The sequence below is a fragment of the Budorcas taxicolor genome, chromosome 8, assembly GCF_023091745.1.
Source record: "Budorcas taxicolor isolate Tak-1 chromosome 8, Takin1.1, whole genome shotgun sequence".
NCBI classification, from domain to species: Eukaryota; Metazoa; Chordata; class Mammalia; order Artiodactyla; family Bovidae; genus Budorcas; species Budorcas taxicolor.
In genome coordinates this window covers 69,673,294-69,745,382 of record NC_068917.1, presented here as the reverse complement: position 1 = coordinate 69,745,382, position 72,089 = coordinate 69,673,294, and the positions used below count along the sequence as shown (strand labels likewise).

The 72,089-nt window shown below is 39.6% G+C and overlaps 1 protein-coding gene across 1 annotated transcript; it reads right to left on the bottom strand.

Moving 5' to 3' along the window:
* Positions 1–34,640: 34,640 nt before the first annotated feature.
* On the bottom strand, positions 34,641–59,562 carry LPL (lipoprotein lipase). The gene is made up of 10 exons (XM_052644645.1): positions 59,358–59,562; positions 53,811–53,980; positions 47,492–47,671; positions 45,762–45,873; positions 44,539–44,772; positions 42,953–43,195; positions 41,602–41,722; positions 40,502–40,684; positions 38,876–38,980; positions 34,641–36,593 (listed from the first exon to the last, which is right to left on the bottom strand). Coding segments are annotated over exons 1-10 (1,437 nt in total). The 5' UTR covers positions 59,446–59,562; the 3' UTR covers positions 34,641–36,592.
* Between the last annotated feature and the right edge of the window lie 12,527 nt (positions 59,563–72,089).

Below are 72,089 nucleotides of genomic sequence, written 5' to 3'. Positions count from 1 at the left end.
CTAAAAGGTCTTGTAGGTCTTCATAAAACAGTTCAACTTCAGCTTCTTCAGCGTTACTGGGTGGGGCATAGACTTGGAGTACTGTGATATTGGATGGTTTGCCTTGGAGACGAACAGAGATCATTCTGTCATTTTTGAGATTGCATCCAAGTACTGCATTTCGGACTCTTTTGTCTACCATGATGGCTACTCCATTTCTTCTGAGGGATTCCTGCCCGCAGTAGTAGATATAATGGTCATCTGAGTTAAATTCACCCATTCCAGTCCATTTTAGTTCACTGATTCCTAGAATGTTGACATTCACTCTTGCCATCTCCTGTTTGACCACTTCCAATTTGCCTTGATTCATGGACCGAACATTCCAGGTTCCTATGCAATATTGCTCTTTAGCAGCATTGGACCTTGCTTCTATCACCAGTCACATCCACAACTGGGTATTGTTTTTGCTTTGGCTCCATCCCTTCATTTTTTCTGTAGTTATTTCTCCTTGGATCTCCAGTAGCATATTGGGCACCTACCAACCTGGGGTGTTCCTCTTTCAGTATCCTATTATTTTGCCTCAAGTGCATTGCGTAAATGTAAGGGTTCTTGCTCCTATGAGAATCTAATGCCACTGCTGATGTGACAGGAAGCAGAGGTCAGGTAGTAATGTAAGTGATGGGAAGTGGTTGCCAATACAGATGAAGCATTGCTCCTTCAACTGCTGTTCACCTCCGGCTGTGCAGCCGATGTCTTAATAGGCCATGGAGCAGTACCAGTCTATTGCCCAGGGTTGGATACTCCTAGTTTAAGCCACTAGATTTGTAATAATTTATTGCAATAGCAAAAGGAAATTAATATAATAACTATAGTAAATTGTGGATAATCATGACATATGAACTTTCCCATAATATCTCCTGGGTTTTTGATGGGACACATGGTCTGGATAAATTTATGTTTTAAAATGTACCTGTGACTTTATTTTTATTTAGGTATGTTGAGGCCCACAGATCAGAACACAATTGCCGTTTTTTGCTCACAGTTTCCAGGAGGAGAAGGCATTCTATACCATGCAGGATCACATGGGGAAACACCTGAGTTTACGTGAAGCGGAAGAAGTGTGATGAAAATATCCGCAAAAGACTTTATTGTGTTTTTATGCAAGAAGAAATGCGGGAGGCAAGGTAAGAAGCTGAACAGGTTTAGGACTGGCAATTTTGAATAATTTTCTTGGGATCTAGGCTATAGGGGTGTTGGTTATTTGGTACCAGGCTCTCGTGTGATTTAAGGAAGGAGGCTTGTCTAAACTACAGAAACCAGTTAAAAGAAGATAGATGGGGGTGGCAATGACTCTGACTTGGTTGGTTTATGTATTAAAGTCACGTTCACAAGCAAGCTGTTTCCTAACTCTAGAAATTATCTAGCTCTTGGAAGGGTAGTATCTCAAGTGTGCAAAGCCTGATGGTGTTCAAATCACCATAAATATAGAAACATTTTAAAAAATATTAATACAGGATAGCATCCTGGATCCAAATGTGAGGCATGAGACTCAGGCTGGAATTCAGTCAACGTATCCCATTTTTCTGACAACAGTATAGTTAGTGTTTGTTTTGGGGCCTGAGCCAATCTTAACGAGCTGAATTTCAGAACTAGATATTGGCTGGAAAGTAATCAGCAACATTTTTGGAGGGTCCTCTCCACTGATCTTGGAGCTGTGAATGTAAGACCAGCCAGCTCTCTTCTTATAACGATTGGAAGTTGCCCTGAGAGTGGTAAAAACACAGACCAGGAAACTTAAAAAATAGAAGCACCTGTATCAAGCTGTATCTGAAACCAGAACTCCTCTTGGATTTTTCAGGTGTAAGAGTCAGAGAGTTACTTTTTCTGAAATACTACTGTTTTAATTTTCTTCATCTATTGCTGAATAACAAAATATCCCCAAAGTCAGCGACCTAAACCTATAACAGTTTTACTATAGCCCATAATTCTGGGGGCCAGGAATTCAGGCGGGGCTTGACAGGACAGTTCTGTGTCTTGTGGCGTCAACTGAGGTCGTTTTGGCAGTTAGGCTTCTCTGGAGTGTGCAAGCAGTAAGTAAAAGCCAATATCCCTCAGAAAGCACTCTCCATGTTTTTCAGTCTTTTTGGCATAAAATTTTCTTCCCAGGAGAGATACTTCTGGCATTGCTTAACCTGTGGAGATAATATGGGTTTGATCTGAATCATTTCCTCTAATATGTTCTTCTTGTCACTTCTTGCCAGTGTTGAGGGAAAAAGCACTCGGAGGGATTTTAGAATGTCTGTTTCCTAAAGATTATTTATTTCAGTGATATTTATGGAGAACTGGGCGTGTTCCAGAATAACCTGAGGGACCATCAAGGGAGACTTCCCCTCTGGCTCTTTCCCCTCTGGGGGAGGAAGAATAATTTTCTTTTTACTTACAGGTTCTTGGCTGAATCTTCCCTGTAATGAAAGACAGATTAACAAGAGAAAAACAAACAGAAGCTTAATGACATGTATACTCCTTTAGGGTTCCCCCAGTAACTCAGTCAGTAAAGAATCTGCCTGCTATGCAGGAAACGTAGGTTCAATCCCTGGGTCAGGAAGATCCCCTGGAGAAGGAAATGGCAACCCACTCCAGTATTCTTGCCTGAGAAATCCAATGGACAGAGGAGCCTGGAGGGTTACAGTCCATAGGGCTTCAAGAGTCTGACATGATTTAGCAACTAAACCTCCATCCCCATCACTCCTTGTATACAGAAAACTGAATAACTCTCCAAAATGACTCAAGTCACTACCTTAAACATCATCTCAAGCTAAAGACCGTCAATTGAATAAAAAGGCCTAAAAGTTTCAAGTTAAGTCTTATTCAAGGATCTTACTGAGGATTAGTTTGAAGGGCATCTTCTCAGGTAGCTCTGAGGAACTACTCTGAAGAAGGGAAGGGCCAGGATATATAGGAATTTTCAATGGAAAAATTTTAGTGGAGTTTTAAAAGATTACTGCTAATAACAAGCAAGAATACTGGAGTGGGTTGCCATTTCTCCCTCCAGGGGATCTTCCCTACCCAGGGATCGAACCTGCCTCTCCTGTGTCTCCTGCCTTAGCAGGCAGATTCTATACCACTGAGCCACCTGGGAACCCCAAAGAATAAGCATCTCACATTAATTATTTTAGTGCTTTTTCTATGTATGGGAAGATGCAAGAGTCTGGGCTCATTGAAATTATTCCTTAGATATGTGTTTTAACTATCTCATGGCCAGTATCTGAAGCAGAGAAAACTTTCTGTTTTTCTCCATCATGAATTTCCCTAAGGGCACACCATTGATGGTAGCAGTAGTGGCTGATGGCTTGACCTTTGTAGAACTGGAATGGCAGGCAATATTTTTTTTTTTTATTTCCTGGTATAACAGGTAACATTCCTTATCCACAGAGCCCTCTGTTGGTCAAAAAATTGGCGATGTATTTTGGAGCTTCCCAGGTAGTTCAGTGAGTAAAGAATCTGCCTGTGGTACAAGGGATGCCAATTCAATCCCTGAGTCAGTAAGATATCTTGGAGAAAGGCATGGCAACCCACTCCAGCATTCTTGCCTGGAAAATCCCATGGACAGAGGAGCCTGGCGGGTTACAGTCCATAGAGTTGCTAAGATTGGATATAATTTAAGTGATTGGGCATGCACATGGAGGTATTTCATGATCAATTTGTCCTACAGTGCTAGGAATCCTCATTCCTAGGTCAGACAAGGATTTTGTCGATGGGTCACTCAATGTGTTATTCTTGGATTAGGCCATGTTGATAACCTAAAATTCTCTGGATTGTCTGTTTTTCTAGTCTATTATAATCCAGGAAATATTTTCCTTTGCTGTGTTCTTCCATATCTAGAGTTGTACTATTATAATTATCCTATATAGGGTTATATATATATGATCAGTTGCCTCAAGTCATTTAGGTATCATTAATTTTGTCAGAAACTTGGTTTCACATTGAGAAGTCATGAACTCTCAGAACAAAACCAGTTCACCAAAACTAGAAGGTAGATCACTTAAGGCAATAATTTAATTTTTCATGTGGGTCATAGTTAGCATAAGGGGAGAAGTTTTTCTGAAAAACAAAGATTAAAAGACAATATTTTAGACCAAAAGTCATACAATTATAAGTGATATTGATCATTTTATTTATCCCTTGTAATTAATCCTTATTTACCTGGATGAAGCCATCAGATATTTTATTAGTTTTGTAATTTCTTTCTCAGTTCAGTGGCATGATCTAAAAGTCATCAGAACTTATATTTGTCAAAAAGTCCTTTCTATGGATCTTTTTTTTTTTTTTTTGACTCTTTTTGGGATATAGCTGATTAACAAACAACGTTGTGATAGTTTTAGGTGAACAGCGAGGGTACTTTGCCATACAGGTACGTGTGTCCATTCTCCCCCAGACTGCCCTCCCATCCAGGCTGCCACATACCATAAGATTGAGCAGAGTTCCATGTGCTATACAGCGGGTCCTTGTTGGTTATTCTATGGATCTTCTTGAAGATCTTAATTTTGTAAATGCATCAGAGTATGTGTCTGATTCTTTGTGACGCCATGGACTGTAGTCTGCCAGGCTCCTTTGCCCATGGGATCTTCCAGGCAAGAATACTGGAGTGGGTTGCCGCTTCCTTCTCCAGGATATCTTCCTGACCCAGGGATGGGACCTGGGTCTCCCGCATAGCAGATTCTTTTACTGTCTAAGCCACCAGGGAAGATACCAAAACAGTAACTGTCTATAAAAGACAAAAGATTTAAAAAAGCATAGTTAAATATCTGATTGCAATGCAGTTGACAAATGATTATATCTGTGTCATACAACATTTAAAGCTAATAGCTAGAATTACGACTACCAACATTATACCAGGACATATTAGACTCTTAGGAATTCCATATAAGTTTTTGGAATATCTACATTGATCACATTTACCCATACAATATAATCAAAGAAGATTTATCATTGCTTATTTAACAATGTTTCCCATGTAATTTAGCATATCAAATAGATCTAATTCTCTCTTTCGGATGTTTCAGTGGCCCACTGAAGCATTTCAAAGTTAGTTAAAGGTCAAAAGAAGTTTATTTAAAATTTGATTTTGAGAAGTTTGTCAAAGACATAAAAAGTTTGTAAAATACTTGGTCAAAGAGGATTATATGTAACTGTGAAACTATACTTTTTCATTCAACGAAAGTGACAGTAAAATATTTTAAATGCAAATACAGAAAGTTACAACAGATTACTTAAAAGGTAGAGAAATGTCACCTATTGTTATCAAAAGCAGCTCAGTAAGCAAAAAAAACCCAAAAACACAAAACACTTTGTTTTCAACACAGAGAAAAAATAAAATTCTAGTTTTTATCAACTTACTTTTAATATTAAAATTTATTTATTTACTCAGCTGAATTTTATCTTAATCTTAGTCCTGACCATGCACAGAACTCTTTTCTCAGCCTTCCATTCCCACAAATCTTTTATAAATCTTACTTTACCTTTGGATTTTGTCCTATGCTTTCTTTTCCCTGTTTCTCTCCAGTACACAATTACTTCCTTCTCCTTAGCAGATGGATTTCCATTCCTTATGCTTTTTTCATACAAAATGTTTTCCTTATTAATTTTAGTAGTTTTAATTATATATGTTAATTAAGTTCTTAACTTTTAAAACCTTAATTGCTGGTGAAAACTAAGAAGACAGAAGTTATGGACAGTCTTTTACATTTGCATTCTATAGATTGTAATATTGTAAATACTATTTATGATTTCTAAAACGTGCTTTTTTGCGAGACAGCAAAAGAGACACAGATGTGTAGAGCAGAGTTTTGGACTCTGAGGGAGAGGGAGAGGGTGGGATGATTTGGGAGAATGGCACTGAAACATGTATACTATCATGTAAGAAACGAATCGCCAGTCTATGTTCGATGCAGGATACAGGATGCTTGTGGCTGGTGCACGGGGATGATCCAGAGAGATGATATGGGGTGGGAGGTGGGAGGGGGGGTCATGTTTGGGAACTCATGTACACCCGTGGAAGATTCATGTCAATGTATGGCAAAACCAATACAGTATTGTAAAGTAAAATAGAGTAAAAATAAAAATTAAAAAATAAATAAATAAAATAAATAAAAATAAAAACACTGATAAACAGAAAAAAATTTTGATTCATAATAGAGAATAGATAGATGAATTAAAGTGTGTCTAACATTGGACTGTTAAAAAAAATGCTTTTTTATAGAAAATTTTAAAATAAAAATTTTCAAACGTTTTTGTTAATAGATTCAATATCTTTAGTTTCTCTGTAAAAGGAGGCTTATATTTGGTAAAGTTTCACTATCTTATTTGGGAATGACCTAGATATTTAAATAATTTCTTTCATTCAACTTAATTTAGCAAACTCTAAAATTTCAAATTACCAAAAATTTGGACAAACTCTTTTCAAGTAGACATACCATAAAACATAATTTCTAAAGAGTTAACTTTAAAGTTCTTACCCCATTTATATCTGTTGAATTCGTTTGTTCCCGAAAACTTTATGAGATATTAGGCCAGTTCATCCATCATTCCAAGCTACTTTCTTGCTGATAAATTTTACAACAGAGATAACATGACTTTATCTGAATTTTAGTAAACCTAGGTGCAATAAACATGACATGTCTGATTTAATTATACCAACAAACAAACTTTAATACTGAATATTAATTTAATACTAAATCTTTTCTAGATAGGATGAACCTGAAAGTAATTTGGGCTAGTCTCTATTACATTTAGAAATAATTACTTTGTAAATGCTTTAATGTTAAATTAATCATAATTTTGAAAATACTATTTGAAGATAAAGATATACCATATGTATAATATACCCACAGATACATAAACAGACGTAACTAGAAATCTCATAGTTTCATTTCAAAACTTAGTCATGAATCAGGTATTACAATATAAACTTACTAGCTTATAAATAACAATTGGAATCAGTTAAAGTTATTTGCTCAGATATGACTAAGGCTTTTTGATATTTTTAGAAAAGGCTTTCAAGATTTGTATTTTCCTTGATAAATCTTTAAGCAGGCTGTGAATTAGATTTTGAGTGAGGGAGTCTTTCCAGCAGTTTCCTCTTTCCTTCCCCTCTCCTCCTTTTTTTCTTTTGGTTACAGTTTTTACCTGATTGAACTAGTTAGACTGAGTCTCAGCTTATTGTGTGCAGTATTTCAATTTCTGATTTGTAGAGATTTTCAAGACAAATACAGTTGCTTTTTAATTTCCTGAAGAATTGGTCTATTACCTAAATGATATAAAAAAATTGATTTGCCCAGCCACGTTTTCTTTAATTTGCTTTTTATTTATTTATTTTTGGTTGTTAAAAAATTGTGCATAGACTTTATTATGTCTCTTTTTTAAAATATAAGTATATATTAGCAAGAAGATTTCCAATTAAACTGGAACTCAAGATTTCTATGTTCTAGAACTTTAAGGTTAAATTTACAATGCCCTCAAAAGTTTGCCAGAGTAACTTAACCCTCAATTTTTGCTTTTATTTCATGTATGCTAAGTCATTTCAATCGTGTCTGTCTCTTTGCAAGCCTATGGAGCAGACTGGGCTCCTCTGTCCATGAGATTCTCCTGGCAAGAATACTGGAGTGGGTTGCCATGCCCTCCTCCAGGGGACCCATGCCTTCTGATCCTAGGATCAAAAGCTCTTCTCTTACATCTCTTGCATTGGCAGGTAGGTTCTTTACCATTAGTGGCACCTGGGAAATCTTGCTTTTATTAGTCTCCAAATATTAGCTCCTGATTTTTATTTCACACTCTCTAGGCTCAGGTAACCCTATTGGTTTCCCCTAGTATGTTTAATTAATATTATGTTAGAAGCAGATTTATATACCCTCTCTTATAATACCAGGCAGGGCAAGCATCCCTAGAGAGATATAATGGCTATCCCAAAATATAATTAGGCTAAAGAGATGTAACCATCTTATATAAAGCCCCTTTAAATATATCAGTTTTTATAAGCTTTCATTTCTCTTGTGTCAATTCTTATACCTAATTTTAGCCTCCATTAAGACTCCATCAACAAGTCTGATCTGACAAGCAGTCTCACAAACTTTCCTTTTTGTCCTTTGGCCATTTTATGTATTTTTGTATAAAAGGCTTTGGAGCTCCCAATGAGGAATTGAGACAAGGGACTCAGGCGGATCCCTTTATCAATCTTTTAACTTAATTGACCTAACTGTTAACCCAAGCAATTGTTGTTCAGTATAATTGTCTTCCATCCTTATTATTTTTTTTTAAACTAGGGCAAACAGAGTAGACTTCTTTGGGGTTCTTTAAGACTGGGGGAACCAAAAGGAGGTCCCTTTGGCTCGTACAACCTTAGATATAGTACTATATCAGGCCTTTGTTTTAATTCCATGAATATGGATATGCTTAATCTCTATTTTTCAATAACTATCTGAAGGTTACCATTCTGCTGGAACAAGTCTCTTTAAAATTTTCACCTATTGGGAAGAAGTCTCTGGATTTTTCTCTCAGCTTCTTCTTATTCCTCTGTGAAGCTGATAAACATTAATCTAATGTTTTTAATAGCATAGTGTTCCAGTGTTCTTGCCTGGAGAATCCCAGGGACGGGGGAGTCTGGTGGGCTGCTGTCTATGGGGTCGCACAGAATCGGACACGATTGAAGCGAGTTAGCAGCAGTAAGAGTCATTGAGGGGAAACCAAGACCACAAATAAGGCTTCCCAAATGATTGTTTTTATTTGTTTTAAAAAAGGGGAGTTCTTAAGCTTCAGTTCAGTTCACTCACTCAGTTGCGTCCGACTCCGTGATCCCGTGAACCGCAGCATGCCAGGCCTCCCTGTCCATCACCAACTCCTGGAGTTCACCCAAACTCATGTCCATCGAGTCGGTGATGCCATCCAGCCATCTCATCCTCTCCTCCTGTCGTCCCCTTCTTCTCCTGCCCCCAATCCTTCCCAGCATCAGGGTCTTTTCCAATGAGTCAACTCTTAAGCTTAGTCATTACCTATGTGTATGCACATTCTAATTTGATCTTTTTATAGATACTAATAAAACAGCTGTTTATAGCAAGAGCTTTCTAAAAATTTACCAAATTTAGAAACTTCTCCAACTTAAAAGATTTATCATCTTGCCATTGACCAGTAGTATCTTAATAGCAATTCAAACCAATAAAAAGCAAGAAGCATTCCCATAAGAAAGTGCAAAAGATGCAACCTTCGTTAGATCTAGAAAGTTTACTCTCCAAAATACTTTAAGAAAGTAAAGATTTTCATTGTATACAGGTAGACACAACTGAGGCCAAGATAACAAAGATTCCTCATGGACTGCAACCCCATCGGCCAGGTTTTCCTGAGAGCTGGCATAACCAGACAAAAGGATTACTTGGAATCCGAATCCATTTGACTGATCGCCAAATGCACACTATGTGTGTACCTTCAGGATGGCGGAGATAAAACTCTCAGAACACAGAACAAAATGCCTAAGAAGATTAGGAAGAAAATTTACATCTCAAAGGCAGAGCGAGAGAAATACAAGTTCATCCTAGAAGGAAGGAGGAGTTCTTTTGTTCTTTTAAGGTTTGAATTCTGAAAATATATTTTTTCCAAAATAGGTTTTTTTAGATGTGCACACAAAAAAATTAATTTTGGAATGTCCAAAAAAAAAAAAGCAACTTTATCACTTTTAGGGCAAGATTTCCTTTAATTCCCAAGTAAGCAATTAAGCGAGTACTTGTCAGTATAAATACTGTACATTCATAATGAAATCTTCCCAGTGTCTCTCAACCTACTTAACCTACTTAAATGTCTTTAAACTGAACAAAATCTTCTCAGAATTTTTCAACTGGACTATACTTCAGTTCCGCTCAGTTCAGTTGCTCAGTCATGTCCGACTCTTTGTGACGTCATGAACCACAGCACGCCAGGCCTCCCTGTCCATCACCAACTCCCAGAGTCCACCCCAAACCATGTCCATTGAGTCGGTGATGCCATCCAAGCATCTCATCCTCTGTCGTCCCCTTCTCCTCCTGCCTTCAATCTTTCCCAGCATCAGGGTCTTTTCAAATGAGTCAGCTCTTTGCATCAGGTGGCCAAAGGATTGGAGTTTCAGCTTCAACAGCAGTACTTCCAATGAACACCCAGGACTGATCTCCTTTAGGATAGACTGGTTGGATCTCCTCATAGTCGAAACGGTTCTCAAGGGTCTTCTCTAACACCACAGTTCAAAACCATCAATTCTTCAGTGCTCAGCTTTCTTTATAGTCCAACTTTCACATCCATACATGACCACTGGAAAACCATGGCCTTGACTAGACGGACATTTGTTGACAAAATAATGTCTCTGCTTTTTAATATGCTGTCTAGGTTGGTCATAGCTCTTCCAAGAAGGAAGCGTCTTTTAATTTCATGGCTGCAATCACCATCTGCAGTGATTTTGGAGCTCCTAAAAATAAAGTCAGCTACTGTTTCCACTGTTTCCCCACTACAGTAGGATTTTTCAACTAGAGGGGCTTCCTTCAGTATCTTCCAACTGGGGAACCACATATTTGTTTTGCATCGATCCCCTGGAGGAGGGCATGGCAAGCCACTCCAGTATTCTTGCCTAGAGAGAGAATCCCTTGGACAGAGCAGCCTAGCAGGCTACAGTCCATAGAGTCCCAAAAAGTCAGACAAGACTGAAATGACTCAACACACATGCACCAAAAAAAATTCAGGTTCATCAACTAATAGTTGGGATATCTGAGAACCAGGAGATACTTATCCAGATCCGTCTGTTCTCACTAACGAGGTAAATGGACACAAGAGGCCTTTGCTGGTACCAAGGCTCTGGATCCTTGGAGAGTTCAGGTGAAGGAGAGAAGTCTGCTCTGAATCCCTTCATGGTCATCAAAACTGTCAACTGAAGAAAAATGCACAATAAAAAAAGTTAATTTTTATTCAGGGATCTTATTGAAGACTATAACCTGGGGAGACATCCTCTCACATACTGCCGAGGAACTACAACAGACAGGTAAAGGAAGAAAAAGATGTATAAGAGGTTTTTCTGGAAAAAAAAAAAACAAAAACATTTAGTGGAGCATTGAAAGATTACAGTAAGTCCCTAATATATGAACAAGTTCAATTCCCAGGGCATGTTTATAAGTCCAGTTTGTGTGTAAGTCCAACAAAGTTAGCCAACTAACACAGTTGGCTAATAGTACTCTAATGTAATAGGTTTGTTTCACACAAATAGTACGTGAAAAAACAAACAAACAAAAAAGACACAAAGAATAAAGAAAATATTTTTAATCTTATAGTATGCATGCATGCTCAGTCGTGTCTGACTCTTTGTGACCCCATGGACTGCAACCCATCAGGTTCTTCTGTCCAGGGAATTCTCCAGGCAAGAATACCGGAACAGGTAGCCATTCACTTCTCCAGGGAATCTTTCTGACCCACGGATGGAACCCAGGCAGATTAGGTTTCTTTATTCCAGGTAGTAACCCTGCAGGAAAGAAACTGCAGACAGATTCTGCACTGTCTGAGCTACCAGGGAAGCCCATAAATAAAGCCATACAGAAAGAAAATGTTTTTAATCATTCAACACCTTGAAAAGTACAGTGGTACAGTACACCAGCTGGCATACAGGGATTGGCATCGAGTGAACAAGCAAGAAGAGTTACTGACTGGAGGAGAGAGAGAAGATGGGAGATGGTAGAGCTGAAAGATCAACAGCAACAGGAGATGGAGGGCAAGCTCCAACTTTAGTAATGTCAGAACTTGTTGGAACTCAGGTTTGCATCCCTGAAAAGTTCATAACTTGAAGGTTTGTTCATATGTAGGGGACTTACTGTACTGCTAATCACAAAGAACAGGCATCTCAAGTTAATGATTTTAGTGTTATGAGAAGATACAAGAATTTGGCTTCACTGAAAGTATTCCTTAGATAATACAACTAAACTGTCTGAGGATCAGTATCCAAAGCACAAAATTCTTCCTGCTTTTCTCCATCCTGAATTTCTCTCAGAATCCACCATCAGGGCAGCTAGAGACTGATGACTTGATCTTTGTAGAACTGCAATTGTGGGCAAAATTCTTTATTTACTGGATAGCAGGAAACATTCCCTGTCCACAGACAAAAGAAAAAGTTTAGGTGGGGTGGGGTTTGGGGAGTAGCTAGCTATGGGAGGTTATCACACAAAGCACAGTAAAGAAGGGTATGGCTCTGATGCAGATTTTAGTTGGTGCTTAATCCTCTCCATTGATAAGAGTTTCTAAAATGTTTGCATCTTTCTCTTCAGGGAATTGAGAAGGAAACACCCTTACAAGTAAAAGTTGCCCTTGTAAATGTAAATTTCCCTTACAAAATGGTTATTTATACTCAGTTTTCAGAGCTTTCCCTGTGTCTGCTGTTCCTTAAAAATAAGCAGCTCAAAATAATCCATACACCAAATAAGCATATTTTGGGATGGCATAAAATATACACACATATTCTTTATAATAGTTCATATACTTCTTATAATAATTCTACATGTGTGATTTCATTTGAAGAAAGGGTTCTGCTAAAACTAAAAATTTCAAAAATGCTGTGATATTGTGATTTATTCTAGAAAATAAATATTTGGTCTTTGATTCCATTCCTGGCACAGAGCTCCTAAAATACTTGGAATTTTGTAGGGAAGATGTTTTTTGTTATGTTAATGTGAGGATGAGGGCTGGTTGCCAGTGGAGCCAACAAGGTGGTTTGAGTGTTGAAAACTTTCAATTCCTCCAACCACTTGCCCCCGCCCCCCATTTCCTGAAACCTTCTGAGAGGAGACAGGGACTAGAAATTGAATTCAATTGCCAATGGCCTATAATTTAATCAATCATATGTAAGAAATGAAGCCTCTATACAAACCCCAAAGGATGAAGTTCAAGATCTTATGAGATGGTGAACAGGCAGAGATTTGGAGAGAGTGGTGTGCTCAGAGAAGTCATGGGAGCTTCAGGCCTTTTCCCCACACCTTGCCCCATGCATTTATTCCATCAACCTGTTCCTGAGTTATATCATTTTATAATATGCCAGTTATCTAGTAAGTAAAATGTCTCTCTGAATTATGTTAGCAACTCTAGCCAATTAGTTTAACCCAAGGAGGAGGTCATAGAAATTTTCAACCTACAGCCAGTCAGTCAGAAATACAGGTAGCAACCTAGGCTTGTGATTTACATTTGAAGTTATAGGACTGAACCCTTCACCTGTGGGATCTGAGGCTATTGCCAGGTAAATAATGTCAATATTGAACTGAATTGTAAGATACTTGGCAGGTGCTAGAGAATTGCTTGGATGTGGGGAAACTACACCCTCCCCTACCACTACAATGGAAATGAGGCAGGAGATAGATGGGTCTCTTCACTAGACTTCACCCATAGTCCTTTTCACTAGAATCCATCTTGGCTAAGAGATGCGTGCACACACATAGTGGAGGAACGAGATAAACCAAGCATGGACTCAGAACCAGGCAAAGCAAGATGATTGGCCAGAGGAAACCCAGAAGATATTGCTCCATATAAGCGTTTCATACCATGAGGGTACAACTGTCTCTCTGAACTGCCCATGTGAGTCTATCCACATACACTTTTTTCCTCCTAATAAACACTTTACTTGTTTCACTAGTTTCTGGCTTTTTGTGGAAATTCATTTCTACAAGGCCGACAGACCAGGATCACTTTCCCTGGTGGTCTAGCGGCTAGGATTCAGCACTCTTACAGCTGTGACCTGACTTCAGTTTCTGGCCAGGGAACCAAAATCCTGCTTCTAGCCATTACAGGCCAAAGCTGCTAGAGTTCAGATCCAGCTAGGTTAAATGACTTGCTCAAGGTCACACAGTTCAAGAAGTAAATAGATGAGACCTTAGGTCTCCTGAGAATGGTTATCTAATGTGTGTCCTCTCCTGTTTGATTCTAATAACCTAAGAAGCAAGTCCTAAATCTACTTAGATGTGAAAATGGGATTCAGAGAAGTTAAATGATTAGGCCAAATGCATAAGGAGTAGAGTTGGATTTTAGAATACAGGTTGCCTAAAATATTTTTCCTGCCAGTCTGGTGCACCATATGTTACACTAGATATTCACACATTTTTTGGTTTGTTATATTCTTTCAGAATCTGATGAGTGCTATGGACTACCTCATAGAAAAGTATATTGTGTGCTTATGGATGTTAAATATAATATAATGGACATTCTGAAATTCATCCGTGGGCAAAGGTCTAGGAAGAGGTTGCAGATCTTAGTTTAGAAAGAGTAGTGTTAGTTGCTAAGTCATGTCTGATTCTTTGTAACCCCATGGACTATAGCCCCTAAGGTTCTTCTGTTCATGGAATTCTCCAGGCAAGAAGACTGGAGTGGGTTGCCATTTCCTTCTCCAGGGGATCTTCCTGAACCAGGGATCAAACTCAGGTCTTCACATTGCAGGCATATTCTTTACTGTCTGAGCTACCCTAGTAAATATTTAGCAATCTCTCTACATGTACTTCTGCCATAAATATTTGTTGATATTTTCCTTTATTTTAACAAGCAAGATGAAAGTGAAATAATGATGTATGTCAAAATTTCACTTGTCTTTCTAATGACACAAGGACATTTTTTGCCAAATCAGATAACAGTTTTTAAATATTGGAAAAATATTCCTCAATTCTTTGTGTTATTCACAAAGTAATGGCAACAGTCACAACTTACTTTTAGGTTTAATCTGCATTAGTAACACTTCTCCTTCACTGTTTCATGTGAAACTTAATTGTAAAGTGATTAGCAGAAAACGAGGAAAGAATTAAAAACATATGGAGAATTTAGTCTCCACCAAGGACATCATAGGTGAAAAGAAGGGGCTTGATATATTGCCCTTCTTTTCAATTAACTAATTTTGTGCAGGAAAGAAAGTGGGGCTGGAGAGGATGGTCACGTCCCAATTTTCAACCAAGTCCCTGGGATGGCCACCAAGTGTGATTTCTTGACTTTGCACAGGGAAGAATTCAAGAGCAAGCCATAGTAAAGTAAGAGAAGATAGGTTCAGATACACAGGCCACAAGGGGCCCCCTGATGGCTCAATGGTAAGGAATCTGCTTGCCAATGCAGGAGACATGGGTTTGATCCCTGGGTTGGGAAGATCTCCTGGAGAAGGAAATGCAACCCACTCCAATATTCTTGCCTGGGAAATCCCATGGACAGAAGAGCCTGGTTGTCTATAATCCATGGGGTCTCAAAGAGTCGGACATGACTTAGTGACTCAATAATAACAACACCCCACTGGCAGAGCGTGGGGCATCTCAGAAGGCAAGAGTACCATCAGGGAGGAGGGTGGTCAGTTTTTATAGGGGTGGATTATTTCATAGGCTAATGAATAGGTTCCAAAGAATAGCAAGAAGAGTTAAGAAAGCCTTCCTCAGTGAACAATGCAAATAAATAGAGGGAAACAACAGAATGGGAAAGACTAGAGATCTCTTCAAGAAAATTAGAGATATCAAGGGAACATTTCATGCAAAGATGGGCTCGATAAAGGACAGAAATGGTATGGACCTAACAGAAGCAGAAGATATTAAGAGATGGCAAGAATACACAGAAGAACTGTACAAAAAAGAGCTTCACGACACAGATAATCACGATGGTGTGATCACTCACCTAGAGTCAGACATCCTGGAATGTGAAGTCAAGTGGGCCTTAGGAAGCAGCACTATGAACAAAGCTAGTGGAGCTGATGGAATTCCAGTTGAGCTATTTCAAATCCTGAAAAATGATGCTGTGAAAGTGTTGCACTCAATATGCCAGCAAATTTGGAAAACTCAGCAGTGGCCACAAGACTGGAAAAGGTCAGTTTTCATTCCAATCCCAAAGAAAGGCAATGCAAAAGAATGCTCAAACTACCACACAGTTGCACGCATCTCACACGCTAGTAAAGTACTGCTCAAAATTCTCCAAGCCAGGCTTCAACAATACGTGAACCGTGAACTCCCTGATGTTCAAGCAGGTTTTAGAAAAGGCAGAGGAACCAGAGATCAAATTGCCAACATCCGCTGGATCATCGAAAAAGCAAGAGTGTTCCAGAAAAACATCTATTTCTGCTTTATGACTATGCCAAAGCCTTTGACTCTGTGGATCACAATAAACTGTGGAAAATTCTGAAAGAGGTGGGAATAGCAGACCACCTGACCTGCCTCTTGAGAAATCTGTATGCAGGTCAGGAAGCAGCAGTTAGAACTGGACACAGAACAACAGATTGGTTCCAAATAGGAAAAGGAGTCCGTCAAGGCTATATATTGTCACCCTGCTTATTTAACTTCTATGCAGAGCACATCATGAGAAATGCTGGGCTGGAAGAAGCACAAGCTGGAATCAAGATTGCCGGGAGAAATATCAATAGCCTCATATATACAGATGACACCACTCTTATGGAAGAAAGTGAAGAGGAACTAAAGAGCCCCTTGATGAAAGTGAAAGAGGAGAGCGAAAAAGTTGGCTTAAAGCTCAACATTCAGAAAACGAAGATCATGGCATCTGGTCCCATCACTTCGTGGCAAATAGATGGGGAAAAAGTGGAAACAGTGACAGACTTTATTTATTTATTTATTTATTTTGGGCTCCCAAATCACTGCAGATGGTGACTGCAGCCATGAAATTAAAAGACACTTACTCCTTGGAAGAAAAGTTATGACCAACCTAGATAGGATATTGAAAAGCAGAGACATTACCTTGCCAACAAAGATCCGTCTAGTCAAGGTTATGTTTTTTCCAGTAGTCATGTATGGATGTGAGAGTTGGACTGTGAAGAAAGCTGAGCACCAAAGAATTGATGCTTTTGAACTGTGATGTTGGAGAAGACTCTTGAGAGTCCCTTGGACTGCAAGGAGATCCAATCAGTCCATTCTGAAGGAGATCAGCCGTGGGATTTCTTTGGAAGGAATGATGCTAAAGCTGAAACTCCAGTGGGCCACCTCATGTGAAGAGTTGACTCATTGGAAAAGACTCTGATACTGGGAGGGATTGGGGGCAGGAGGAGAAGAGGACGACAGAGGATGAGATGGCTGGATGGCTCACTGACTCGATGGACGTGAGTCTGAGTGAACTCCGGGAGTTGGTGATGGACAGAGAGGCCTGGCATGCTGTGGTTCATGGGGTCGCAAAGAGTCGGACACGACTGAGTGACTGAATTGAACTGACTGAATAGGAGGATTATTACAACTATCTTAGATAAGGGGCAGGAATTTTCAGGAAATGGGACATAACCCACCTCTTGGTCTTTGATGGTTGGCTTCAGTACTTTCATGGTGCCTGTTGGTGTGTCATTTAGTGTGCTGATGTATTACAATAAGCGTACACTGAGGTTCAAGTTCCCCTGGAAGTTGACTTGCCTGTCATCTTGGACCCAGTTGGTTCTAACCTGTTTTTTTCATGTCCTTTGTCTATGTTATTCTTTTGTTACGTAGTTAGAATAGGGAAAAGGAGTCCAAAATGGCAGTGGCAAAAAGACAAGGAAGGGAAAAGCCGGCAAAAATAGAACAGATGAAGGTCGAAGGAAGGTCTGAGGACAGGAGTGAGGACTTCAGGTAGAACAACACTCCTGACTAAGCACAATTTGCATAGGGCAGGCCCAGGGGAAAGAAAAAAAAAACCTATAAAAAGAGGAGACAAAGCTAGCTCTCTCTCTTGCTCTCTCTCTCTTTTCGTGTCTTTGAATCGACGTGCCCTCATGCCTCAAAGATGGATTTTCCTGCTATCTTCTAAATAAAATAGAGCTGTAACACTGAGCTGTAACACTGATTTGTCTAAGAGCTATAACATGGTCTGTTTGAGACCTGAGAGCTATAACACGGTCCGTCGAAGACCCGAGAGCTGTGACACGCCGAGGGGGCTTTAATGTCCGTCACTCCAAATCTTCGTTGTGACGAGACAAAAACTGAGGAGCATACACTCCCTGACACTTTTAAAGGTTGTGCCATGCCCCTCCCTTCTTGTTTCAGTTGGAAGTGTGTGTGTGTGCCCACAAGTGCATTCGTATCAGCACAGTGAGGAGCAGCCAGGGGACAATGTGAGCGCTAGGATGTATTTTGGTAGAATTGGGTAGAGAGTGACTTCGCATTCATCTGGAATCCCTTAATTTACTGTGTGACCCTGAGCAAGTCACTTCACTCCTGGAAGTCTCAGTTTTCTCATTTGTAAGATAAAAGGATAGCACTGAGTCCCTACCAGGTTTTTTTTGGTACTATAAATGTATTTAAATCATTAATGTGTTGGAGGGGAGTGGAGGGACAAATATCTCAAAACACATATTTGTAGAAAAGAAATAGGATCTGTTCTTGCTTATCACAGTCAAGCGAGAAACACAGGAAAGTAAACCACCATTTCACATTTCAATTACTGATGGAAAGTGTGACCTGTCAGAAGAAAGAGGGGGAACTGACTGAGAGATTGAGACTTTTTTGTGTAATTTGTGTTTAAATTCAGGCAATAGACTCCTTTTGTTGCAGGAATGGGGACTTCCTCTAGGGCCCGAAGATTGTTAGACAATCTTTCAAATTGTCTAACATTTGGAAATGAACTGTCTGAGGAGACCCACGAGCTGACAAAGGAACAGACTTTATTGGGAAGGGGCGCCCAAGTGCAGAGCAGCAGGGTAAGAGAACTCAGAACTGCTCTGTTACATGGATGCAGTCCCAGGTTTTAGAGTCCTGGGGTTATTTTCCAGGTTGTCTCTGGCCAATCACTCTGACTTAGAGTCCTTCCTTGTAGCACAAACATCTCTCAGCCAAGATGGATTCCAGCAAGAAGGATTCTGGGAGGTTGGTAGAATATATGGACAGGTATCTCCTCTCTCCTTTTGATATTTCCTGAATTCTTCTGGCTGGTGGTAGCTTGTTATAATAGTTCCATGTTCCTTACCAGGACCTCCTGTTGTAAGATAACTCATTCAAGTGGTTATTATTGGGCTAGGCTAGGGGTGAGGGGTGGAATGAGGGGGTGAGGGAGTTGGGGGCAGTTTTAGTCAGTGATTCCCCTAATACTTTTACCCCTTTATAACAGCTACCCAGCATCAATAGCATTGTTATGCTAATTTATTTTTTTTTCTCCAGAAAAGGGGGTATGCCCTTCTCAGAAGAAACATTCCAGTGGTAATTAAGTTCTAAATTAAGTTCTATTTCCCTCTGCTAGGCTTTTCTGTTCAATCCCAGACTATTTTTTTCCTCACTCTCTTTGCTATGTTAATTAAGGTTTTCACAGATTTCCCAACCTTTTACCTTCATTGGCTGCTATTTCTTACCTCACCATCTTATTTTTTGCCAGAATCCTCTAAATTCCTTCAACTGCTGAAGGAATTCTCTAAATTCCTTCAACACTTCTCCCAGCCTCTTTGTCCCTTCTGTGTTAGAGCCCAGTCCACACCTTCAGCAATGACCCTATTGCCTTCATCCATGGACTTCACCTGTGTGGAGGGCACTAGCATGAGCTTGGAATTGTGATGGAAGATCAAGGTGGAATGGATATTGCTAAGAAAGCTCTATAAAATGGAGCTGAGAGGCTTGCATCAGAATCAGTCATAACTCTTGTAACTTTTAACAGTCATATGCCTTTTGCCTTTATAAACTTTTGACTGTTTTTCTTCCCTGTACACTCTTGGTTTTACCCAAATTTGTGCCTTCCAAATTGCAGTTCCTAAGACCACACATGAAACTCTGTTCTTTGTAGCCTTTGTATTGATTGCTGTTCTACAAAATACCAACTTTCTACTTACTAAACACATCACCTCAACCTAGTTATTTAATTTTTCTGTGTCTTGATTTTCTCATTCATCAACTACAGATAATAGGCACTTCCCTGGTGGTCCAGTGGTTAAGATTTCACGCACGCAATGTAGCAAGCCCGGGTTCAATTCCTGGTCAGGGAACTAGGACCCACATTCCACAGTGAAGATCCTGAGTGTTGCAACTGAGACCCAGTGCAGCCAAATTAAAAAAGAGAAGAAATATAAATAATAAAGGAACTTTATCCATACATCTCTTGTAAATATTAAATCAGTCTATGTGCATTAAAGACTTAGCAGAAAACTGGCAGACAGTAAAGAGTAAGTAGATATGAGATGTTATATGTTTATACAACTATATTTTATACATTTCTGTGCCCACTCCAAAAGCAGGGTTTGTAGGCAGTACAAACTTTACTGAAAAGCTGAAAAATTTTTAATAAAGTTGGTTATTTTACATCATGTAAAAACCCTTCTCCTATCTATCTTCCTTCAAAAATCAAAGGTTTCGGAGTTTGTACCTATATTTCTGCAACATTTTGTAATGGAACTTACTCTTGGTAGTCAGTTTTAACTCTTCCTTTCCAATCTGGATGCCTTTTACTTTCTTTTTTGTTACCTTATTGCACTGAATGAGGCCTTTAGTATAATGTTGAGTAGAGTGGTGAGGTGACCATTCTTGCTTTGTTCCTGATCTTAGGGAAAATGAATTTAATATTTTACCAGTAAATGGTATTAGCTCTAAGATTTTTCTACAAGCTCTAAGCTTGTAGGTGCCTATGATGGTTAACTTTATGTGTTAACTTGACCATGATAAGGGATGTACACATAGCTGGTAAACCTTATTTCTGGGTATGTGTGTAAGAGTTTCTTCAGAAGAGGTTAGCATTTGAATTAGGAGACTGAGTCAAGATAGTTCTCACTAATGCTGGTGGGCATCACCTAACCCATTGGATAGAACAAAAGGCAGGCCAGTCTACTCAACCTGAGACATCCATCATCTCTCATCAGACAGTGTCATTCCTGGTTTGGGGGCTTTGGGATTCAGATCAGAACTAATTTACACCACTGGTCAGAATTGCACCATCTATTTTCTGGGTTTATTTGCTTTGTGGACAGCAGATTGTGGAACTTCTCAGCCTCCATAACTGTTTGAGTCAATTCCTATGAATAAATCTCTTCTTTTATCTATCTATATCTGCATCTAATCTATCTATATCCTATTGGATATATCCTATAATCTATCTTTTTCTCTTGGAGAATTCTGATTAAGCCAATGCCCTTCATCAAATCCCCTTCTATTCCTAATTTTCTGAGAGTTTCTTTTAAAAATCATGAATGGATATCAAATTTTGACAAATGTTTTTTTATCCTCTTTTTTTTAATGGTTAAAAAATTATCTTAATTAATGGACATATATGCTGTTCACAAATTTTCTATTACAAACATGATCATAATAAATGGCATCAGGCTAATATCTTAAAGATAAATTTCCAGAAGCAGGAATATTGAAAAGGATATATATTTATAATTTTGATAAGTATAAATAATTGCCTTTCCTAGGAACTTTACAAATGTATATTCCCACTATCAGGTAAAAAGTTTTTACCATCAGGTAAAAACTCTTTTCAGTAAATGTATAAATTGCATCTCTTTTTATGAGTGATTATAAATATCTTTTCTTCTATTTAAGAAACTTTTTATATTCATTCTTCCCATCTTTTGCCCATTTTTTAACTCTGTGTGTATGTGTGTGTGTGTGTATGTGAATGACTTTTTAAATTGATTTTTAGGATATTATTTTATTTATCAATATTTCTTAGTCAACTTATTTTTTTTTGGCTTTGCTTTTGATATGTGTGTAAAGGTGATATTTTAACTTGAATCTCATTATTTCCATTAATTTTTCTGATGAGCTAGAAATGGACCTTATGAGAAAATGTGGGAAATACTGTAGTTTTATCAATTCCTTTGACAAATCATCTTGTGGAAAGTTGTCCGCAGCAGTAAAAATTATAATAATAGTGAGCTGATTGCTGCTAATTTTTTTTCACAGAAAGTAATGACTATAACTTGTTTCTTTTTTAATTGGTGTGAATAAAAGCTACTATCCTCACTTATTCATATCATTTCTTCAGTATTAGGGGAGCAGTAAAGGAACTGGGTGATACTGTCTGATGCATATGGAGTTATTATATGCCCTTGACTCATGGTCACCTCGAAATGATTAGTGGTCTGGATTCAAACAGAATATTCCTTACTTCTGATAGTATGCTAATCAATGATATCTTAGCCCAAAGGTCACATGTGGTGATAATAGGGGAGTCCCAAGGCCTCATTTCCAACCTAGACTCTCCAACTTGGGGATTTTTTTAGCCCTTACTTGGATATCAAAGTGCTGAGTTCACAGTGATGAATTCAATCAACTCTTTATTTAACTTGTACTGTCATTGCATTCTGTGTATAACACAATCTCACATGATGTTGGCACATATGATGGAAACAAAAGTTATTTTTTCTTTTAAAATTAATTTTAAAAAAGTGTTATGACATAATTACCTTCCTTCCTTGTCTCTAACTTCTGTTTTCTGTTGCTTTTTTGTTAACCTAAACTCAGCTCACCCACTCTTTCCTTAGCTTTTTTTGGATCCATATCTCAGTTCCTTTTTTCTTCTTCTTAGGACATACAGGAAAATCTCTTTCTAGAGCTAATTATGTTCATGTTTGCTACACTCGAGCAATTTATTTTAGTAAATCAAAGAAGAATGTATTTTTAGAACACCCAGGAAGAATGCATATACTGGTTAAGTTCAATTACACCTACTGCTGAAGGAAACCTACAGAAGTGGAGATACAGAGAGTGGAGTGAAGAATTTTATTCATTTGTATTATTCACCAAGGTTTTAACAGTACTTAATTATGATAGTCATCATTCGTTTATTTATGCTTCTATTTAATGAAGAGTTGTTAAATACATGCAAAATTATTTTCATACTCTGAGGTTTTTTGTTTTTTTGTTTTTTAAGTTGATGGTTGATATAAACATTATCATCAAGATTGCTGGAAGAAATATCATTAACCTCAGATATGCAGGTGATACCACCCAAATGGCAGAAAATGAAGAAGAACTAAAAAGTCTCTTGATGAAGGTGAAAGAGGAGAGTAAAAAGCTGGCTTAAAACTCAACATTCAAGAAACAAAGATTACGGCATCTGGCTCCATCACTTCATGGCAAATAGATGGGAAACAATGGAAGCAGTGACAGACTTTATTTTCTTGGACTCTAAAATCACTGTGGACAATGACTGAAGCCATGGAATTGAAAGACATTTGCTCCTTGGAAGAAAAGCTATGACAAACCTAGACAGCATATTCAAAAGCAGAGACACTACTTTGCCAACAAAGTTCCGTCTAGTCAAAGCTATGGTTTTTCTAGTAGTCATGTACGGATGTGAGAGTTGGACCATAAAGAAGGCTGCACATTGAAGAAATAATGCTTTCCTATTGTGGTGCTGGAGAAGATTCTTGAGAGTCCCTGGACAGCAAGGAGATTAAGCCAATCAATCCTTAAGGAAATCAATCCTGAATATTTATTGGAAGGACAGATACTGAAGCTGAAGCTCCAATACTTTGGCTCCCTGATTTGAAGAGTTGATTTATTGGAAAAGACCTTGATTCTGGGAAAGACTGAGGGCAAGAAGAGAAGGGGACAACAGAGGATGAGATGGTTGGATGGCATCATCGAATCAATGGACATGAGTTTGAGCCAACTCCGAGGGGTAGTGAAGGACAGGGAAGCCTGGTGTGCTGCAGTCCATGGGGTTGCAAAGAGTCAGGCTCAACTGAACAAATGAACAGCAGCAGCAACAGTTGCCGATAACCTTAACAAAACTAACTTTGGTAGAGTGAAATTGACAGCTTCGTTAGCATTTGAGAATGGAGAGAAGAAGAGACAGCAAGTGGAGGCGCATCAGGCAACTTTGCTGTAAAGGAGAATGTATACATAGCATGGTAGGTGGAGATGAATGTGGGATCATGGGACTTTTGTTTTGTGTTAAGTAGAAAATGAGGCAGTAGCTAGATAGACCCCAGGCTGAACAGCTAGAGTTTGTCCCCTGTGGATAAATACTCCAAGATGAAGAGGGGGAGGAGTTAAGCCCTGCCCAGATATGAAACTACATATTTCTCATTCTCAAGGTCAAGGAGACCTTCCCTGAAAGTCAAAAAGGAGGGGGTGACACCCCATAGTAGATGATGTCAACCCACCATAGGCCTCTTCACAAGAATCTATCTTTGCTAAGAGATGCACATGCATACGTGGGAAGGCCCTGAGATAAACCAAATATGGACTCAGAACCAGGCAAAGCAAGATGATTTGCCAGAGGAAACCTAAAAGAAATGCCCCCATAAAAGTGATTCAAACTACCATGATGGCACAGTAAATTTCATTTATGTGCATGGAGGTCTCATATCAATAAGACCTAAGACGTAACCAGAACAGGGAGGTTTTATACCTTTTTAGACAAAGAAACAACGAATCTATATCTATGGAAAACTGAGAGGACAAAGAAAGTTAGGTTTTGGGTGCTCAATTAGTCAAGAATCTAAACAGAATTTGAGTTTACATAATAAATTAAAGGACTAAAAAATGTTTATACAGACTTCTTGGCCTGAATTCTCTGTCTCTGGTGAGGATGTCCTTCTGTCTCCAGATACAGGTAGAATATTTTCACATGAGTGATTTATTTTCTACTTTAAGGGAGATAGAAAGGAGGGTCAGAGTGTCCCTCTTGCATTGGCCATTTCTTCAGTAAAACCATCTATATGCCACTAAGGAACATTTTTGGATGACCTACCCTGAAGTAAAAATTGAAGGACACGGGAGAACAGGGATAACTTTAGAGTGATGTCTGAGTAGGAAAGAAGGAATTCTTTTTCCTGAACAATCAATCTGTGCATGAATTGGCCTTGGATAGAAACAGGGAAAACATCCCTCTCTTAAAAAAAAAAAAAAAGGTTCATTTATGGCTGTGCTGGGTCTTCATCGCTGTGCTGGCTTTTCTCCAGTTGGGGGCTTCTCTCCAGCTGGTGGACAGGCTTCCTGTTGAGGCGGCATCTCTTGCTGCAGAGCACAGGCTCCAGGGCACACGGCTTCAGCAGCTGGGGCTCCCTGGCTCTAGAGCACACACTCAGCCCTGTGTGCACGGGCTCAGTTGCTCCGAGGCATGTGGGCTCTTTGCAGATCTGGGCTTGAATCTGTGTCTCCTAGACTGGCAGGTGGATTCTTTACCACTGAGCCACCAGGGAAGCTGGGAAACATCTCTTTTATCTGGAGGGAAAGCAGCAGGGATGGAGCAGGAGAATGGGTACCATTCGGAGTGGTACACATAGACATTCCTTTATGATTGCCTCCATATTCTCTGTAAAATCAGAAGTGTAGCCATCAGCTGGGACTGAGGAGAAGTAGGGAATTATTGGAGGTGTGAGGTGAAATAATCATCGGGGAGAAAAAAAGAATGTTTGTAAATGTAGAAGGAATGTTGGGCAGTTATAAGGTACTGTTTGAACGAAGTGGTAACAAATTTAAAGTAGACAGCCAGCAGAATGCTGTGTGCACGTGTATACACTGGAGTGCTTCCAGTCACATTCTCAGATGCAGTTCAGTTCACTTCAGTCACTCAGTCATGTCCGACTCTTTGCGACCCCATGAATCGCAGCTCGCCAGGCCTCCCTGTCCATCACCATCTCCCGGAGTTCACTCAGACTCACGTCCATCGAGTCCGTGATGCCATCCAGCCATCTCATCCTCGGCCATCCCCTTCTTCTCCTGCCCCCAATCCCTCCCAGCAACAAAGTTTTTTCCAATGAGTCAACTCTTCACATGAGGTGGCCAAAGTACTGAAGCTTCAGCTTTAGCATCATTCCTTCCAAAGAAATCCCAGGGTTGATCTCCTTCAGAATGGACTGGTTGGATCTCCTTGCAGTCCAAGGGACTCTCAAGAGTCTTCTCCAACACCACAGTTCAAAAGCAGCAATTCTTCGGTGCTCAGCCTTCTTCACAGTCCAACTCTCACATCCATACATGACCACAGGAAAAACCATAGCCTTGACTAGATGGACCTTAGGCGGTAAAGTAATGTCTCTGTTTTTGAATATACTATCTAGGTTGGTCATAACTTTTCTTCCAAAGAGTAAGCGTCTTTTAATTTCATGGCTGCAATCACCATCTGCTGTGATTTTGGAGCCCCCTCCAAAATAAAGTCTGACACTGTTTCCACTGTTTCCCCATCTATTTCCCATGAAGTGATGGGACAGGATGCCATGATCTTCGTTTTCTGAATGTTGAGCTTTAAGCCAACTTTTTCACTCTCCTCTTTCACTTTCCTCAAGAGGCTTTTTAGTTCCTCTTCACTTTCTGCCATAAGGGTGGTGTCATCTGCATATCTGAGGTTATTGATATTTCTCCCGGCAATCTTGATTCCAGCTTGTGTTTCTTCCAGCCCAACATTTCTCATGATGTACTCTGCATAGAAGTTAAATAAGCAGGGTGACAATACACAGCCTTGACATACTCCTTTTCCTATTTGGAACCAGTCTGTTGTTCCATGTCCGGTTCTAACTATTGCTTCCTGAACTGCATACAGATTTCTCAAGAGGCAGGTCAGGTGGTCTGGTATTCCCATCTCTTCCAGGATTTTCCACAGTTTATTGTGATCCACACAGTCAAAGGCTTTGGCATAGTCAATAAAGCAGAAATAGATGTTTTTCTGGAACTCTCTTGCTTTTTCGATGATCCAGCGGATGTTGGCAATTTGATTTCTGGTTCCTCTGCCTTTTCTAAAACCAGCTTCAACATCTGGAAGTTCACGGTTCACGCATTGCTGAAGCCTGGCTTGGAGAACTTTGAACATTACTTTACTAGCATGTGAGATGCGTGCAACTGTGTGGTAGTTTGAGCATTCTTTGGCATTGCCTTTCTTTGGAATTGGAATGAAAACTGACCTTTTCCAGTCCTGTGGCCACTGCTGAGTTTTCCAAATTTGCTTGAAACACCCAAATAGCAAACATCCGCTTCCAACAACACAAGAGAAGACTCTACACATGGACATCACCAGATGGTCAACACCAAAATCAGATTGATTATATTCTTTGCAGCCAAAGATGGAGAAGCTCTATACAGTCAACAAAAACAAGACCAGGAGCTGACTGTGGCTCAGATCATGAACTCCTTATTACCAAATTCAGACTGAAATTGAAGAAAATAGGGAAAACCGCTAGACCATTCAGATATGACCTAAATCAAATCCCTTATGATTATACAATGGAAGTGAGAAATAGATTTAAGGGACTAGATCTTATAGATAGAGTGCCTGATGAACTATGGACTGAGGTTCATGACATTATACAGGAGACAGGGATCAAGACCATCCCCATGGAAAAGAAATGCAAAAAAGCAAAATGGCTGTCTGCGGAGGCCTTACAAATAGCTGTGAAAAGAAGAGAGGTGAAAAGCAAAGGAGAAAAGGAAAGATATAAGCATCTGAATGCAGAGTTCCAAAGAGTAGCAAGAAGAGATAAGAAAGCCTTCCTCAGCGATCAATGCAAAGAAATAGAGGAAAACAACAAATGGGAAAGACTCGAGATCTCTTCAAGAAAATTAGAGATACCAAGGGAACATTCATGCAAAGATGGGCTCGATAAAGGACAGAAATGGTATGGACCTAACAGAAGCAGAAGATATTAAGAAGAGGTGGCAAGAATACATGGAAGAACTGTACAAAAAAGATCTTCACGACCCAGATAATCATGATGATGTGATCACTAATCTAGAGCCAGACATCTTGGAAAGTGAAGTCAAGTGGGCCTTAGAAAGCATCACTATGAACAAAGCTAGTGGAGGTGATGGAATTCCAGTTGAGCTGTTTCAAATTCTCAGATGCAGTTACTGAGAAAGTGATGTTTGGATTTATTTGTGTTTTGCCTATAAAGCTCAATTCAGGGAGAGAGAAACAAGGGCCTTGAGAGTTTGGGCAGTGGAGTAATAATGACCTTGGGCCTTGAAATCTAAGCTGAGTAAGACTTGAAGTGAGACTTTGTAAGGAAGCAAGAGATGGATAAATGAATGAGTTGGAATTCCTAGAGCATTTGAGGAATTGTTGGATTAAGTTTATTAACTAAAAAGACAAGTAGTGGTGAAAGAGAGGAGAAATTTAAATGGAGTATATGAGTTATTAGAAATGATATAATGTAGTATTTAAATATGACTCAGATTCAGACTTAAATTGAAGAAAGTAGGGAAAACCACTAGACCATTCAGGTATGACCTAAATAAATTTCCTTATGATTATACAGTGGAAGTGAGAAATAGATTTAAGGAACTAGATCTGATAGGTAGAGTACCTGATGATGTATAGACAGAGGTTCATGACACTGCACAGGACACAGGGATCAAGACCATCCCCAAGAAAAAAAAATTGCAAAAAAGTTAAATGGCTATCTGAGGAGGCCTTACAAATAGCTGTGAAAAGAAGAAATGCAAAAAGCAAAGGAGAAAAGAAAAGATATACCCATTTGAATACAGAGTTTCAAAGAATAGCTAGGAGAGATAAGAAAGCCTTCCTCAGCGATCAGTGCAAAGAAATAGAGGAAAACAATAGAATGGGAAAGACTAGAGATCTCTTCAAGAAAATTGGAGGTATCAAGGGAATATTTCATGCAAAGATGGGCTCAATAAAGGACAGAAATGGTAGGCACCTAACAGAAGATATTAAGAAGAGGTGGCAAGAATACACAGAAGAACTATACAAAAAAGGTCTTCACGACCCAGATAATCATGATGGTGTGATCACTTAGCTAGAGCCAGACATCCTGGAATGTGAAGTCAAGTGGGTCTTAGGAAGCATCACTATGAACAAAGCTAGGGGAGCTTATGGAATTCCAGTTGCGCTATTTCAACTCCTAAAAGATGATGCTGTGAAAGTGTTGCACTCAATATGCCAGCTAATTTGGAAAACTCAGCAGTGGCCACAGGACTGGAAAAGGTCAGCTTTCATTCCAATCCCAAAGAAAGGCAATGCCAAAGAATGCTCAAACTACTGCATAATTGCACTCATCTCACACACTAGTAAAATAAAGCTCAAAATTCTCCAAGCCAGGCTTCAGCAATACGTGAACCATGAAATTCCAGATGTTCAAGCTGGTTTTAGAAAAGGCAGAGGAACCAGAGATCAAATTGCCAACATCCTCTGGATCACTGAAAAAGCAACAGCTCCAGAAAAATATATATTTCTGCTTTATTGACTGGTCAAAGGTCGAACGGAGAAGGTGATGGCACCCCACTCCAGTACTCTTGCCTGGAAAATCCCATGGATGGAGGAGCCTGGTAGACTGCAGTTGATGGGGTCGTGAAGTGTCAGACACGACTAAGCGACTTCACTTTCACTTTTCACTTTCATGCATTGGAGAAGGAAATGGCAACCCTTTCCAGTGTTCTTGCCTGGAGAATCCCAGGGATGGGGGAGCCTGGTGGGCAGCAGTCTATGGGGTCACACAGAGTCAGACGCGACTGACGTGACTTAGCAGCAGCAGCAACAAAGGCCAAAGCCTTTGACTGTGTGGATCACCAGAAACTGGAAAATTCTGAAAGAGATGAGAATACCAGACCACCGACTTGCCTTTTGAGAAATTTGAATGCAGGTCAGGAAGTAACAGTTAGAACTGGACACAGAGCAACAGACTGGTTCCAAATAGGAAAAGGAGTTCATCAAGGCTGTATATTGTCATCCTGTTTATTTAACTTATATGCAGAGTATATCATTAGAAATGCTGGGCTGGATGAAGCATAAGCTGGAATCAAGATTGCTGGGAGAAATATCAATAACCTCAGATATGCAGATGACACCATCCTTATGGTAGAAAGTGAAGAGGAACTAAAAAGCCTCTTGATGAAAGCAAAACAGGAGAGTGGAAAAGTTGGCTTAAACTCAACATTCAGAAAACGAAGATCATGGCATCTGGACCCATCACTTCATGGCAAATAGATGCAGAAACAATGGAAACAGTGGGAGACTATTTTGAGGGGCTCCAAAATCACTGCAGATGGTGACTGCAGCCATGAAATTAGAAGACTCTTACTCCATGGAAGAAAAGTTGTGACCAACATAGACAGCATATTGAAAAGCAGAGACATTACTATGCCAACAAAGGTCCATCTTTCCCCGTGGTCCAGTTGTTAAGAATCCTTACTTCTACTGCAGAGGGCATGGGTTCAGTCCCTAATCTGGGAACTAAGATTCTACCTACCTCACAGAGCATCCAAAAAAAATTTTTTTAAAGAAGAAATTATGAAGCCATTATATTGAACACATTATTTGTATATGTTCCAGTTATCTATTTTTGTATAACAAAGCTAATCAAAACTTAGGTGAAACAACAATGTACTATCTCATAGCACTGTGGTTAGTTCCAGTGGTTAGCTGAAATTGTCTTCTAACCACTCCAGTTCTCTTGCCTGGAAACTCCCATGGACAGAGGAGCCTGGTGGGCTGCAGTCCATGGGGTCGCTAAGAGTTGGACACGACTGAGCGACTTCACTTTCACTTTTCACTTTCCTGCATTGGAGAAGGAAATGGCAACACACTCCAGTGTTCTTGGCCTGGAGAATCCCAGGGACGGGGGCGGGGGGCGGGGGGGCCTGGTGGGCTGCCATCTATGGGGTCGCACAGAGTCAGACACGACTGACATGATTTAGCAGCAGCAGCAAACACTCAACTGGGTGGAAGTCCAAGATGGCTCACTCATAGGGCTGACAGTAGATGCTGGCTGCTTGCCAGAAGCTCAGCTAGGCTGTTGCCCAGAGTGCCAACATATGGTTGTTTTATGTAACTTGGACTTCTCACATCACAAGCACTGGGTTACAAAGGGAAGTGTCCCAACAGTGAGTGTTCCAAGGAGAAGAAAGCAGAAACCACAAAGCCAGTACAGGGTTACACCCAAACTGGTACAGTGATAGAGTGTTATTTCTACCATAATCTGTTTTTTTGGCCATGCAGTATGCAGGATCTTAGTTTCCCAATCAGGGATCAAACCTGCATCCTCTGTATTGGAAGCTTGGAGCCTTAACCACTGGACCGCCTGGAAGTTCCCCATATTCTATTAGTAGAAGCAGTCTCAGGGCCCACATAGATTCCAGGGGGAGTGAAGGATAGAGACTAGCTCTTGTAAAGGCTGGCAAAGCAACATTGCAGAAGAACAAACACGTGGAATGAGAGATATTGTTGTGGCCATCTTTGGAAAAGAAAATCTTCTGCTTTTGTAAACATTAAAATCGGTAATAATAGGACTAGCATTGGTGGGAAAGAGGGTGAGCTAGATGCTAAAACGTTGATTAGGAAGGACAACTCAGAGATATCTTGTTGAAGATATTTGCAACAAAGAGAAATAGAAGATAATGAATTTGTTAGTATAAACTTTAGCTCCCTTTCCTTGGTTTATTAGCTTGAACTGTTTTGTAGTTTTACTCACTGCCTTACTAATTATGGAGTAAACCTTTACCTTATGACAGCTTCTGTTCTAAAGATGTTATATGATACAACTTCACTTCAGCATTATAACCTTATAATTGTGTACTTTCATTTCTCCCCTCCCAATCTCTGGTCTATTGTCATCTATTTATTTCTACATATGTGAGAAACCCCACTATTCTTTTGTTATTTTGTTGTTTTAATTGCTCGATTGTTTAAACACATTTAAATAATAAGAAAAGATCTTAAATATTTATTCAAATAGTTACCATTTCTAATGGCCTTCATTATGTTGTGTAGATCCATATTTCCATTTGGTACAATTTTCTTTCCACCTAAGGAATATTTAATATTTCTGAAACATTTCTTGTAGTGTGAATCTACTGTTGATGAGTTATATTAGCTTTTATATGTGGGGGCGACAGGGGATGAAACAGTTGAATCTCATCATTGACTCAATGAACATGAGTTTGAGCAAACTCTAGGAGACAGGGAAGGACAAGGAAGCTTGGCGTGCTGCTGTCTATAGGGTCAAAAAGAGTTGGACACGACTGAGCAACTGAACAACAATGTCTGAAAAGCTCCTTCCCCCACCCACTTCTGTTTTTGAAAGATGTTTTTATTAGGTATACACTTCTAAGCAGCAGGTTTTTTTCTTTGAGTACTTTAAAGATGTTGCTCAGTTGTATCTCATGCATTTTTTTTTCAACAAGAATTATTCTACCATTTTTATATTTCTTCCTCTATATATATCTTATTTCTTTAGCTACTTTAAAATATTTCTTTCTCACTTGTTTTGAGACACTTGATTACTGTGAACCTTGGTGTAGTTTTCTTGTTTCCAGGTTTCATTTCTTGAATCTCTGGTTGTCATCAGATTTTAAAATATTTGCACCATTTTTTCATTTCATATTTTTTCTCTTCCTTAAGAAGTCCTCCTTTCATTTGAAGTCTCCAATGATACATTTAATAAAACACTTCAAGTTTTCCCACAGTTCACTGAGGCTTTGTTTAATTTTTGATACTTTCTATTCTCTTTTACATTTTGTATAGTATGTCTTCCAAGCCCTTAATCCTTTCTTCTGCAATGCTTCAGTTCAGTTCAGTTCAGTCGCTCAGTCATGTCCGACTCTTTGCGACCCCATGAATCACAGCACGCCAGGCCTCCCTGTCCATCACCAACCCCCGGAGTTCACTTAGACTCATGTCCATCGAGTCAGTGATGCCATCCAGCCATCTCATCCTCTGTCGTCCCCTTCTCCTCCTGCCCCCAATCCCTCCCAGCAGCAGAGTCTTTTCCAATGAGTCAACTCTTCGCATGAGGTAGCCAAAGTACTGGAGTTTCAGCTTTAGCATCATTCCTTCCAATGCTTAGTCTGCCATTAATTTCCTCCAGTTTATCTTTTCATCTCAAACAGTATAGTTTCATCTCTGGATTTTTGCTTATTTTAAAAGAGCTTCCATGATTCTACTTCACATACTCATTCTTATCTCTAGCTCTTTAAACATATGCAATATAGTCATTTTAACTGTTTTAAGGTCCTGAACTACTGATTCTGTCGTATGGGTTGGTTTTTATTTTCTTTTTCTTTTTCGGTACTGGTCACATTTTTCTGCCTTTTGCAGTCTTAACAGTTTTTGATCAGGTACATTTGTGGATTTTGCCTTTGTGGATGCTCAAAATTCTTATAAATGTTCTTTAGCCTTATTCTGGGATACAGGTTCTTGAAAACAGCTTTAGTTTCTGAGTCTTTCTTTTAAGCTGTGTTGACAGGACCAGTGAAGTGTTTTAGACCTATTTTTGTTGAATTATTGAAGCAAAGCTCTTTTGTTCATTGTACTTGGTAGCACTAATTATGAGGTTTTTCCTGTCTGTGAGTTGGAAACGGGCACTATCTTATTTCTATGTGAGCTGTATAGGTACTATTTTCTTTGTTCCTTTTGGTGAGTTCTTTCCTGAACCTTTGGTAGTTCACTGTCCCCCTCCCCATCCCTCTCACACACACAGACACCTAGTGATCAGTACTAAAAGACTCAAGGGGCATCCTCAGCTGAACTCCAGAGTTCATTATGAAATGATCACCATAATAAGTCTAGTAATCATCCATTCTCATACGAAGTTACTACAATATTATTGATTGTGTTCCTTAATCATTTGACACTTATAGAGTGGAAATGAGAACAATCAGGCATTGATCTTGCATTTCTAAAACTCAGTGGGCACAGCTGGAATGCTAATAGGGTAGATTAGAAGCTTGGGTTGTCCAGAAGTAGCTGATAAGCATGCATGTCGTTTAGATTCAGTGTAATAATTCTGCTTTCCAAAAGACTTTCCTTAATGAACAAGATAGAGGCTGTGTCTAAACATTAGTAACTGCGTAAATTTCTTAAGAGGTCATTACAGATTTTATAAAACGATGCTTATTTTAGTTTAAGGTAACTAGAAAAACAAAATATGCAATTCATAACACTTTAAATGCAGAAAGTGTGGGCCAGGAAGTCAAACCAATAGTAAACTATTCCAAGTCTTAGAACAACAATCCATTCTCCAAGAATTTGTTCAAGAATACTAAGTACTGACTGTGCTAAGAAGCAATCCCTACTTAGTTACATGGGTGGGCTGTATGTTGTTCTTTTCCATTATCAAAACGATTCAATGAGAAGGTCTAAAAATGTACTTCCAAAGTGTTCATTTTATTATACAAATGCCATCCGCTTCATAGCTAATGATCAGATCTCAGAAACAGAGACATTATTCCAGGAAATGGTGAAAGATATTTAGTATTAGTCTAACATGTTACTTGTGAAGAAGTATCTGGCAGGCAAGAAAAGTTCTGTGTGTTTTATTTAGGAATAATTCTGTATCATTTTTCGCTATAGTTTAAATGATCTCTAAGATTTTGTACAAATGTAAATATAAAAAAATATACGGTGCACTGTTATTTTTAGAAGCTGTACTTTTTACTGAGCATAGGGATTATTCAGTAAAAATTTGCTGAATGAATCTGGCTCTAAGAATAAATTTCTTTTAAGGGGAGTTTGCTGCGAAGTCGCTTCAGTCGTATCTGACTCTGTGCGACCCCATAGACGGCAGCCCACCAGGCTCCCGCGTCCCTGGGATTCTCCAGGCAAGAGTGCTGGAGTGGGTTGCCATTTCCTTCTCCAATGCATGAAAGTGAAAAGTGAAAGTGAAGTCACTCAGTCGTGTCCGACCCTCAGCGACCCCATGGACTGCAGCCTTCCAGGCTCCTCCATCCATGGGATTTTCCAGGCGAGAGTACTGGAGTGGGGTGCCACTGCCTTCTCCAAAGGGGAGTTTAAATGATACGAAATAATGACTTAGCATTGTAATAAAATGTTGTCAGTTTTATTAAAAGTAGATTCCATTTCTTCACACAAGTAAGTTTTGTGTTTTTTAAAGCCCATTTTATTGTATTGTTTCATCAGAGTAAGTTGGCTCAGTGAAACTGTCACTGATAAAAACACGTACAAAATTAGCACCAAACAGCTATAAATGCAGGTAGCCACAGGGACCTTTGCAATATGTACAATCTCCCTTTACACATACACACATATATTTACAGCTAATAAATAACATTGAAAGTCAAAGCATTGCTGATATATATATATAGTGAAGTCTGTAGAATTCAGAGTTCCCAGGGCCATACACTGATCGAATTTATACTTTCTTAAGTTGATGCACCCTTGCTCAAAACCCAAATCCCGAGAATTAATGAATTATAACAATGAAGGGGGATGCCAACAACAAGTCGCACAACATTTTATTTTTAGAGAGAATTCATTCCAAACTGGCTGATGTCAATCACAGCATTCATTCTACTTTGTACAGGCACAATCGTAGCTCTCAGATGAAGGAGTGTTGCGGCACCACTGGAACACTTTCTACTGCAGTGTGTTCTAATGCACCTCTTCATCATTTGCCTTCCAAGCCATGCTAAGGAATAATCATATATGTGGGGCTTCATATGTGAATATGTTTTCAGACACCCACACACATTCACAGTTTGGATTTCCAGTAATAGCCTCTGAAATATTTGACTTCTCTATCATTTTATAATAATATATAGAAAAGCATTCTGAAAATATGAGATCTAGTTTATAAATAAATGTTCACTCACTCTTGACTAGTTGTTAAAAACAACAACTTTCATGACAATTCACGTGGATATAGAAATTGATCCTTTTCATTGTCCACAATGGTTTTAAGCACTTATATGACTGACTGTAACTTTTCTGTTTCTTTACTTAGTAAAAACAACCTTTGTCTAAAATTTGTAGGACTTTGCACGATGCAAAGTTTCATCTTGAACACATATTTTCTTATCATAGTTAGGGAAGAAAGAGACATGCTCGAAGTCTGACTGAAGCATGGCTGAAATAAGCCTAAAATTAAACAGTAACTATCATACATTAAAGGACTTCAATGAATATAATTTTGAAAATCTGATAATAAAATTACGGTATCTTTTTTTTCTCTGTAGTTAAAATTCTGTATCAGCTGATGATAATAGGCTCATTTGAAAAGCCTATCTAGGGGAAAACTATTAAAATATAACCTTGAGACAAAGCAGGAAAAGGAAGGGGAAATACTAAACCATAAACTGTAAAGTTTATTAAGATTTAATTGATCTCAACTTTATATATGTCCTTTAATTTGTAACTTAGTTATGATGCAACCAACCGTAGAGGGTGTTTAAAGGTTCAGTGCTTTATCAACTCTATTCTTCATTTCTATCTCCAAGTCACTAGTTCCTGGTTCACTCTTGAACTACATTCCAATGGCAAGAGGAGAGTAATTCCAAGGAAGTAGGGATTTCGATTGATAAGTAAACGGGTCCTACTCATGCTGCAAAAAATCCTACTTTCTATATTTAGACTTGGAGAAAGCTTTGAGAAGGTTATCAATCTAGAAAATGCAGAATCCCAATTAAAAATGAGATTTTAATCAATTTTAGGCTATGGCTAAACTTACTACATGAAGAGATCTGATTATTTTACCATTTTAAATAACTCATTTTTTTCTCCAAGGACAGAATGCAGTGCTTTTCGTATCTGTTATTTGTCTTAATGTTGGAAGATGTGCTATTTGGCACTATACACCTCAAATTGAATTAGTTTTAATATTTGAGACTGTCTCTTAAAATAACTAATAAGACTAGAGCTGGGGTTAATACTCAGGAAAATTCACTTTTCACCATCTAAAGCACTGGGCGTCTTTTGTAAAAGTTACTTCATTCTTCATAGAATTCATATGCTGTTCTTTCTTCCATAGCTTTGCCAAGTTTCTGAGAGAAAACAGAGGAAGAATGGCAATTTATTATCTGCTTAGTGTTTTATAACCCTCTTCCGTCCCTCACCACCTTCAAGATGAAAAAGCAGTCAACCAGAAGTTCAGAACAAAGGTTGTGAGAATAAACCTACTCAGAGGAAGTGGCAGGCTCATAGGAGTCAAAGACAGTCTAGTATTTACCTAGCCATGTCTCGATAAGAGGAATCCTTTTCAGAAGACTGAATTGAATGATTTCAAAATTTAGCAAGATTTCTTACTTCTAAAACTTGTTAAATAAAATACCTATTTTTTTTTTCCTTTTCTTGTGATGCGAGTCTTCTAAAGAGTTTTACCAGAAGATGAGAGAGAAGCTTTTAGTTCACTGACTTAGTCACAGAGGTGAGAAACGGCAGAAGGTTATTAGTCTGAGTCATAATTACCTCCTAGATAAAGTTCAGGAATAAAAAGAAAAAGAAAAAACTCCTTAAATATTTGTTGTTTCAGTAATCTTATCATCAGATGAAGAACATATCATTAGACTATCTTAGATAAAGTCTTATAACTTACACAAATGTGACAAAAAATACTTGATAGACAGATAAGAGTTGGTTCCTAATTTTTCAAGTGTTTTTTTTTTTTTTTAATTCACATTACAGATTAAAGTTGTGGATGACCTTGGGATAATATATACATAAAAATGTTTGTGTATGTTTGTACATAATATAAATTCATATATAAAACTTCGTATAGGAGTCCCTTTCGAAGAGTTAAAACAAATATGAATCGCCTCAGATTTGTGATGAAGAAAAAAAAGCAATGAAGCTCTTAGTAGAAGTATACACTTAGATAAAAATTCAATTATTCTCCCTGGCTCAACACCAGTAACTATTCTCCCTTTCAAGTTTATCTTGAGCGCTCTTACATTAATGTTTTTAATCCAGATGGCTTCATTTTATCCAAAGTATATATGTCATAAAGCCATAATGTAAAAAACTAAAATAAGGTAAATATTATACATGTATAGAAAAATTCTGAAATCCATACTTATCCATTGATAAACTGTATTATAAAATAGAAATTAAAAATAAAAGAGATATGTCACATAGAGCCTTTAATATGCTTTTTCTGATTAGAGAATTCTTCTGTACTTTTGTCTGTAAATGTAACTGGGGAAGACAAACCAAAAGCAATTAGCTTTTCTATTTCCGGATGATGTTGTGACCAACTTTTCCCATTGTTTTCTCATGTCACTGGCTGGTATGATGTGAGCTAAGCTTTCCCCCTTTATACCTACAACCCTTCAGCACTTGCACCTGGCAGGGGGATGAGTGGAGGAATGGAAGTGGCATACTTTGGGAATTCCAGGAGGGGACATGGTGGAGAGAGAGGCAGTCACATGTTCAGTCTCTACTTAGTACTGACGCTCTGGAAAAATTCAGCCGCCAGCTGCCATGTGGATTAAAAGGTCAGGTAGAAAAGAGCCAGGCAGTTGTTTTGAGGTGGAAAAGAGAACCATCTTCTAAACCCCTAAGTCCATAAGCTTTCCATCTTTGGGTGTTTTGAGCCGGATGCGTGGTGGCTGCCCCTTTGGCTCCCTGTCCTGGAATCTGCTGGCACTCAGAATCAAGGCGGACTCTGGTTTTGGCTGATGGTTCACTCCCCTGGGTACCTCCCAGGAGGAGCTGTGCCTGTAGCCACAGTGATGGCTACAAACTTGTGATATATGCTCTGCACACAGGTCTGTAAAGGGAGCAGGGTTGCAGTGCAGGAAAAAGCAGAAGTGAAGATTTTGTGGTCATTCAAGAAGTAAAATAAAACCTACGAAGTGCACCAGAGATGGCAAAAAGAACAGGAAAAAGAAAATAGAGGAAGTATTGCTAAAAGCAAATGGACAGCTCTAATGTGCGTGCGTGTGTGTGCGTGTGTGTGTGCATGCTCAGTCGCTCAGTTGTGTCCAACTCTTTGTGACCCCGTGGGCTGTAGCCCTCCAGGCTCCTCTGTCCATGGGATTTCCCAGGCAAGAATACTGGAGTGGGTTGACATTTCCTCCTCCAGGGTATCTTCCTGACCCAGGGATTGAACTCACATCTCCTGCGTTGGCAAGCGGATTCTTTACTACTGAGCCATCGGGAAGCCCCCTAATGTGTAAATAGAAGACTTTAAGAAAGACCATCTGAAGGTTCTCATCACAAGACTCAGTCCAAGTCTCTAGTTCAGGGGTGAAGGGCAAAGCATGAAGCAGCATCCTTTGGAGACCAAGTTCAAGATACCCAGAGAGCCTGAGCCCATGATGCTCACCAGCCAGACTTTCTATTCAGAGACTTGTCATGGCATTTCACAAATATCACAGGTGACTTTCCTTTCTGCAGATAAGACATTTTCTCCCGGGAACAGAAGATCACCCTGTGGAAGAAAATGTATGTGAACACAGCATATTGGAACAATAAAAATGACTGTTCAAAAATAAATTCTTCTTTCAGGGTTGTCTGAAACTTACATGATTCTTCTGACTCTTTTGATATTTCCAATAATTAACTATTTATACTCAGGCCATTCCAGTCAGCAACACATCTGAATCAGATGGTTATTTGCGGGCCTAATGCACTGTTCGGCAATAAAGCTCATTCATTAGTATAGACAGGCATACGGATAGCCTGGAGCAGGTTTAAAATCACCAGGCTCTTACCAAAAGATGATACAAGATCAACTTTACCACTTCTCAGTGTCTGCATTAAGGAATTCAGAAAGCAGCCTTCAACTGGCCCTGCTAGAGAAACACTACTTTGTATAGCCTCTCCATTCACAACTTCTTTCCCTCACCTACTTTGGTTATAGAAGAAAATGACAAAGGAGAAATATATTATTGATCCTAATTTAAAGAGTCATTTTTATTTACAATAATGGTATACTGAAGTTTACAAAATCCCTGTACATTCAGTATGAAAGAAAGTGAAAGTATAGTCGCTTAGTCGCGGCCGACTCTGCATTCCCATGGACTGCAGCCTGCCAGGCTCCTCTGTCCATGGAATTCCCCAGGCAAGAATACTGGAGTAGGTAAGCCATTTCTTTCTCCAGGGGATTTCCCAACCCAGGGATTGAACCCAGGTCTCCTGCATTGTAGGCAGATTCTTTACCTTCTGAGCCACCAAGGAGGCACCATTCAGTATAAAAGTTTTAAATCCTCTGAGGCTCTCTATGCATTTCATTTTATAGATCTATGTGGATTTGGGTAGGGGAGAGAGGATGAGATTATCTTGGAATCTCATGCTTCTTGAAGAAGTTGGTTTTTATTTTAATTTTTAAAAATATTTGGCTATATATCTTGGCATGTGGGATCTTAGCTCCCCAACCAGAGATGAAACCCACACCCGCTGCAGTGGAAACTTTCAATCTTAACAACTGAACTGCCAGGGAAGTCCTGAGATTGGTTTTAATCTCTGAATGTCCGAGTGGCATCACTAAGTTTCTCTGCATAACTGTTTTGTGCTTGCAAGAATCAATGTTAAATGAGAAGTTGAGATTCTTGACTTCTAATCTCAGCTTTACTCAATGATTGTGGCAACTCAATGTTGTTTATGTTTTCTTTCCATGAAATGCAGAAATACCATTACTTCTCTAGTATAATAATAAAATAATACTCTTAAAAAATAAGAATAATTATCTAGGTATATAGTTTTAAATGAATTGCATAGAGAGCCTCAGAGGGTTTAAAACTTTTATACTGAATGGGGCTTTCTTGGTGGCTCAGAAGCTAAAGAATCTGCCTACAATGCAGGCAAGCTGGGTTCAATCCTTGGGTATAGGTATATAGTTTTAAAAACAAAGCCTACTAAAGTTTCACCTGAATGTTGGAGGCTCCAGAAATACTATTTCTAGGTAAAGACATTTGAGTGGATCAGAAGTGAATGGAGAAAAATTATTTACTTTTTTTGAGTCTCTCCTGCCTTTACTCTGATCTTCCCAATATCAAAGCCGGGACTGCTCCACCAGTTGGACCAGCTGAAGTAGGAATCGCTAATCCATTTGAGTTTCAACATTAGCAATTCTCCAATATCCACCTCCGTGTAAAGTAGAAAGGAGTATGTCTTATTTGTGGAAACTTCAGGCCTGAATAAAAGATCAACATATTTGGTTAGTTCTGAAAATCAGAATTTTTTCCCTTTTTCTTCCTCCTAAAAGGTAAATAGCTTTATTGTTTGGGGAATATTTTAAAAATGCAAAAAATGTCCAACAAAATACACAAGATGAATGTCAATGGCACTTAGCGTATTTTGAAAGATGGCTACACCCTTTTAAAGTATTCCAACTTTTATCCTAACAATATGAATTATGTAATATAATTCCTAAGAGAAAAAATTCATAAGTCCATCATTTAGAGATATTATTTTCATTTTCATATATTTCCTTCTTATTTGTATTGATATGTGAACATGTGTTTCCTTTGTCACAATCATAGTGTACATGCAATTCTCTATTTTTTCTTTATTCACTTCATGTTTTACCTTCCACTTTTTAACATGCTTTACCTAGTTTTCTATAACTACACTTTTTAGAGGCTAGATTGACTTTATTGATTTGTTGAACCACAATTCACTTAACCATTGCCTCAGTTTTGGACACTTACTTTGCTTCTAATTTATGCTACTGTGGGTAACACTGTAGTGAACATCTTTTGCCTTTTAAAAAATTTAAAGCCTTTAAAAAATCTTTCTGTTGAGTACACCTTTTTTTAGGAGTCCTATGCCAGGGGTCTGGGATCTAATGCCTGATGATCTGAGGTGGAGCTGATGTAATAATAATAAAAAATTAAGTGCACAATTCGTGTAATGAGCTTGAATCATCCTGAAACCATCCCCCATCTCCCGGTCCATGGAAAAATTGTCTTCCACAAAACAGGTCCCTGGTGACAAAAAGGTTGGGGACTGCTATCCTATGCCCTTTCTGTTCCTCAGACTGATGGTCAGGGCAGGTAACAGTGCCATGATAAGCCCCCATGCTGAAGGTAAAATCCTCTGGCTACTTACAGGGTAAAAGGGATGTTCTCGCTCTCAGCCACAGTGCCATACAGAGAGATCTCGAAGGCCTGGTTGGTGTATGTATTACTCTCAGTTCCAGAAAAATGTATCTTTACTTGGTAATGGAAGACTGTAGAGAGAAAATCAGAACAAGCTCTGATCAGTCTTTATGGAAACACCGCAGCACAAACAAGCATGCACTCTCAACAGCAGACTGCATCTTACTAGTGATCAACAGGAAGTGTTCATACATGACTATAAATGTGACTCGGAAAGACTGCTTCATATCTATACAATGCTTACTACTAGAATATTCAGGCTTTGAACTCTACTCCCTTGCAGAAGAGTGTGGTTCTAATGGATAGGAAGAATTCAGGTGTATCTGACTTGGTAAGCAGACCCAGAAAGATCAGGCACTGGGCTTCCTAAATGACTCAGATGGTAAAGAATCTGCCTGCAGTGCAGGAGACTCAGATTCTTAACAAAATGGGAGTGTCTTAGAAGGTTTGGTATATTCTTCCCTCTCAGGACTAGTTCCATTTTCAAATACAGGTGGTTCCTGCCTTCACTTAAAGCAGACTTTGTTGTTTAGTAGTTCAGTCCTGTCCAACTCTTTTTCAACCCCATGGACTGTAGCCCCCAGGCTCCTCTGTCCATGGGCTTCTCCAGGCAAGTATACTGGAGTGGGTTGCTATTTTCTTCTGCAGGAGATCTTCCCAACCCAAGGACTGAACCTGCGTCTCCTGTATTGTAGTCAGATTCTTTACCACTGAGCCACCTGGGAAGCCCCAAAGCAGATTTTAGGAGTTGGCATCCTTTTTCTGCAAAGGATGAGAGTAAAGAGTTCAGCTTTTGCGGGCCAAATAGTCTCTGTCTCAACCCACTCAACTCTGCCATGGAGGCATGAAAGCAACCTTAGTCAATACAGAAATAAATTAATGTGGTTACATTCTAACAAAAGTTTTTTTTAAAGAAGCAGATGATGGGCTGGCATTGGTTCAAGGGCCACGGTTTGATGACTCTGTATGAATGGTTTCAAATGAACTCAGAGCCTGGTACTAATGTGGTGGCCCATGCTAATGGGCACAAGCACAGAGGATGGTGGCAGGCAGAACTGCTGCACAAGGTAGTGCAGTTGTGCCCTGGGCCTTACTAGCAGTGGGAATTAGGAACTCCAGCAAAATGGATTAGTGCAACTTCCCCTCTACCAACAGAAACACAAATGAGGGCTCAGAACTTAGCAACATTGTTTTATCATCTCTATTGCAATGGACAAAATCAGTACATGTGATGCAACAAGCATGATAATAAAAAAATAGGATCAAATCCATTTTCCTATTTATAACAGTCTCCAGCCTACCTTTGTAAGGCATCTGAGAACGAGTCTTCAGGTACATCTTGCTGCTTCTTTTGGCTCTGACCTTGTTGATCTCGTAGCCCATGTTGTTGCAACGGTTCTTTCTGCAGCTTAGGCAGAGACCTTTCTCAAAGGCTTCTTTGGAATTGCACCGGTAGGCCTTACTTGGATTTTCCTCATTCAACAGAGAGTCAATGAAGAGATGAACGGAACGCTCGTGGGAGCACTTCACTAGCTGGTCCACATCTGGGGAAAAAGGAACATTTCAACTCTGTGACAGTTGACAATGAATGTTTCATCTTGCATGTCTAATACAGCTGAGATGTGGTGTTAGAACAAAATGATCTCCTTGATTGTAGGTCCTGTTTAAGGAGGCATTCTTGATAGTAGCTTCTTCCCTACCCCAAGAGTGTTAAAGTTGCCAATTTTATCAGGAATTTTAGACGCTTCTGCTGTCTTATATTTGTGAGTATGTTTACGAAGCTGTAATAAGGACATCCAAGATAGAAGTTGATTTCCCCCAGTTCATGACACCTTTTGCTTATATTGAAAGTATATAATACCTCTAGATGATTCTGGAAGTATATCCCTAGAAACCACATCATAGGTATAATTGCCATATTAACAGAATAATTGAGGAGTGTGTCACTGTTCATGATTTTTACATTAAATTATAGAAATAATAGAATTATTAATAATTATTTCTATAATTTCTATAATTATAAAACATATTATTTATATATTTCTATAAGTGTATAATTATAGAATTATAGAAATAATCAGCAATGTCATAAAAGTACAGTTTTTTATCATAAGCTTTTTTACCAATTAAAAATTAGTAACGTTATGCTGTAAATTCTATAATGTATGCCCCAAACCCAAGAGTATATTGGTTATAGGTAGGTCCCATTGCCCACGAGGTATGCAAAGATCCCTTAAAACAAATCATAATGGCAACCCACTCCAGTATTCTTCCCTGGAGAATCCCATGGACAGAGGAGCTTGGTGGGCTATAGTCCACGGGTCGCAAAGAGTCGGACACGACTGAGCGACTTCACTTTCACTTTAACATGATTATTCAACATTAAAAACTAATATTAAACTGTATTTTCTTCTTAAAAACTTGGAATATTTATTGTTAGGAAATGGTGATTTGTTTTTGATTTGTACATCTCTTTAAAAGGCTGGCAAAAGAAATCTGGACTAATTGACATGTCCTTTACTTTTAGTAGAATTAAAAATAACTCTACTGGTTTTGCACTGTATTCAAAGTTTAATGTGTAGCAAGATAATACTTTATCAAAGGCAAGGCAGTTTTCCTGCCATATCACTGTTTGTTTTTTTCCCTTTTATTATTTCAAATGCAGTTTTCAGTGCAGCTTACAATATAACACAAGATGAAATGCCTATCTGACCCCAGGAAGTATTGAGGCTCCAAGGTGATTGTGGTAAAATGTGACAGACTTCTTCAAAAACACATCTTGGCTAAATGTATATTCAAACTATGTACCTGCGGAGAATGGCAGGGCACTTGGTCAGTAAGAGTTAAGACAACAACTTACATTTAGTTAACTTCTGAATTATATTACCTCCAAGGCCTCTCTCTGCAATCACACGGAGAGCTTCCCCAATGTTACATCCTGGTTGGAAAGTGCCTCCGTTAGGGTAAATGTCAACATGCCCTACTGGTTTTTGGATTCCGATACTTCGGCCAGGTGACCCCCTGGTGAATGTGTGTAAAACGTCTACAAAATCCGCGTCATCAGGAGAAAGGCGACTTGGAGCTTCTGCATACTCGAAGTTAGGTCCAGCTGGATCTAGGCCTTAGAGGGAAAGCAAAAAGTCATCAGAGATTTCTATTTATTTATATATTTGGCTGCATGAGGTCTTAGCTGTGCATGTGGGATCTTTCATTTCATCGCGTGGGATCTTTCCTTTGGGCTGCATGAATTCTCTAGTTGAGGTATGTGGCCTGTTGCTCCACCACACGTGGGATCTTAGTTCCCCATGGAGAGATGGAACCTGTGTTCCCTTCATGCAAGGTGAATTCTTAACCACTAGACCACCAGGGAAGTCACTCAGAGATTTTTTAATTCTCATTAGTTTTAGTCTCCATCAGTATCACCTTAGCATTCCATTGCTCATGATTTGAATGTAACTGGCAGTCACAGATTGTTATCAGCTCCAATTCTGTAGTGACTGAGTTTTAAATTACTGAGATTCATAAGAGAAGGCTTATCTCTTCTTCAAAAATAAAAATTTGAATTTCTCAAACTAATCATTAAGTAACAATTTTCATACAGGATGACTTGATTCCCTTTTGTGAATTATTTCTGTGCCTGGTTAGAAGGCCTGTAAATGGGGCTGGGCTCTTTCTTCCTCTCTACATGGGTCAAACTATCTATTGCCATTGGCCTGGATGACAGGTCTCCTTTTTCCAAATGGCCTCTGGTGTGGGTCCTTTTTTCTTTTCTCCAGTATTGACAGAGAGGTGACAGATATGTGTGCAATACACTATCAAAGCACAGAGCAAAGGGAGGAGGGAAACGGGTTTCTGAGATGCCACTGGGCTTTCTGTGTTTAACTCTGCATCGTTTCTCTTCTTCTGCCAGTAGATAGTGAGCCCATGAGAGCAAGGGTCTGAATTTTATTTTATTCCAGAAAAAGAGCCCTCCCATGTGATAATCAAATGGCCAGGCATACCCAGGAGGGTAACACACATATGCTTGTTTGACAAACATCCTGATTCTCTTTCAGAGCAACAGGCAATGCAGTTCTTTTGCTTTAAGAGAAAATGGCACTGCTTTCTTACCGGTAATCCTGTTGACCTTCTTATTGGTCAGACTTCCTGCAATACCAGCAGCATGGGCCCCAAGGCTGTATCCCAAGAGATGCACATTGCCCAGGGGATAGTTAAATTCATCCTTTGGAAGATGAACAGAAAAAGGAGTTTTACAGTTCTTTGCAAAATATCAATGCTAAAAGTTGAATAGTGTTTCAAATAAATAAATATAATTTTCAAAATAGAGGCAATACTGAAACTTAACTATTTTAATTTCTTGTTACAGGTAAGAGGAACATAGACTATATTGTTGAGATTTTCTGTTTCCTTACTAATATTTCAATTAGAGTTTTCCAAATGTCTGAAATAGAAATGTTGAATTTCCATACATCTGAAAATATATGTATATGTGTATATTTATATATTGGAGTAGGAAATGGCAACCCACTCCAGTATTCTTGCCCAGAAAATTCCATGGGCAGAGGAGCCTGGCTGGCCACAGTTCATGGGGTCACAAAGAGTTGGACATGATTAAGTGACCAAGCACCATATTTATATATAGGTATTTATATATATATATATATATACACACACACACACACATACAAATATATATTTAACTCATCATTTTCTACTCAAATACCCTGTGTTACTTTATTCTTTAAGGTTACTCAAGCAATGACTTAAAATCGGAAAGTATTACAGAATATGGGACACATATGGGCCAGCCTTCTCATTCAACAGATGAGAAGTCTGAGTTCCAGGAATGTGATCTGATTTGCCCAAGTTCACTCTCCTGGTTAGCAAAAGAGTCAAGAAAAGAACTTCTATCTTTTAATGATCGATTCAATAAACTGAGCTTATTTTTAAGTACTTGGCTTAAATAATGGCTTGTGAAAGTATTATCTTCATTTCAACCCCAAGATACTTTCCAAAGGTAATTTTCAGAGGATGACCTCAGAGAGTCAAAGTGAATAAAGCTCCTGACCCTCAGCTACTTCATATCCTACACACTTTTCCTGCATTTTTTTCCCCTAGCTCATCTCCATCACTCCTCCAACTCTCAACAAAAATTCAGATCTTTAATCCACACTAAGGAATAAGTAATATTAAAATTTTCATCAAAAGATTGGTATTCTAACAGGTCAAAGCCTGGATAAAATTTCCATGTGCCAGGCAACTGGTAAAGAAGGATTTGGCAGAACATGAGATCTTTCCTCTGCCCTGAAATAACAAGCTTTTGTCTGTTCTGCCCACTTAGTTCTTGGTCTCAGCAAATCTATTCACCATGAAAATATCAAAGGACAGTGCAGGGCAGGACTATGCTTTATGGATTTTATAGTGTTATCATTTTTTATCATAATGCTACTTTTAGCTGAAAAAAATAATGTCTATGCTTATTCTGAAGATATGAGTTGATCCCCAAAATATCTATATCTAAATGTAAAAGAATAAAGGGCTTCCCTGGTGGCCCAGATGGTAAAGAATCTGCCTACAATGTGGGATACCCAGGTTCGATGCCTAAGTCAGGAAGATCCCCTGGAGGAAGGCGTGGCAACCCACTCCAGTATTCTTGCCTGGAGAATCCCATGGACAGAGGAGACTGGCAGGCTGCAGTCCACGGGGTTGCAAAGAGTCAGACACGACTGAGCGAGTGACACTTTCTCTTTTTTTCCACAAAGGAACAGAAACCAGTCGTTAGTTCAGCTCTAGCCAACTGGTCTGTTCTGGATATACAAGGCTCTTTCCCTCAGTCTTACCGCCATCCAGTTCATAAACTTGGCCACATCCTGTCCCACCAGCTTGGTGTACCCTGCAGACACTGGATAATGCTGCTGGGCCCGTGACAGCCAGTCCACCACGATGACGTTGGAGTCTGGTTCCCTCTTGTATAAGGCAGCCACAAGTTTTGGCACCCAACTCTCATACATTCCTGTCACCTGAGGAGGATGATACAAGCATCCTTAAAATGCCCACCTACAACTTGTTATATTAATAGATACATATGTCAACCTCATATATTAAATGGGGGGAAAATCCATAGGAAGCCCATTGGTTCATCAGTAAAACTTCAATAATTTATAGTATTGAAAGGAAAGATCAGTCTGAATAAGTTAAAATTTACAGTAGAATGACAGACTATTTTAAAAGAAATTTAGTTTAAATACTTTCAATTGGGTTAATAAATATTTCCCAACAGAAATATTTTGGGGAATGTGAGTATCGTTTTTTTCTTTTTTTTCATTTTCTTTTTTAAGTTTTTAATTAGAGGATAACTACTTTACAATATTATAATGGCTTCGACCATACATCAACATAAATCAGTCATAGGTATATATAGGTCCCCCCGCTTTGAACCCTCCCACCTCTTTCCCCATCACACTCCTCTAGGTTGTCACAGAGCACTGGCTTTGGGTTCCTTGTGTCATACATCAAACTCTCACTGGCTATCTGTTTTACATATGGTAATGTATATGTTTAAATGCTTTTCTCTCAAATCATCCCACCCTCTCATTCCCCCACTGTGTCCAAAAGTTTGTTCTTTCTGTATGTGTTGCCTTTGCTGCCCTGCAAGGAGGATTGTCATCATTGCTGTCTTTCTAGATTCCATACCTTTATTCTTATAAAGGGTTATTTACATACAAAATTTGATGTGATAGTGAACAAAATAGTTTTAAACATACTATTCTAACAGAAGATAATTTTATTTAGCCATCTCTTAATACATTAGAAATTTATTAGTTTCAGCTCAGACTTTTTCACCATCCTTTCAAATTCTTGATTATCAGAGTACAAATTAATGAGGTTTAATGATCAAATTTCCAAAATTATGAGATTGGTCTTGTTTTGGAGATAAGCAAACTGCTATCTATAATTCTTTGCTTCTTGTTGATAAAGGCCCCCAAATTCAAAGTGGAAAGATTTATGCCATCAAAGAGGAGACACTGAACATCTTGGCAAATATGCTTATTTTAAAATAATTGAACACATTAAAAAAAATACAGATGACAAAATTCCATGCCATCCCGCCAGGAGCCTATACATAGCAACAACCTTTATTATTATTAATTTTTGTATTTGTTTTCTTTTTAAAAATTTATTTATTTTTTAATTGGAAGATAATTGCTTCCTAATATTGTGTTGTTTTCTGCAATATATCAACATGAATCAGCCATATACTTCCATTCTGTTTAATCTATTTTGTAGGATAAAACATTAAAACATGAACTCTCGATTCACGCCTGACACTAACAAAGTGGACAAATTTTCACCACATTGCTGTGCTTTGTAGAAGGAAAAAGCAAGCCTGGGACTCAGGAGATGTTGGTTCCAATCCCAGTTCTTCCCCTAATTACGTCTATGAACACAGGCACTGTTTTAACCTTGTCAGGGCACCTATGAAACAAAGGGATCAGACGATCTGGAAGTTACTCTCCACTCCTAAATGTCTTCTTGTGACATTTTGGTTCCCAATCTATTTGCAGTGATAAAAGGCCAGCTCTATCAGCTATATGGAAACAGTGACAGACTTTATTTTCTCGGGCTCCAAAATCACTGCAGATGGTGACTGCAGCCATGAAATTAAAAGACACTTGCTCCTTGGAGAAAAAGCTATGACCAACATAGACAACATATTAAAAAGCAGAGACATTACTTTGCTGACAAAGGTCTGTCTAGTCAAAGCTATGGTTTTTCCAGTAGTCATGTATGGATGTGAGGGTTGGATTATAAAAAAGCTGAGCACCGAAGAATTGATGCTTTTGAGCTGTGGTGTTGGAGAAGACTCTTGAGAGTCCCTTGGACTGCAAAGAGATCAAACCAATCAATCCTAAAGGAAATCAGTCCTTAATATTCATTGGAAGGACTGATGCTGAAGGTAAAACTACAATACTTTCGCTACCTGATGAGAAGAATTGACTCGTTGGAAAAGACCCTGATCCTGGGAAAGACTGAAGTCAGGAGGAGAAGGGGCCGACAGAGGATGAGATGGTTGGATGGCATCACCGACTTGATGGACATTGAGTCTGAGCAAGCTCTGGGAGTTGGTGATGGAGAGGGAAACCTGGCATGCTGCAGTCCATGGGATCACAGAATCAGACATGACTGAGTGACTGAACTGAACTGAACTGATGAGCTATCTCAAGCACGAAGAGAAAGCAAAGCCAAAAAAGCACAAAGGTGATGTGAGATCACTAGGAACATGCTGGAATCTTCTATGAACACATCTCTGTGTGGCTGCTTCCAGTCAGGGTGCAGAGCCCGGGTCTTTGGAAGAACCAGATGCAATGCCCGCCCAGCATAAAACCCTAAAAATTGGTGCTGCCCTATCTTTCTCCTCTCTCGTAGGTTGAAGGCTAACCACCGTTTGCAGCTGCCTTTCCAGAGAGGATGATGTCATTTCTCCAGAACACAATGCTAATCACTCTTCCTTTTAGCCAGGGTGAGGAGCTCCAATCCAACATCACAATTAGAACCCTGTACTTAAACACAAGCAGGTGGCCAAGCTCCAGGACATCTGTGGCTGCACTGCCTCCTGGGAAGTGTCCTGGGCACCCTGCATGCTAAGCATTCCCTTGGGTTTCTCATGACAAGGCTGCAGAACCTCCTCACTTAGTCCCATACCCTTAAATGGCTGAGCAGCTTACCTCAGATAAGGCAGGAAAATCTTATTTTCTCTCAACCCCTATTATAAGTTTTTTCTGTACTATCAGTGCTTCTGAGTTGGGCAGTCTGTCAAAGGGCAAGGAACCCAACCTACCCCTACAGCGACTGATACTTTTAGTAACGGCCTAACAATCTTATCCTTTCTTTTTAAAATTTAACATAAGATACGTTTATAAGAAAAAACTATCAATTTTAAGAAAACTATCAATAACCTCAGATATGCAGATGACACCACCCTTATGGCAGAAAGCAAAGAGGAACTAAAGAGCCTCTTGATGAAGGTGAAAGAGAAAAGTGAAAAAGCTGGCTTAAAACTCAACATTCAAAAAACGAAGATTATGGCATCCAGTGCCATCACTTTGTGGCAAATAGATGGGGAAACAATGGCAGACTATTTTCTTGGGCTCAAAAATTACCGCAGATGGTGACTGTAGCCATGAAATTAAAAGACGCTTGCTCCTTGGAAGGAAAGCTATGATCAACCTAGAAGCATATTAAAAAGCACAGACATTACTTGGCCAACAAAGGTCTGTCTAGTCACCTACGATTTTTCTAGGAGTCATGTATGGATGTAAGAGTTGGACTATAAAGAAGGCTGAGCACTGAAGAATTGATGCTTTTGAACTGTGGTGTTGGGGAAGACACTTGAGAGTCCCTTGGACTGAAAGGCGATCCAACCAGTCAATCCTAAAGGAAATCAGTCCTGAATATTTATTGGAAGGACTGATGCTGAAGCTGAAGCTCCAATACTTTGGCCATCTGATGTGAAGACAAAAGACCACTCATTAGAAAAGATCCTGATGATGTGAAAGATCAAAGGCAGGAGAAGAAGGGGACGACAGAGGATGAGATGATTGGATGGTTTCACCGACTTGATGGACATGAGTTTGAGCAAGCTCTGGGAGATATTGAAGAACAGGTAAGCCTGTCATGCTACAATCCATGGGGTCACAAAGAGTCAGACACGACTGAGTGACTGAACAGTAATAACAACCCAACAAAGGACTGGAAAACAAGGACCCACCTTCTTCAGTTCCAAAAAGGTAATATTTCCTACCTTTTTTTCTTCTCAGTTTCCTTAAATCAGTACTAATTTTTAATAGCTTTGATTCACAGGCACACACAGAGAAGGCAATGGCACCCCACTCCAGTACTCTTGCCTGGAAAATCCTATGGATGGAGGAGCCTGGTGGGCTGCAGTCCGTGGGGTCGCTAAGAGTCTGATACGACTGAGCGACTTCACTTTCACTTTCCACTTTCATGAACTGGAGAAGGAAATGGCAACCCACTCCAGTGTTCTTGCCTGGAGAATCCCAGGGACGGGGGAGCCTGGTGGGCTGCCATCTATGGGGTCGCACAAAGTCACACACGACTGAAGTGACTTAGCGGCAGCAGCAGCACAGGCACACAGCTGCCCTTGAAGTCTTCCTTGACACCTGCACCCGGTGGTCCCACTGAAGAAGCCAGGTTGTTCACTGAAATGCCTAGATGAGTTGTTGCACAGACCACCTAGTTCTGCAGAGTGAAACAGTCCCATAGCCAGTGGCCCAGCCTCTGAGCCCAGGCACTCAAAAATGTCAGGACACATGTGAAGAATATAAGTAGTCTTATTAAGCAGTGGGGCTAATGATAGAAATTACCACTATCTACTGATACTGGGTGAGTCATGTCATCTTAGTGTGAGGAGCAAATACTTTTCAAAAATTCCTAAATTACAAAATTCTCTCAGGGACAAGTTGAGATACCTGAGATACTTAATTTATTTCTGTCATATGAATGTTAAGCTTAAACTTTTTAGAAAAGTATTAAAAGCTAAGTTCTAAATATAGCCAAAATGTGTCTAAAATAACCAAAGATTATATTTTCTAATATAAACCTCTTAAAATGTAAAAAAAATCTATGGCAAAAATTTAAAAATGCAACTTTATCATAAGATATATAATATGCTCCTGAACTCTAACAAATATATGTGTTTTGTTAAAATAAATATTCCTGTGAAATCCGTTAGTTGTTGCTTTCATCTTTATAAAAGTAATAGCAATTGTCCTACACTGTCAATAACAAAGGCACTTAAGTTATGTATGAAAAAAAAAATCAGGAGTAGAAAGAGCAACCAATAGTTGATTCATCTCATTAAAGTTAAGTATCTATTACCACATTCACAAACTCTGGACATAATGGAAAGATAATATTTCTTTAAGCATCAATTTTATCTAAGTTCTTTTTAATGAGCTATAAAAATCTGTTCATTAAGGATTGAAAATATTGAAAACAAATTAGTTAAGTAAGAACTATACCATATAAAGGGACTAGCTGGTATATTTAAAGAGAACTACTTTTTTCATATTCTTGAAAAGTAAATATAAGCAGTTTTCACCTTTGCTAATCATCTTGCATGACAGTTCCCTGGCTAGCCCTCTTTCATCTCTAGAAAAGCTCCCTAAAGTTTACAGTTGGAGAATGTTGGGAGAGGAGGGACGTCCAGTCTAAATTCATTTTTTTAACAGATCAGTAAACTGAGGCCCAGTGGTGAGAAGTGGCTGGATCCAGTCACAGAGCTAGAGAATGGCAAAGCAGAACACAAACAGTCTCTTCCTTCCACCCTAGCCCTCTCCTCCCTCTCACAGGTCATCTTCCTTAGGAAAGGACTTGGGCGATGCACCGGACGAATCAGGATCATGCCAGGTCTCCACCGGTTCCTCTAACCTACACTCTGCTCTGTACTTGAGCAAAGGCTAGGGGAATGGCCAGTTTGAGGTCACAGCTAGGCACCATGGTAAACTGAAGGCTGGCACTGTCCAGAGGAAGTACCCATGTGGCTTTTCTTATACACTTTTTAAAAATTTATTTTTAATTGAAAGATAATTACTTTACAGTATTGTGTTGATTTCTGCCGAACATTAACATGCATCAGCCATAGGTATATCTATGCTCCCTCCTTCTGGAACCTCCATCCCACCTCTCTCCCTATCCCACCCCTCTAGGTTGTTATAGAGCCTAGTGTGAGTTCCCTGAGTCATACAGCAAATTCCCATTGCCTCTTTTACATATGGTGATGTATGTTTCCATGTTACTCTCTCCATACATCCCACCCTCTTCTTTCTCTCTCTCCCATGTGCATAAGTCTGTTCTCTATGTCTGTATCTCTGTTGTTGCCCTGCAAATAATTTTATCAGTACCAGCTTTCTAGATTCCATACATAATGCGTTTTTCTCTTTCTGACTTACTTCACTCTGTATAGTAGGCAACTTGTTGCTTTAGATTCCTCAATCCCCACCTGAGCCAGAACTGTTTTTATTCCAGTTTAAAGCAAAGTTATCACTGGGTTCCCATCACTCACTGGGCTCTCAACAAGCCTGTTAGAATGCTTAGTTCATGCCAGTCTACTCCTACCTAAAGAAGAGCCTTCCTTACCGTCCAGCCATGGATCACCACAAAGGTTTTGCTGCTGTGGTTGAAGTGACAGTTAGCCACAGATTCCGTCACTCCAGGAATGAGGTGGCAAGTGTCCTCAGCTGTGTCTTCGGGAGTCCTGAGAGCAAATTTACTTTCAATGTCTCTAAAATCTTTTCCTCCTGTAATCCCTGAAAATGAAAAATTGGATAGGAGGTTAATTAGAGGGTGGTTTGTTTTATTTGCTGGACTAGTGTGCTTTAGATTCACAAGCAAATACCACTAATGCTATTTTTGTTTCTAAAGTAAAAAAAAAAAAAAAGAAAGAAAGAAAGTAGATTGCAAGAGAATGGTTGATCCTCCAGTGGTACTCAAAGTTGAAAGTGCTCCAGTGCTCAGTTGTATCTGACACTTTGCAGAGGCTAAGATAGTTGAATGGCATCACCAACTCAATGCACATGAGTCTGAGCAAACTCCGAGAGACAGTGAAGCACAGGGAAGCCTGGTATGCTGTAGCTCTTGGGGTCACAGAGAGTCGGACATAATGACCAAACAACAAAAACAAGCAACAACAAAGCTTGTTTGAGGGAAGACTGTTTCCTTTTCCTAGCATTATTTTTAAAAATTTTAACAAGAAGAAAAGTTGGAAGCCTGGGGAAATTTTGTATGGAATTATTCCTCCCCACATGGCAAGATACGTCATTTCAAAATTGCTTTAGTGATTTGTTCAGAAATATCTGTGCTATGTATGAATTATGATTAATTCTTTCCCCTAATATTTCTTTCCTCACTTATGTCTTCACAGACATCCACACAAAACCAACGCTTAAAATACTACAGCAGAGGCGGTTTTGGAAAGAATCCACTCTTCATTGTTAAGCCCCGACTGAGTCAGGAGAGAAAGAAAACTCTGGCCTATTTTTGAGTCTCTGGACAATACTTCTAAATGTTGATGAATCTTCACAGGGTATTTGTAGGAAGTACATACTATATCATAGTAAACATTTTAAGTAAATTTTAAGTAAATTGTATTGCAATTTACTTTTGATTTTGCCCAAGAAGTTATTTTACTGTTAGAAACTGCCTTAGAAAATTTCAAACTAGGTTAGTTTCACCCACATCACTCTGTATCAAATAATTTATGTTTCCCTTCTTAACAGTCTTGTTTTAACATGTTCGATCAGCAAGCTTTTTAAAGCAGAAATAACCTGAACAATCTGGCAGACAGATCTCGCCCACCACCTGGTTGCCAAGCTGATATTTAAGATTATTGCTATGCATAACTCCAGAGGATAACAGTCACTTTTAGTCTATTTTTTTCTAGAGTTATGGAACATGGTGGCCCTAGAGTTGCTGGTGGTTTTGAAATGACTAAGAATAGTCTTCAAAATTATTAAGGCAGGATTTGTATATTTCTATGAAAAAGAAAAGTCTATTAAACCTTTAACTCTTGTACCAGATTACCATATGGATCACTCAAGAGCTCCAATTTCCCACAACCATCATTTCTATGGGCTACATAGCTTGTAAAGAAAAATAGAAGAAAATTCATACATTTGCAAGAAAATTTGTATCTGGAAACTTCTGTTTCACTTTTCATGGATTTTTTTTTTAAGCTACAGAAAGCATAATGAAGCCTTTGACAAGAAAACAGTACCCCTCTATATGCTATGTGATGTTTTCAATTCTTTGTCTATTCTGTATATGAAATTATAGATGCTACTGGCGTTTAATCAGTCTTTCCCTCTCCTTGGTGTTCTGACACATACCAAAGGTATTTTCACATACCTGGTTGTTTGTAATCCCTTAAGAATGTCTTGGCATTCTAAAGATGAGTATGGTTTCCCAATTTCTACCAGCCCTCATACAACTGACTTAGGCCAGGAAGAGTTAGGGAGAAGGATGGACCCTGACTGTGGGTCAACAGTATGTTTAGTCATCATAATATATACACTGGGGATTGCTCCTGGCTGGCAGACTGAACTGATTTGACTCAACTGCTACTAAGGAAATTATTGTTTTTTATACATGGAAATGATAATAGAAGGACCTTTCACTAGATCCCCTTAGAAGTAAAGCCACCTTAGAATAGTGTGTGTTACAGGGGCAGTTGCCTAACATTTAATCCTTTTTAAGGCCTCTGTTCTGAATTTGACTCATCATATTAGTAACATCACATCATGAGATGTGTCCTGATCAAACACTAAGGAGAGATTTGGGGGCATCAGGTAAGTTACAAGTCAATGCATTTCTTGACTATGTAATCTTCTCACAGAGATGAAATTAGGTCAAGTCCAAACCCTTTAAAGGAATACTTATAGAAGGTACATTATAGGAGGAGCATTGAGCATCCTAGAAAAGTGACTCTAAAGGCAGTTCACAGTTATCAGATAAATAAGATTAACATTTATATGAAGACATGAGGTATATGAGCTCAATTATAATGCCATTCTCTAAAAGTTTTTACTTCCTTCCTTTCTCTGTTTGTTTTCCCTCTCTGACACACACAAACATACACTCCTAAAGAAAGTCATCAGTAATTCATTTCTTCTCTGAGGCTGATGGTCATAATTATCAGCTCACCTTCTATAGAACGCTGACTCCCCGCTCCCCATCAAAAAAAAAAAAGGTTTGGGGAAAAAAATCATTGTTGCTATCTGAATGAACTGATTGGAGTTTTCAGACATTCCAATGTAGACAAGACTCTTGCTTACCTAACAAGCAGATTTACTTTCCAATTTTATAAAAAAAAAAGTTTGCAAAAATATCAGCTGTAAACTCTACAGCCTAATTTCTCCTCCTGAAATAAAGCAAGAAAGGATGGTTGAGCTAAAAATACACTGCCAGAAAGAAAGTGAACATTTCCTGCTGCCAAGTTTTCCCCGGTGCCTGACTCCCACCTTTCCATACATTAATCAGTCATGCTCTTGCTGAGCTCTGCTTCATTTGAAGGTGCTCTGTGCCATTTTGCTGTCATCACTCATCATGTTTAACTCAGATATTAGCCTAGAAATTCGCTATGGCCAGTCAAACAGACTTGTAGCTACTGAGCTCTTCAAATTTCCTAATGAGGCCATGCAGAGATTGTGGTGGCTCCAAGAAAAAAAAAGAGCCTGAGGGCAGTGCCCATATCCTCATATTTTTCTTAGAAATCGAAAACAGAGAAGTATAGTCAGAGCCCAGAGGTGGTGGTACTTGCCATTCCCTCCTCACACTTGTTCCTTTCTACTCTGAATGTCTCACATTCCTGCCTAAATTAGTTTGGAGGAGAGAGCAGAGAGTTGCTGTGATAGAAGAGGCATAATATAAAGAGGGGATGGGGCTTAGAGTGAGAGTGGGAAGGAAGGATGAGGGGGATTAATTTCAAGTCTATTTCCAAATAATTCCTCCCTTACAAAGCATTTATAGCTAGGAAAAACATAGATTGATTAAATTCCAATTTAATTCCTTAATCACTTGTGTCTATTTGCATGGAAGAGTAAGGAATTAAAGGGTCTAAGAGGATTTTGAGTCTGGTCTAAATTCCTCATTTTAGGACTGAGGAAGCAAAATCCAGAGAGGTGACACTAACTAGCCCAGTAATTTAGGGTCCTGAATCTCTCAGGGAGAGAGAAAAATCTTTAAAACCGTGAATGACACTTACTTGTATGTGTTTCTGGTCTAAGTAACATTATCCCGTGCTATACTATCTGAAACAAGAATTTGGACTTTGTTCCAACCATTTTCTCAGATAGTGTAAAACACACATGCTACTTGGTAAGATGTTTGCCTGTGTGTCTGGTCAGTCGCCCTAGTTCTGTAGGACTCTGTGGGACCCCATGGACCCTAGCCTGCTGGATTCCACCATCCATGGGATTTTCCCGGCAAGAATACCGGGCTGGGTTGCCATGCCCTCCTCCAGGGAATTTTCCTGACCCAGGGATCAAACCCATGTCTCCTGAGTCTCCTTTCTCCTGATGCTGGGATAGACTGAAGGCAGTGGGAGAAGGGGACAACAGAGGATGAGATGGTTGGATGGCATCACCAACTCCCTGGACACGAGTATAAGCAAACTCTGGGAGGTGGTGAAGGACAGGGAAGCCTGGTGTGCTGCAGTCCATGGGGTTGCAAAGAGTCGGACACGACTTAGCGACTGAACAACAACAAATTGAACCTCCAGTGTTCTCAAACTGATCTGACAGAAAAGATACTTTTATCAGCTTTCCTTTTTTTAACCTATGAAAAATGCTATTTCATGTACATCAGAAACTAACACAACATGGTAAAGCAACTTTACTCCGACTTAAATAAATTAAAAATGTTATTTCACAACTCTGTGCTGAAATAGCAAAGTCAGGGACAAACTTGGCAGCAAAGTCAGAGACAAACTTCACTATAAAATGAGCCACTGCAGGACGTGCCGCCTGAAAGCACATCCAGGAGACACGCCCTAACTGCAATTCCACCAAAGAGAAAAGAAAACGTTGCCTCTTTTTATGACTTGCTTCAGCTGCCTTTTTAGTTCTGCTGTGTGTTAGCTGAACCAAGGCTCAAGTTACACAGGCTGCCTCTATTGTGGGCAGGTCTCGGGCTGGGCGCTCTTTTTCCCTGCAGTAAACTCACATCTGGCCTGGACGCCTTATCCCTGGTGAGCGGTGACTGGGGTTCCGCCAGTGGCCTCCCCGCGGCGCCCAAGAAGCCCCAAGAGCTCGGACCGCACCGCGGGGCAGGGCGCCCGCGTCGGGCTCAGCTCCGAGAACAGTCCGAGGACAGTAAGGGTAGCCAAGCGCAAACCTGGCAATCTCCAAGTCAGCGGTCAGATTGCTGGTCGCTCTGCCAGGTTTTTCACGGCGCGGGGTGGGGGTGAGGGGAGCGGTGGTCAACCCTTCAACAGGTTTGCTGGCAGCTAAGTAAAGCCGAGGGTACAAGAGCGGAAAATGGACAGCTTCCCCGGCGCGCCAGTGCGTGCAGGACCCCGCGTGCCCAGGACTTCGCGCCCCGCGTCCTCTCCTCCACGTCCCTCCACGTGGAGACCAAGAGTGCCCAGAGCTGGGGTCAGTGCCCCCCCCGCTCCACTACGGGCCGGCTTCTCCAGAAGGGCCACTTTTTACTCGCGCTCTCCCTGGCTGGGGCTGAGCTGCGACCAAGGCCAGGCCAGGGTCACCTTGGCCCCCTTCATTTCATTCCAGGGCCCCTGCAAGAGGAGAGGTTAAAGCAGGTCACCGCGGGCAGAGCCCTTCCTCCCGCCTCCGGGCCCCGCCCCTCACACTCTACCCGACCTACCCGGCTCATTTCCCTGTAGAGCCCAGGCTCCAGGGAACTCAGCCGCAGCTGGAGTAGAGAGGACTGCGCGCGAAAGAGAGAAAGGGGTGTTGGGAGCCGCCCCAGAGAGATCGGAGGACAGGTCTCCTCCGTGCTCCTTCTAGATCCCGCCCCCGCGACCCTTTCTGAGGCAAGCGCTCGGGCTAGGAGAGGCCCCGGTGCTCATCGCAGCCCCTTCCTACTTTCTTTCCTTCTCATCCTCACAACGTGTGCAAATGGCCACTGAGCCTATTCTGCAAGTGGGGAGTCTGCGCGCAAAAAACTTACTGTCGGCGGCGACCAGCCCTCCGCGGGAGACGGTCAGACTCTGCAGCCACACGCTCAGAGCCAGCAGAAGCAGGGCCTTGCTCTCCATCTCGGGGGATGTCCCTCTGTAGGAGATGCAGGGCACCGGGCGCGAGCGCGGACAGAGCAGTAGAACCGCTGAGCCCGAGGCGGCAGCAGGCTGGAGCAGCGGTCTGGCGCGGAGCAAGTCACCCTTTAAAGGGGAGGGTGGGGAGCTAGAAGCGGCAGGTTTCCTCGGAGGAGGAGGAGGTGGGGGAGGAGAAAATGAGTCTGACACTGTTTCCACTCCACGGCTGCTTATGTGATTGGAAATATGCAAATAAACCTCATCACCTATTGGCTATAAAATCATAAGTTGGGGGGAGGATACTAAATTCACTTTCAAATATTTGAGCAAACTGAAATGCGGTTCAACTCTGCAAGGGAGAAGAAGGGGAAAGGGCAGAAGGAAAAATTTTACTTTCTCTAGGAGGGCAATTTGCTTTTCCTAAGGGGTCTGGCTCTCTTGGGTCCCCTATACAAACACCAAACAAAGGTTTTTATGGCTTTATGTGAAATACTCTGTAATCATCTGTTTTCTAAGAAAGGGAAGTTAAGTTGTTAAACTACATTTGGGCAATACCCAGCTTCTTTTGATGGCTCCTGTTTGTAACTTGCAGTGTCTGTTTGTTTTGTTTTTTGTTTGCCCCCTCCCCCGCCAATTCTCCTGGACAACGTCAATCTAAGGACCCATGGACACACGTTTTTCTGCAGCTTGAACTTGCACAGTCTGGTATTTTAACTTCGGTAAAATGGATTGGCTTATGTAGTTGAGAAAAGCCCTCTTGCTCTAACTAGTTTCTAATTTTTGCCTTAATGCAAGTTATACTCAATCCTCAAACTCATCAAGAAATGCAAAGTAACATTTTATCCTCAGAGGCAGAATGTTGAAGCCAGACAGCCTGAAAGTGTATTGTTATTTAAGTGAAAGAAGCCAGTCACAGATGATGCACATCCTATTATTTCCTTTGCATAAAATGTCCACTAATAGGCAAACCTTAGGGACAGAGAGTAGATTAATGATTACCTAGTGCTGGGGACTAGAGGAGGCAGGAGAATGGAGATGATTTTGGAGGGGATGGTGATGAAAATGTTCAAAAATTACATTATGGTGATGGTTGTACAACTGAGTAAATACACTAAAAACATGGACTTATACACTTTAAATGGGAGAGCTTTATGGTACATAAATTATATTTTAAATAAAGCTATTAAAAAGATGTGTTCAGGTATGCAAGTAAAATAACACGAATAATGAAATCACTTTGGATGTTGTATTTTCTTTGACAAAATGCTCAGAATACTTTCAAATGTCTTTTTAAATGTAAAGAACTTGAATTAGCCAGGAGAGATAATTAACTCTATACACTCCACTTTACATCTGAGAAATGGGCTCATAACCCAAACCCTCCAATTCACTGTCTATATTGGATTATTTCTCTGAATACTTCTAATGCTTCCTTCTACTCATCCCTCCTTCTTCCATCCCCCTCTCTCACAGACACACAAACACACACACAAACACAATCTACATTTATATGTTAGACAGATGAAGAGCATACGATTTAAATTAGGCTCACAGTTTAAGCTTTTCTCAAAAACGAAATACTTGATAGTGCTCAAATAATTCAGTTTGTTATTCTATGGAATAGAGTTCTATCTTTAAGTGTTAAATGTGTGCTGTGCTCAGTCGTGTCCGACTCTTTGAGACCCCATGGACTATAGTCCACCAGGCTCCTCTATCCATGGGATTTTTCCATGGGATTTTACTGGAGTGGGTTGCCATTTCCTTCTCGAGGGGATCTTCCCCATCCAGGGATTGAACCCAAGTCTCCGGGGTCTCCAGCATTGACAGGGAGATTCTTTATCACTGAGCCACCTGGGAAGCCTCAAGGTGTTAAATGCCACAGCACAATTTGTCTTGTATTACAGTTATTAAAAAGTATTCTGCACATTCATTCTATCCTACAAAACATGTAAAGGAATTAGATTCCTGTAAGAGCTTTAGAAGTAGCCAAACAGATCAAGCAATGGATGAACAACTATGACATGGCAGTCTTCTAAAAATTCTATAGTAAATTCTAACTTTAAAAAAGATATAAAATGAGTACATTTGCATCGCATTGCTCAAGGTGTAAATAACATATAAACAAAAGTGGAGAAATATTTATTATCTTCTATAGAATACAAATGAAGCCTATTTTCACCAGAAATATTTGCCAAGACAGCCAAATCAATCTGCACTGCTGTGCCTTTCAGAGAACTGCAAAATTTTAAGTATTAATAATAATTGCTAAAGGGAAGTGTGAAGGTTAGAATGTATGTTTGAACTGATTTTTCAGGTTAACAGACAGACACAAACTTAAAGCAATCAAGAGTTAAGAGTAATTTTTAAAAATATGAAACAGGCTTTGTAGTGGCCTGTATGGTTATACTGCGTGTGCATCAGAGTTGCAGAGATTTCCAGGAAGAATTCACTCACAGCAGCTCAGCGTGGTAGAAAAGGAGACAGGTTGGCTCCAATCCCTGGAACAAGCAGTGGGCAGGTGGGTGTGGCGCCAAGACGCTCTCTTGATTGGCTGCCCTCAGAGCGTTAGGCGCATGTGTTCTCTTGCACGGGCTCGCATGATCTCCAAGTCCAGACTGTCTGTGCCTTAACAAAGTGCCTCGCCCAAACTTCAGCAAGGTTATCTGATCACTGATAGTGTGAGCCTTGACTTTTTCCCTGAGTGACGTTTCCTTTGTAACAGACATAAAAAGCTTCAGGTTAAAAGATACTAAGCTTTTTATAAACATTTAACAAACAAGTATAGGCGAGGACATTTGCGGTATAAAGCTTAAAACAATGTAAAACGTTAAATGGGCATGCCTAAAGAAATGACCAGAAAGCTCCAGAACTCCACATGTAGGAAAGTTTTTTCTATCTACTTACCTATCTATATATCTATCATTTAAATTAGAGTCCTGTTGTTTGCACACGCTGGCTACTTTTCATCCCTTTATGCACTTAATCATTTCAAAAATGCCTGAACTTAATGACATTCCTGTTGTATAGAGGAGGAAATATGCAACTCAAGAAAGATTAAATAAAGTAACTACAAATCACAAAGTGTTTTGGGGTTTGTTTGTTTTTTGTGATCCAAAGAAAGAATGAAAATGTATTTGATGCATTATATTTTAATATTGCTCTAATTGCCAGTTGCTCTGTGTTCTCTTGCACAGGCTCACATGATCTCCAAGTCCAGACTGTCTGTGCCTTAACAAAGTGCCTTGCCTAAACCTTGTCCAAACAAAAATAGCTGGGAAGCAGATATTTTTTCTACATTCATGGTTCATTGCAGCCTTTATTTTGTGTTTCTTTTGCTAAATTAATATGATGAAATGTCTAAGTGGACTCTGAAAGAGCATCTGTATTGAAGTGAACCTGGTCTCTATCACCAAAATTATATTTAACCTAGAAAAAAACATGGGTAATACAAATAAAATTTATAAATTCAACATTTTAAATATTTAAAAAAGCTTTACTGAAGGAGGAAATGGCAACCCATTCCAGTATTCCTGCTGGGAAAATTTCCCATGGACAGAGAAGCCTGACAGGCTACAATCCATAGGGTCACAAAGAGTCACTGTGCAACTAAGCAACTAAGCAGGCATGCACGCCTAAAGGATAGAGTATGATGCTAGCCACAACTTAAAATAAGGGAACCAAAAGAAGTCAGCAAAGGCAAGAGGAAAGGAACATCTTGAGACACTGAAAGCCAACCCAGAAAAAATATTTAGATCTACTGACTTTAATACAAACAAAAACAAGATGTTACCAAATATTGCTATAAAAGACTTTCCCATTGCTACCCAACTGTATCCTAGGATTGAATTGTAGAGAGGGAGAAACCCAAGCTGTATCTAAACAGAGATGATAATATGACAATAAGGATGAGGATGAGAATGAAGCTGAAGTTATAGCTCTGGAATCTAGGACTTGAGGTTGGAGCAGTTGATAAGTGAAGATAATGATCTTGTACATCTCTTCTCTTATTCATTGCCTAACAAAGCTACCCAAGTAGCTACCTATCCAAGGGGAAATTAATCTCAGACAGACAGAATTAGTTCTTGATTGGTAAAGCTGGGAGTTATCCTCTCAAAAACTTAAAGTACAAATAAATGTTATATTTTGTCAATTTGCTACTATCTCTCTCCTCCATCAGAATCAAGTAAAGGGAGCAGGGTTACTTTCTTTGTTTTGGGGCAAAGGAATTGTGAGGTGTAAGGAAGATTGCTTTAAATGATAAAAGTACAGTGTTAAATAAATCAGACCCATTTTAAAGATTTTCATTTCATTGGGTTGGAGATATTCATCTCTTCCCCTCTTCCAAACACTTAAGAAAACAAAAAATGAAGAGAAAGGAAAAAAAAATCACGTGCTAATATCAACATTAAAGTATTTGTTTAAATATAGTTAGATTTTTTTTTAATTTTAAGATTTTTTAAAAAAGAGAATAATTGAAAAAAAAAAAGAGAACGCATTGCAATGGCATCTGCAATGGCATAAGCCCCAGTAAGGCTTTGGGGTTTCCCATGGGGCACTAGTGGTAAAGAATCCGCCTGCCAACGCAGGAGACACAGGGAACTCGGGTTCAATCCCCGGGTCGGAAAGAAATGGCAACCTACTCCAGCATTCATGCCTGGAAAATTCCATGGACAGAGGAGCCTGTCAGGCTATAGTCCATGGGCCGCAAAGAGTCAGACATGACTGAGCGACTGAGCACGCACATACATACACACACACAGAGAATAAGGCTTTACAGTGAGGGGTTGCATCAGAACCACCAGAGATACAGATTCTGGACAGAGGAGCTGCAACAGGTGGAGAGAGGGAAGGATTTAGGCCTTTCCTAGAGGACAGCTCATAAAAACGAAAAAGAATGTCACAAACATAATCCATGGATTTATAATCCCTATTTGTTTAAAAGCAATTTTTATTTTCCATTTTCAAAGAAAAACAAAAACCAAAGTTAAAAATCTAAGTCCATGTAGTAAATCAAAGGAGAGCATGAAAGTTTTATGCGGAGGGCTTCACATTCTGCGATACTTTTAGACAGAACATCAAAGGCCTAGAATGAACATGAGCTGAGCCTGACTCACCAAAGACATATTTAAAGTGCCCCCTGCTGGCGTCTTGGTGATACTGCAAAGTATCAAAACACTATTTTAAGGGACTTGACACAGAACGGACTTATCTTCAGGCTCTTGTATTATTATTTGGGGTTTCTTGTTTCTTTTGTTAAGTTATACACAAGGTGAAGAAACTTTTTTGCTCTTTTCACCTCTGTGGTACCTCCCACAGCAGCAAACTGTGCTGGGATATTAGGACGTTCTTCATCAATCGTTGGTGGATGAATTAACATTGAGTAACCTAGACAGCATATTAAAAAGCAGAGACATTACTTTGCCAACAAAAGCCCATCTAGTCAAGGCTTTGGTTTTTCCAGTGGTCATGTTGGATGGGAGAGTTGGACTGTGAAGAAAGCTGGGCACCGAAGAATTGATGCTTTTGAACTGTGGTGTTGGAGAAGACTCTTGAGAGTCCCTTGGACTGCAAGGAGATCCAACCAGTCCATTCTAAAGGAGATCAGTCCTGGGTGTTCTTTGGAAGGAATAATGCTGAAGCTGAAACTCCAGTACTTTGGCCATCACATGCAATGAGTTGACTCATTGGAAAAGACTCTGATGCTGGGAGGGATTGGGGGCTGGAGGAGAAGGGGACGACGGAGGATGAGATGGCTGGATGGCATCACGGACTCGATGGATGTGAGTCTGAGTGAACGCTGGGAGTTAGTGATGGACAGGGAGGCCTGGCATACTGCAGTTCGTGGGGTTGCAAAGAGTCGGACATGACTGAGCAACTGAACTGAACTAACTGAACTGAAAAGATTATCTTTTTGGCATTTTATAGGGTTCATGAGTTTCTCACAATAAGTATTCTGGGGTGGTTTGCCATTCCCTCCTCCAGTGGATCACGTTTTGTCAGAACTCTCTGCTATGACCCATCTGTCTTGGGTGACCCTACACGGCATGGCTTATAGCTTCATTGAGTTACTCAAGCCCCTTGGAAACGACAAGGCAGTGATCCTTGAAGGGGGATCTGATGCAAACAGACGACTCATTGGAAAAGTCTCTGATGCTGGGAAAGATTGAGGACAGAAGGAGAACAGAGCTGTCAGAGGATGAGATGTCTGGACAGCATCACAGATGCAATGAACATGAACTTCAGCAAACTCTGGGAGATGGTGAGGGAAAGGGAGGCCTGATGCGCTGCAGTCCATGGGGTTGCAAAGAGTTGGACAGGACTGGGCTACTGAACAACAACAAAAGATTATCTAGTGCTAAATGGGAGAAAGCAGGATTTCTTTTTTGTGTAAGCAATATTTTATTTAGTAGTTTCTCTTTACAACTGAAACTCTGGGAATTCAAAATCAACATACTTGCCTGTGAGCTTCTTATAGACACCAGAAAAGTCTGTAATCTCAGACTTCCAATCCTGTAGTCTCTCTCCAGAAGCTAATAGTTTCCTTTCATGGGTATATTTCTAGAAAAGGCCATACATTGCCCGCATACATGTGTTTCTAAAAGTGTGCTTGTGCTTATTCTTCCACACATGCACAACTTTGTTGTTGTTGTTGTTTTGCAGAAATGAGCTTGTGCAGAAGGGTTCTCCCCTTTTTCTTTCTTTTTATGGCTAAGTTGTACCATCATTTATTAAACCTTGGAGGCTCAGATAGTAAAGAATCTGTCTGTAATGCAGGAGACCCAGGTTGGAGCCTTGGATAAAGATCCCTTTGAGAAGAGAATGGCTACCCACTCCAGTGTTCTTGCCTGGAGAATCCCAGGGGCAGAGAGCCCGGTGGGCTACCATCTGTGGGGATGCACAGAGTTGGACACAACTGAAGCGACTTAGCAGTAGCAGCAGCAGCAGCAGCAGCAGCAACAGTATTAAAAATTTTTTACTTGCAAAGTTCCTCCAACTCCCAATTGACTTTTCACCATTAAAACTTTCTTCACTTTTTTTTTTTAAAGATTATTGAGTTTCTTTGTCCTCTTGATAAGAGCCTATATTTATATTTACCAGATTCAGAAGGTAAGGAACTAAAGGAATCTTCTAAAAACATTTATTGGGATAAATCTAATATTACTATCTGTGTCTCCTGCCTGAAAATCTAGAACTCTTTTTATTAAGACCATGTTCCCAGTGGAAGAGCCTGGGATTCAGAGTAGCAGATTTTTTTTTTACCCCTTTGATCTTTGATTTTTCTATGATAAGATGCTAAAATATTTAGATGAAAAATGAAAAAAATGCAGTCACCAACATATTTTGCCTATGTATTTTTATGCATATAAATTTATCAAACATTCTATACAGTTTGATAGATATGAATATTCAGCAAAACAAAAATTGTAAGTAAAATGTAAATTTTCAGCTTATTGTCATAAATACTGACTGCATCATAAGCCCTCAATAAACATTTATTAATAATATTTTTCTGTGCAATATTTGAATATGAATTAAAGAAAAATGTTACAATTTGCCTATATGTAGATTTACTCTGAATCTGGGCTTCCTCGGTGGCTCAGCAGTAAAGAATCTACTTGCAATGCAGGAGAAACAGATGATGAGGGTTTGATCCCTGAGTTGGGAAGATCCGCTGGAGGAAGGCATAGTAACCCATTCTAGTATTCTTGCCTGGAGAATCCCATGGACAGAGGAGCCTGGCAGGCTACAATCAATAGGGTCACAAAGAGTTGGATCCAACTGAAGCGACTGAGAACGCACACACTCTGAAACTGGGATGGGGTGTGTGAGAACTTGACCTCACCAGAGGTCAAGAATGGAAGTTTTCTTTTTCTTCTTATTGCTATTATTTTGTTAAGGAAGTTGAGATACAGGGGACTATTACTATTCCATGCTGTCGTGAGGGTGAAGTGTAAGTCCTTGTTTTCCAGTTTATAATGTGGGCTGGGGGTTAGCAATTTACCTAACCACTCTGAGCTTCTCAGATTCTTCATTTGTGAAAATGAGATAATAGTATCTTCCCTGGCTTCTTCCTAGGGGATTTTGAAATCAAATGAGGTCAATTTTTAAAGGACTTAGTGAAATGAAGGATGTTTTACATATGTTGAGGTTTAAGGATTATTCATAGCTTCTTGACATTGCTTCCTTCTAAGGTATGACACAGGAGCATTTTGAAATGTTATGTTGCTCCCCAGAAGTAGACTTTCAAAGTTGGTAATTAAAAATCATAACAAGAAAGAAGTTTCATTTCATGCTTACTCAACTTGATGGTGTTTCTGAAACTGTGCTGACGTCTAAGTGGAAAGTGAATTCCACTCAGAATTGTTCTGGCTCAGTTTGTACTATCGCAACAAGTAGGAGCTTTTCCTAATGCTTAGAATTTCACCCTTCATAAGTCAAAGTTCTAAGAAGTTCACCAGGAAATGTCTTTGGAACCCAGAACCCAAGGCCGCTTCTCCATTGTGGGAATTTACTAGTAAAAATGTGGGAGACAGTACATCATGTGTGTTCAATGTCTACCACTCCAATGTACCTGAGTGGAGTGATTTGTGTGCTTGTGAATTTCCTGCATCTGAAGTTTTATAAGAGAGCTGTCTCTCATGCTCTGTTACTGTGGTGTCATCTTAGAAGAGTCAGGAGGCAAACCCAATTGATGCCTTAGCTCCTAATTATATTTTCTTTAAGATGCTCTGAAGACATCTGCATGGATGATATTTGAGAACGTGAAGACTTTGGAAGGATGTGGCAGCTGGTTGGTGACCACTGACCTCTGTTTCTTCACTCTTTTGGCAGCTCAGCTTCCAATGCCCAGTGGTCTGGTTCTAGGTGAGAGGTGGCATTTTCCCTGGACTGAAACACATACACCAGGATTCTGTAGGCATAAAGGCTGGGACTGGACATGTGCGCAAATTTCTTCTCCTTCCTCTTTTGCTTTCCCTTACAAACTAACTAGTGAATAAAAATATTCCAAACCCTAAATTCCTGGAATCTCAATTGTCAACAAAGAGATCAGAACTGTGAGGTTTTTATAGAGAATGGGACTATACACTCTATTCCCAAGTCTAATATTTTATTCCTCAGTCTCATAGATTCTTTTCGGGTACTTGTTTTCTTCTAAAACAGAAAATCTCAGTCATCTTAAACAAGAGAAAAACCATGATTGGAGAGAAAGAATTAAAGTTTTTCTATTTTAATATCTTTATTATAAACATGGCTTTATTTTTAAGAAGTGAAGAATAAATGTATAAGATGAAAACAATGTTTGTTGTTTTGTTTTTGTAAACAGGAGTTTGCACTGAATGTAAATTTGTAGATTTGTTGAGAGAGGCAGTAAGAATCTTTGGTTATTGTTTTGGATTTTGGTTTTGATTTTCTGTTCTTTGAGTTTGTCGGAGAGCTCTCATATTTGGTGGCTATTTTTATGGTGTCTATGGAATCATTCTGTGTTTGAAATATTTCTTTGTAAAAATGTTTGCCCTTGTAGATTTAGTCAAATAGGATTTGTTTTCTTAAATGATAAAAATTTGGGTTGATTTTTTTAAATGGTTGAAATGTTTAATCTATGGCTATGTGGTCATATAAAATAGGGGACTGAATACGTAATCTTGTGATCATTTGCTACATCTCAGTGAAGATTAGCCCATGCTTTGCAAAGACATGCTATAGAAAGATGTAAAAAAATACCTGTTCTTGTATAATATATTTGAGTGCCTAGTTATCGTTGGAAAAGACCCTGATGCTGGGAAAGAATGAAGGCATGAGAAGGGGATGACAGTGGATTAGATGGTTGGATGACATCACCGACTCGATGGACATGAGTTTGAACAAGTTCCGGGAGTTGGTGATAGACAGGAAAGTCTGGTGTGCTGCAGTTCACAGGGACGCAAAGAGTTGGACAAGACTGAGTGACTGAACTGAATTATTAGTAAGCAGACATATTGTTTTTTGTCACATTGGTTTGGTAGTGCAGTTGGGAGTTAAAAGAATTCTGTAGTAGTGTAGCAGCTATGGTTTCTAGAGTTTGCCTTTATTCCATCAAGAATATATAGAAGCTGGGGCTTCTCTGGTGGTCCAGTGGCTAAGATTTAGTGCTCCCAATGCAGGGGGCTCAGAATCAATCTCTGGACAGAGAAATAGATTTTGCATGCTGCAACTAAGAGTTCTCATGTCCAAAAGAAAAATCCCATCTTCCGCACCTAGGACCCAGAGTAGCCAAATAAATAATTTTTGAAGAAAAAGTATATAGAAGTTTTTCAGACAAGTTGTTTATATGATAAAGAAAATCTGAATATTTGCAAACCTACAAACAGCTTGGTAATTCTTTTTCAAGTTTTCAGTGTAGACATGCATTGCTGTATATGAATCCAGTATCAGAACCCTACTGTACAATGGTGATTCATGTCATAACACAGACATGTCACCATACATGTCTAATTTTATATGACTTCAAACCTAGACCCTATGCTTTATCTATACATTCTGCCACTATTTGTATCATCACTATATAATTTCCACTGAGGTTTAAATGTGTATATATAAAGGGAATGTCAAAATAAACAGAAGGCAGTCAAGTAAAGACATCAATTCTGACTGAACTCTAGGCTTTATTTTTATGAGTACTCAGCCCTCTTTATGTTGTTCTGAAGATCTAATTACTTTACCTAGGGCTTATTTTCCTGCCCTATTTGACTAAGAACACACATGAGGAGACAGACATCATTTGTAAAAGTCCAAAATCCTTTTGATCATTTGCTTATTTTCCTACTGCCTAACTGCAAATCTCCTTTATCTTGGTACCTGAAAGGAACAAAAAATTTTGAACTGATGACAGAAGTACACATGATGGCTTCTTTCAAACTTCTTTTGTGATCTGTCATTTATCAATAAAAGTAGTAACTTTTTCCAAGGATCATGCATGAAGAATATATTGGCACTCTGCTGAGAACCATGGAATTGAAACTGGTGAGGAAAATTAACAATGGATGGAGTTAAGATCTAGAGATAATAAAGGGGCAAACTTGGGACTCTTTCCATGTGTTTTCTTAGAACATGCTTTCCTTGTTAGAAGCACAATCGGTCTTTCAGAAAAGAAAGGGAGCAGAGAATCAGAATAAAGTAAAAACATCTTCTTTAGCCTTTGATACTACAGTAATAAATATGTACTCCTACTTTCTATAATGTAATAATTTAACATTTCTGTATAGAGGTACATGACCTGTGCTGTAAGGTGGTACAGGCTTCCCAGGTAAAGAACCTGCCTATCAATTCAGAAAACATAAGGATGTGGGTTCCATCCCTGGTTCAGGAAGATCCCCTGGAGGAGGGCATGGCAACCCACTACAGTATTCTTGCCAGGAGAATCCTATGGACAGAGGAGCCTGAGGGGCTACAGTCCATAGGGTCACAGAGAGTCAGATACAACTGAAGCGACTTAGCACCCACAAGATGATACAACATGCTTAACTCTCCTACTTGCTTGCGCAAAAGAAAGACAGCATTGATATAAATTTCCCTAGAACTAACACTATGAGAGAATGTCCCCTCTTAAAAGTCTCATGTGCTGAGCATTAAAGAATAAACTTCAGCACCCAAATTTTAAGTGAATTAGAGGATGCATGACCCCTGAGTTTCCGCTAACACCCCCTGGGGATAAGTGATAATCTAAGAGAGCTGATGGTCGCTGTCCAGCAGCGACCAAGAGGCATCTGATGGTGCAGATTCTTATCCCCTGCTCTCCTCTCACACTGACATTGGAATGGTACGTCAGAGTTCGAAAAACTTTCCATGTTATCCTCTTTGATCCACAATAGCCTTCAGAGGTAGGCAGGACAAGAAGTCATAGTTTCTTCTTACATAAGAGGAAAATGAAGCTCACTGCTGCTTGGGACCTGCTTGAGGCCATGCTGGGCAGCTGGATTAGAACCCCGCTCCTTCTTTCATTGTGGTTCCTACCTGCAGTGTCCCCTGTGAAAGTTCTGATAGGACTTGAATAGGAACTCTGGGAGGGGCATCTGCCAAAGAACTCTAATGGGGATAAGGGAACAATCCTCCAATTGGAAAAGAGTCCTAGGCGGTTCATCCACCCCACGGGTGAGACTTCAAATTGAGCTTTGGAGGTTCTTGCTTATAATTGCGGGATGCAAACTGATATTATCATCACTTTGCTTGCAAAACTGCAGCTCCAGTTTTTCTTTAACAATTGAGTATTTGAAAATTACCCCAAGAGCACCAGCTCCTTTCTTAGCTATTCCTGAAGTCGCTGGACTGGATTCATACTCTATACCTGATCATACACTTACTAAGGGATTGATATGTGCTATCTCAACTGGTATTGGAATTAAAATGCCCCCTGGACACTTTGGGTTAATCAAAGAATACTCCAGTTTAGTGTTCAAGGGGATTTGTGTCTGGAGGGGAATCATAGGTCCAGATTACGAAGGAGACATCCAACTAATTTTAAAAAATGAAGGAAAGGATGATCTATTTATTAATAAACGTGATTGAATTGTCCAATTGTGGATTCTTTCATGTGTAATTTTCAAAATACAAAAAGGAGAACCTCCCAATTTACTAACAGTTAGAGGTGTCCAAGCCAGACTTCAGCAATA

Bases quoted from the DNA above. Each gene is read 5' to 3' on its own strand.
- LPL (XM_052644645.1), bottom strand. From the start codon at position 59,445: ATGGAGAGCAAGGCCCTGCTTCTGCTGGCTCTGAGCGTGTGGCTGCAG. The intron at 47,672-53,810 runs GTAAGGAAGGCT...CATCCTCCTCAG, and splicing joins TGGTGATCCATGGCTGGACG to GTGACAGGAATGTATGAGAG. The intron at 40,685-41,601 runs GTAAGTAGCCAG...TCTTTTATTCAG, and splicing joins GAGAACATCCCTTTTACCCT to GCCTGAAGTTTCCACAAATA.